The 72,089-nt window shown below is 40.8% G+C and overlaps 2 protein-coding genes across 5 annotated transcripts; both read left to right on the forward strand.

The window, feature by feature from the left end:
- The first annotated feature begins 985 nt into the window (after nt 1–985).
- tmem183a (transmembrane protein 183A) lies at nt 986–4,739 on the forward strand. Of its 3 annotated transcripts, none has more exons than XM_030777015.1 (8): nt 986–1,155; nt 1,494–1,583; nt 1,734–1,892; nt 2,038–2,197; nt 2,342–2,522; nt 2,625–2,705; nt 2,792–2,947; nt 3,243–4,739. In XM_030777015.1, exons 1-8 carry the CDS (start codon nt 1,092–1,094, stop codon nt 3,426–3,428), a joined length of 1,077 nt encoding a protein of 358 aa, XP_030632875.1. In that variant the 5' UTR covers nt 986–1,091; the 3' UTR covers nt 3,429–4,739. The 3 variants fall into 3 exon arrangements, with proteins under 3 accessions (XP_030632875.1, XP_030632876.1, XP_030632879.1); XM_030777016.1 differs by having other exon boundaries at nt 2,050–2,197; XM_030777019.1 differs by having other exon boundaries at nt 2,796–2,947; nt 3,243–3,334.
- A 1,478-nt stretch (nt 4,740–6,217) lies between these two features.
- Nucleotides 6,218–32,410, forward strand: tfeb (transcription factor EB). 2 transcript variants are annotated; one of them, XM_030777114.1, is made up of 10 exons: nt 6,218–6,426; nt 15,219–15,311; nt 20,497–20,765; nt 23,593–23,862; nt 24,717–24,809; nt 28,153–28,270; nt 28,713–28,769; nt 29,303–29,378; nt 29,697–29,844; nt 30,082–32,410. In XM_030777114.1, exons 3-10 carry the CDS (start codon nt 20,568–20,570, stop codon nt 30,613–30,615), a joined length of 1,494 nt encoding a protein of 497 aa, XP_030632974.1. In that variant the 5' UTR covers nt 6,218–6,426; nt 15,219–15,311; nt 20,497–20,567; the 3' UTR covers nt 30,616–32,410. The 2 variants fall into 2 exon arrangements, with proteins under 2 accessions (XP_030632974.1, XP_030632975.1); XM_030777115.1 differs by lacking the exon at nt 6,218–6,426 and having other exon boundaries at nt 15,252–15,311; nt 20,494–20,765.
- Nucleotides 32,411–72,089: the final 39,679 nt, after the last annotated feature.

The raw sequence follows: 72,089 nt of genomic DNA on the forward strand, positions 1-72,089 counted from the left end.
ATTAGTCTAGAATCAGTATATTCTATACATACCCGAAGTTAATTTACAGTTTAATTCTGGTTATTACATCGGCTTTCGCCCCACTCACACCATCCGCCTAGCCTTTCGCGTTCCATTGACTCCAAATTCAAATATCAATTGATCACTCAAACATTTATGAAAACAGGGTGTGGGTACGGTGCTGGCGTATTCCAGTGTATAGAATCTTCATGGACCCGTCGGTTTTACACACACCAGTTGCAATTACTCTTTCTGTTAACGAAACGGTGAAACACATGCCTGCCGCATCCTCCACAAATGCCTCTGGCATCCCCCTCTACGGAGAGCCAACTAGCCTACTCCTCCCTTTCCCTACGATCTCATCCCAGCCGCCGCCGCTGTCACTGCCGCTTACAAGAGAACAACTCTGCTATCTCCACAACAATTTACGCACATTTTCTCGATGATCCCATATGCACTCGATTGGTGTGGGCGTGACGCTAAAGGCTCACCATATACCCACTTCAAATTTCAGATCCAGTCCGCAAATAGTGTGTCTGTGAGAGCTCTGTCAAACACCGTGAAACGGCGAAACTCCTCACATCAGCACCACGCGACCAGCCTACATGACACAATCGTGCACACATATCATTTGCGAGGACCAAGGCTAAAACTGCGCCGTGCGCAGCGCTCCCTGGCGGTGTCGTACATTTTTTTTTCCACACATGTCCTCTCTTATGAACATGTAGATGGGCTGCTAACTTATGATAGACATGTACGTTAAAAAAATCCCCTCAGAAATTACACAATATTGGGTTTTCAAAAATGTCAGTTTCATTTTATTGCATGATGATAGTAAAAATAGCAATTACAGTTATTCAGCTGTCGCTGGTTTGGGGTGCTTTATCCAATCAGGAATGTGTGCGACAATAGAAAGAAGTCTCGCGTGAATTTCCGTGGACTGCGCGTCAGTTCCATGATGGCTGAAGATCCTGGAGGAGTTCATTTTAATTCTACCTTCATTTTTCTCTGTTTTTCGTCATTTCTGCTTGTCGTAGAGACATGGCAGGACACACAGCATCGATAAACGGCCACAAACCCCCGTTGTTGCCATGCCCAAGAAAGGGAACAGAAAACGGCTGAAATTTCGAGCCGAAGATGTTTGCTCGGAGTCAGGTACCTAGCTGATTTAGCTTAGCTTGGTCAAGGAACTAGCTGACGAACATTCTTCATTTAAACCTCGGCGCTTCTGGTATTATTCACCCAAAGCACAGGGTTTCTATTTTGTTGCAGTGACATCTGCGCTAATATTCCCAAATTTGCAAAATGTTTATTCGCCATCAAATGAATTTTGTTTTTTTTTTACATCTATAAGCCAGGCCGCCGCGTCTGCACCATCTCAACAAAATGCTATAGTTCATTAACTAGATAGCTGGATATGCCTTGAATTTTCAGCAAAAGTTAATTTAGCTTAAATGACTAATTAAAGGACTGTATCTTTTTTCGTCATGCAGTGACTGTGGCTGACTATGCCAACGCCGATCCAGCCGTTGTGAAGTCTGGGAGAGTGAAAAAGGCTGTTGCCAATGCTATAGAAAAAGAAGGTATGATGAGACCAGTTTCCCCTGTTCAGTTAGCTTTGTCATCTTCTTCCCTTCCTAACTTTCCAGTTCAAATACAGCAGATTAGTAAATGTCATTGGTAGGCATTAATTGCTAGTAACGGCGTTTTTATAATGTCTTTCCGTATTTCAGTGAAATTGCTTTGCGGACTCGAGGCCTCTCAGGGCCCAGTTCAGGAAGTGCTCTCATCATTGAGTGGAGGGGGACGCGAGAGCAGCGACGACTTTGATTCCGAGGAAGGGGACGGCGAAGCCAAAGGTACCCGCAAAAAGAAGAACAAGAGACGTAAAGGTGAGATCCCATGCTTTTGCGTGCCTTGTGAAAATTTGAATGGCATTTTTACGTTAATAATTGGTGATGTGCTTTATTTTATGGACCCAAAGATTTGGATTATATGTATTGATACATTTTTTTTTTCTCCTTCTTACAATTTTAGAAAACAGTGAAGTTACTGATGGAAGGGAGTATCCCATTGACATTTGGCTGGTTTTAGCTGCTTACATTCGACCAGAAGATGTCTGCAAATTTGCTCTGATCTGCAAGAATGCCTGGGCAGTTACTTGCACTGCAGCATTCTGGACACGGCTCTATAAAAGGTGTTCTGTTTTTTCTATTTTCCATTCACTAAGAAATTTTAGGTGTTTATTTATTTTCCATTTTGTATGTCCTAATCCCTAAAGGATTTATAATGAGTTCATGCAGTTTATCAATGAAATGTTCTTTATCTGCTTGGTCTGTAGACACTACAGTCTTGATGTAGAACTTCCTGCACGACTCCAGCCTGAAGCAATTGAGAAGATGCAGTGTCTTCGTGCCCGAGTGATTCGCTCTCTGTTCCTCTTGTATGAACCATTTAGCTTGCGGGTGTCTAAATGTCCCGCCCTGCCTGAGTCCACACCCACTACATTACTTAATTCCAAGGTTAGTTGATAAAATGATTTGTCTGTAGATTGTCTGTGTACTGAAGTACTGGTAAAAACCTCTTGTGTTCTTAGGTTATATTTTCTTTTTCTCCGACTGCAGTGTTTGCTGTTTTGGGTCAACAAGATCACTGGAAGTAGGCCTGATCCTTTGTGGGAATTCAACTTCAAGTTTGTTAAGCAAGTATGTATTATCATTTTCTTGCACTTCCTAAGAGAAAACACTGTTTCAGACTGGTTGAAGTCATCTGTTGTGTTTGTTATGTTTAGCCAGACAAGGGCAAGAACGGATGTGACCGAGGTCTTCAGTTGCCCAAACAGTACAAAGATGTCCACACTAACCCCGACTCAGACTGCTATCTGTTACGGGTCACCACTCTCAACTTCATCTTCACCTCTGTTGTAATGGGCATGACACTGACCCTGGTCAGTAATTACATTTTCCATTCTGTTAAACTATGCTGTAGTTGAAGCATTTAAGAGAAGTCCTTCCCTTTTCCATAAAAGGGATGGTTAGAGCTTAGAAACTTGCTCTTCAACAAATATTGCATGGTGAAATTGGCCCAGGTTCCTTTTTTTTTTTTTTTTTTAATTTCTTTTTCAAATTGCATTTCTTTCATAACTGCTGAAACATTTAACATACCAAGGATTAAAAAGCAAACTACTATCTTTTAACAGCTACCCATTTATGATGTTTATGATTTCTCTCCATCTTTTTCAGTTCACAATCAATGTGAGTACAGATATGAGACACCACCGTGTACGTCTGGAGTTCCAGGATTCCCCAGTGATACGAGGGAAGAAGCTAAGACGCGATCAGGGTATTCAGGTGGTGTTGGATCCTGTCCACAGTGTGCTTCTCATGGACTGGTGGCACCCACAGTATCCCACATCTTTACGCACTTAGCCATATGTATTCCCCTGCTTAAACCTAAAATCTTTTGGGCCTGTTTCCACCAATAAACTGACCCGAATAATAACCACAATCACATGACACTGTATCCTCTGTATAAGTTTATGTACAACACAGTTCTGCAGAATGAGGATCATTGTTTTACACATCAAGTATGCCAGTGCCACAGCGCACGTGAACTGAGGAATTTTCCACTGGACGGGAGTTCGTGAAATGTGTAAAACCGCACACGTTAATATTTTTCTCACATGGACATTTGCATTAGATAAAATGCAGATTGCAGTACCATTCCAATCCCTGGGTGCCTTTAAATGATTAAATGCTCTTGTTTTAATATGGTAAAGCAACACATGCCAGGCAGCACCTCAGAATTCTTATTCTGATGAATTAGAATTAACTTTGGCAAAGTGGATGCAGGCATGATATGTGTATTTTCAGTATAGCTATGTTGCTGGAAACAGGCCTTAAAAGATATTGCGCCAAGTTAGATAGAGCTTAGCAGGAATGCAGAGTTTCTCTTGCTTTTCATGTCTGGGTGACATGAAATGTGATTTTATTTGTACAGTTCATCATAAAGTTATCTGCTTACACATGCTTAATCTTGCAAAATTCCAGTGTCTGTCTTTCCTGTGGTATCTAGAGAAATTGTACAATGCGCTAACTGTCGTTTATACAAGCTGCATTTTACAGGTTTTCATACACGGAGCTTTAGCGTCACATGTCAATGTTATGTCAAACAAACTGTCAATCAGTTATGAAATAATGATAGGATGCATTATAAATGAAAGATTTTTTTTTAATTTTGACACATAATTGATGGATCGAGCCCAAAGTACTGAACTAAAGAGAGATCACACACGTGGCAGCAAATTGTGTCCAGTAACAACTGGAAATGTTTCATTAACACAAGCATTTCAAATTGATGATCTTTTGAATACTTAGAGGGAGAGGAGGGTTCGCTCTGCATTTTCACTATTGATGTCCAAGGCAGGCGACATTTGCCCAGTCCCTCTTGTATTCTGTGTCTGATCCATATGTGATTAAACAAAGCTTTATTAGAGGCTAGACTTATTATGGTAGGTTTCAGTGCTTCAGGTTCATGTTGGTGTGATATGAGCAACTCTGATTTTCTGTGCTAGCTGCAAGGATGTATTAATTCCATTTAATGGACTCAGTTTAGTAGGGACGTGTTAAGTGTAACTGTTAATGTCATGCATGTTTGATCAGTTAAATGATCTAGGATGAATATTTAAATGGTGTTCAAGCTTGCGGGTTTTAATGGTTTGTATAAAGAGTTTGAGAGAGCAAAATCGTCTTTGAAGTTTGTTAAAGGCATCTCAAAAGTTTGTTTTGGTTTGTTTTTTGTTGCCTGCCCCCCCCCCCCCCCCCCCAACCACATTCAGTCCTGCAGTGTCACAGGGGAACTAGCAATGCAAAACTGCCTCTCTCATTGAAAACATTCACATGTCATCTCTAATAAAAATCAGTGTAAATATGTATTTTGCTCATGAGTTATTATTGTGGTCTAAAGTAAAGTAATATGGAGAGCACTGTTGTGAAATAAACATCCTCTTGCAAATTTCCCATTTATTGATATACTGACACACTGAGCTACATAATGTAGCCCAGTTTATGTTCTCAGCAATAACTTAATGTTCACTTATTGTAAATAGGTACAGGTGGAATGATAAGATGAAGTTGTAGATTCCCCGAAAATGAAGTTCCTCAAATAGTGAAGTGAATGACCTATTAGTGAATGACCTATTCTGATTTATAACCAGTTTTCCTGACAGGGATGAGTTTGTTATAGATAGACCGTGCTACAAGGCTGACCACCAGACATGTGAGTCATGTGGTATTTGAAATTTGATCGTAAACTTCTGAACATCTGTGCTGTCCAGTAATGTTGTCTCAGATGGGTTTTTTTTTCCCAGCACCTCCTTGTTCAACATTCTCACCACTACTTCAAAAAAACCAACTTAGCAAAAACAAACAAAAAAAAAAAAGGTCTGATATTTCAGATATATCTAGGGTCAGTCTGACGTTTCAGATGTATTGGGATTAGTTTAAAGTTCTATATACTAACAGGGTCTGTTTAACATAACATGCCTGAGCAAGGCAATTTGTTGTATATGATGCCCATCTCTTGTGTGAAGGCAATGTCATTCTTCTTCTTATTATTATTATCGTTGTTGTTTTGACATTGTTGGTATTATTATTATTATTATTATTATTATTATTATTATTATAAAAAGTGTATACAATTGATCAGTTACATTGAAAGCAATTATGATAATCAGTGAAACTAAGTACTATTCGAATGCATTTTTAATTTGATTATAAAAAACCCCATCAAATAGAAATTCTGATTTCCAGCAATGCCTCCACGCATAGTATCCCATGCATGCCCTGGGAGTAGATGGCATTCTTTATGGTGAGGTAACAGTTTTAATGTCTGTAACAAGCGTTTGAACGCTCAGAAGCTAAAAAATATCAATCGCTGTTAGTACAGTCTGGTGAGTATGCGGTTTGGAAAACGTGATACAGTAGGGTTTTTCACTGTTTCTTCAACTTTATAGCCTAACAGAGAAAAATCCGCACGTTGTTCAGTGCACTCATATCAGGAGCGGGGTCTGACGCCAGTTTCAACAAACGCAGGACTCGAAATACATTTCCCATAATGCAGTATGCAAACGGTCATTGGTGACTACTGTCACAAGTGCATACAGGTGACCGGGGTGCGAAAAGGCACTCTGTAACATCACGGAGCGCAGAAAGAAAACAAAGTAGACTAGCTCTAGGAGTGCGTGAGCAACGCAGCTGCTGTGTTGAACTTATTGAGAAGTTGTGAGGGGGACTGTTTCTCAAAGTTTCATTTTCAAAAGAGCAACTGAGGAAGTGATACCAATGTGATTTTATTGCCGCATAAGCTGCACCGTGCCGCGCTCTCCCCAAACCTGGTAACAACAGTGTACTTTCTGACCTTCAGCGGGTAAGTGATAGCCTATAACGATGAACTTCAGTAGCTAAAAAAGTGCAAGTCAGTTTAAGGTGCACCTCTGGTCTACGTATTTTACCGGATGAGTGGTTTCGAAGTTAGAATAGATTATTGTGTAACATACACAATGAAACAGTTGTGACTTACCGTGAAAGTCAGCAAGAGAAAAGGGCGACACAAAACAAGAGACAGATTAAATGGACAAGGACGAATTTTGGTTTATGTTACACGATGCTATTATCGCTTAAGTAGCCTATGCAAAAATGTTCTTTCATCATAAATTAGCGACAACTATATTAAGTGTCAATATATTATTCATATATATTTATAGATATTTTATTTTCTTGTTTCTTATTATGATGATTAGTAAGATTAATCGCGCTGTCGTTCGCAATTCATGGATTCAAGATACTTCTTACATGTAGAAAGTTTTTTTTCATACCCCTTATGTAACGCGAACTTTGCTGGAAAGCTCAGGGCACAGACTAAATAGAACAGAGTATGTTTTGCCAGACCCCCTGACCAATGGCCGATCTTGCTCCAGCACAAGCTAGGCTACTCTATTTACATACAAGGTGTAAATATAACGTACAAGTTATTTTTATCAAAGGGTCACCATGGTCTGTGAAATTACTTCATAGACTAATCCGGTATTGAAGTAGTGGTGTTGTGTGCATAGTTGAGTTATGTCTTTATTTAATTATGAAAATAAGCTTGCATTTTGCTTTAAATCTCTTTCGACCTTGTGCATATTGACAATGTACTGACCAGCAGAAAGCCTGAATGTAAAATGAAACGTGATGGAGTCTTTTACTATGGATGATTAACCCCAAATTTGCAAGAGTACCAGTCTGCAAATAATATTTTTTTGAGGCGAAAGAAACCACAATTCTTTGTCATTAAGTGAAAGTTCCTAATACATACCAAGTTTGCAAAATTATGCACATAGCATCCGCTCCTCTTTTTCCTCATTCATATTCAGACCTCCTCATTGACTGACCAACAACAGAAAATGCTGATGATGCTCCATGAATGTAAACCACTATTCGCATTCATCCAAGCAAGAAAATATAAAATTACTTAGAGTTCAAGCAGCTGATAAGATCAGAGCTTAGGGGATTTGTCTCTCTGTTTGTTTATTGTTTATTTGTCATCCTTGTATTACTGGGCTGTGAATCGTACCAATGTGTACAAATTCTCAGGAGTCAGGCATAACCTGTGGCTAGTTCATTTGCTCACTCCAACAATTCAGGAAAAACAAATAGGTTCAAAGGTCATGTAAGGTCAGTCACTGGTCTTATTCAGGGGCGTTCAATTAATAGCCTTTCACCCCTGATACTTGAATTCTCTAATCAAAAATGCTCTTCTTATCAATTCTCCCTCAAGAAACTAAACCAGATGTTTAGGTTCCCTAATTAATCATCCAAGGAATCTTCTTCCGAGCATGTAGAAAACCATGACAATAAAGTAGCTTGCTTTAATGAAGATCCTCAACTCTTGCCATTTGGTTTCAATGCAGAACAATCAAACAAGTGAACAGCGCCGAAAGAGATCAGTGCTTCAAATGATTTTCTCTTTTATAACATTCGTGGGTTTATTTCATCGTTTCTTGTATCACCACAAGATGACAAACAATGCGGTGCCATAAAAAAATCCTGTCTTACTGGGGCCAATATCAGATACGCTACTGAGGATGGAAACATTCGTTTCTGTTCTTTGATTTGAAAGATAACTGCACAGTCCGATCATAGTTGTGGCAAGCCCCATTCTCTTCCATAACGCATTGAAAAGTTCGACTAGAGTTCAGGCGGCGCCTTAGGCATAGGGACTGGGCGATAGTCCTGTTTCTTTTTGATGTGCGTGAGTGACATAAATCAGATATCCATTGAGAGAAGAGTGTAGAAGGATATGAGGTGACTAAAGTGCGCTCAGCAGTGAGGACACTACGGTACACATCTGTTCACACTTGTTTATTTAAGCTTGGTTGTTTTTGGATTCTTTCCATTACGGTGACACCCACTGCCAAACAATTTAGTTGAACATAAACCACATCAGATTTGACTCTAAGTGTGAGTTTTCCTTAACTTTGGACAAGAGGGTTTGCTACCTTTTGCAGAGTGTTTTTGTTTAGTTGTGTAAGACTGCAGTTCGACGAAGTTATGACTTGCGTGCTTACGTGTAAGTTTTAATGAAGAAAAAGAGAAGTCTTAATATTAATGTTGATTTATTAATCAGTCTCTAAAATGCTTGCACTCCTTCAGTGAATCACCCTGCGTATCAGACCTTTAGGAAGCCTCCCTTTGCCTGGTCTGTATGTAGTCTTATGGACGCTTCTGTTAACATAGCCTTTTCCTGTTCAAATGCAAACTGATCTGCTTCCTCCGTAGTTGTCTGTGGCACTCTGAACCGATACTTGCAGCTGATGATGCGTGGAGAGAGCAGCGGGGCGTTTAATGCAACAGCTGTCCCCAAGAATGATGGAATTATTATTCACTGTGACAAAAGCAGAAAAAAGAAAAAGTCACAGGAGGACACTGACTAAAAACTGAAAACTCTCACTGATATATGATTGTGTGTGTGTGTGTGTGTGTGTGTGTGTGTGTGCGCGTGTGCCCGTTGGCATCAGGTTCCTTCTTTAATTAGGAGGTAATTAAACTGTTGTGGTTCAAACCAAGATACAGGGTGCAATCATTGTGAAACATTACAAACAGTTAGTCAAAAGCCTCAATATCTCCATTAATCCAGGATTGTTTGCGTAACAGGCGTAATTATGCTTTCTGACAGTTGTTGGAGTTGTCCTTAACTCATCATAGCTGAATGGGAAAACCTGACTATCTTGTTCCATAGCACACAGTACTACAATATCCTGTTTGGTGTGTGTGTCAGAGATATCTTCAGCCTCATTTGAGCTGCATTTTAGCACAAAAAGCTGTAATTAGTTAACTTGCTTGAAGTAAACAAAGCTAGTCATTGGACAGTTGTGACCCACTACTTACCTGACAGCCACTTTTATTGTTTATACCTGAAGAGCAGAGGACAGACGCTCTATATTCTTGCAAAGGATATGATTTATTAAGACCTGCGTCACTCTTGTAATGCCATATAGCAATTATTACCTAAAACTCCAAGACAAAGTCACTGTTTCACCTCTTTACAAGTGTATTTAGGCACATTCATTTTCATAACATTGTCAAAGACATTTGAATCTTGCTTTATGTGAATTTCTAAGAAACAGCGTTTGGGAAAATGTTGTACCTGCCAACCGGTCATCAACTTATACTTTTTTTTTTTTTTTTTTTTACAAAACTTTAATCCATTAACCTGAATTTGACAAGTTTGGGTTCAGTGTTTCTCAGTCTTACTAGTAAATATAGTCATCAATATGCCTGTTATCATCCATTTCTTCACGCTGAGTGATTGAAAGTGACTGAATATGTTTTATGGTGGGGTTGTGGGGGATGAGGCTAAAAGACTTTGCGTCTGCTGCCGATGCCAGGTGTCCAGGAAAAACATCCTGTGTTCCCTCTCATCTCTCTGCTCTTCTCCCTCTCTGCTCTTCCTCTAGATAGGCAACACTCTGATTTTCATGTACCCACAGCACTGGCCTCTATTCGCCGCTTAGCTCTCATTGTTCACTCCCGGAAAATGCTTCAGTGCTGAACGTGGTCACTGTTGCCTCTGTCTCTGTTTGCTGAATAAGTTCCTAAAGCATCTCATTCCTCTCCTTGTTCTTCTTGTCCATTTGTTTCTCACTGCAGATCCCTCTCTCTCTCTCTCTCTCTCCCTCTCTTTCTCTCTGCATGCGCACATGCCAGCTAGGCCAAAGGCTGGCATAGTTGTCATACCACAGAGTAGACGGCTCCCGGTCTCGGGCCTTTTCGCGCACTGAGCGGGGGAACGAGAGAGGGTGGTGGAATTCTAACGAAATGTCCTCGGAATCTTGCCCCGTACGTCAGTCAGTCAGTCAGTCAGTCAGTCAGTCATAGCCGCTCTGACAGTTACAGGCTGTGTTCTGTACCAGCTAGCGCCCCTTATCTCCCAGCTCATCTCCCGCAGTGGCTCTTACCACTCAGGGCTCATTCTCCAGCATTCTTCCATCCTCCTCTACTGAAAAAATGAACAATGCCGCAGAGCCGGTTCCCCACCTAACGTTCCTCTGCGTCGTTTCCCCCATCCATCAGTGTGAAAAAAATGTTACGGGGCTAAAAAAAAAAAAAAAAAAAAAAAAAAAAGATGGAATGGAAAAACAAGTATGGCTGTATTAATGCAATGACTACAAACTGGGTGGTATTAACCAACCGTGGCGTTCTTTGTGCTTATGTGGATTCAGAACTTTCCTGCTGTGCCTCCCCTTTGCATAGGCCATTGTCAAAAACACAACGACTTCTTGGTCATAAACTTTGCCTCCTACACAGGAGCCGATGCATTGGCCAGCAGTCAGGCAGCCGTACAGACCAATGAAAACCTAGTTTGTCTCAGCTCCTTCCCTCTGGACCAAAATAACACTGTAAATACATTGTTGTCTCAATTTAGTTTATTAAAATTGCCTGAGCATGAATGCACACAGAAGTTTATTGTTCTTGAAGATGCATGTCACTAAGCATTTTTAACAGGTCTTTGCTTATTCCCACTTGGTTCACTTTGTGCTCTTATAGATCATGTCAAAGGCCAAAGGCAGGCTCTTTGGATGAAAGGTCAGTGACAGTGTGGGCACTCACCAGCGATAATGTTTGAATACAAATGCAGAGGGTCGCTGGCCCTTTAATGCACTACATGCCCGTTTTTGGAACAAAAGATCAACAAAAACAAAGCTTTAGCTGTTTGGATTCAAAAGCTTGCACTGAACAGGAAACAATTTGAAACACAACAGAAAAGCTTAAAGACACCTTTTTTTTTTTTTTTTTCCAGGGGGGTTGGGCGGTTCAGGTTCAAAACATGGTAGAGAGAGTCTTTTGCCATTTGACCACGTCAGTATACAATGCTGTCTAATTAAAGTTGGCATAAATCAGTGACGCGCATGATGTCAGCTACAAGGTTAAGATAGTCACGTAATTGCAATGTTAATTTATTGTCATTGCTAGGACGTAAGGTGCTCTCAGGTCATTATGTCACTAGTCCGGAATGTTACTATCTTCCTTTGAAAGACTGAGCCAGTAATAAAATTAAATAACATCAGTAAAAAGGGACACTTCTAGGTTTTTCTGCAGTTTTGCTGTAAAGTAGGAGTGACTCAACAGTTAAACTGGGATTAGATATGTGCTACAGATTAGAGGTATAACATTTCACTCTATTTACGGGTTAGGTTTGTATCTTAGTTTTTGGACCATTATTTGGTTTGTGCCATGGTTTGGGTTGAAAGAAGATTGAACCAACTCAAAACTTGAGTTTTATTGTCTTTTTAAACAAATTTACACAAATTTAACAGAAAAGAACAAATGTAATAGATGCAGCAACAAAGCTCATCAAAAAATGAGAATGAAAGAAAACTAATCCTCAGTACAAAAGAGCAACAGTTATTCCAAGGCTCCTCTCCATGAAAATGAGTGGAAGAAATTGAAACATCAGCATATTTTAAGGTTCCTCATCAAGACAATGAGTGCAAGATTTCAATTATCATAAATGACTGCAAAATCAAAGTACTGCCACATAGGCTATTAGAATAAAGCAGGAAGGTCCTCGCTTTTGGGACTGTTGCTTAATTGTGCCATTTCAGCAAAAAAACAAAAAAACACGTGATTACTTCAAAATGATGACACACAGCCCTGGCCTTTTCAAATCAATGCATGGCTACTTCAATATGAGAAAAAAAAGAAAAGTCTGTTTACTTCATTCATGTGGAGTTATATGTTCTAATAAAGCATATATAATTTATGGTTTCAGTAATGACACTGTGTTTTTTTTTAGTTGTTGTCGTTGTTGTTATTTAAAATGGTTACTCGCTCTATATTGGCATTTAATTGTACGCCTCAGGTTAAGCACGGAGCATGTATGTTCTCACCGTGAGAGTCATACCAGCTTCAAATTATGATTAATGTTTTTTTTTATGATCAAAAGCACTGTTTTCTTATACGAGAAGTACGTATTTCCTGTGATTTTGCATCATGTTTAACAAAAACAAACAAAAAAGTATCCATAGTTACCATGAATCGAACCGAAGTCAACAGAACCAGAGATTTCAGTTTTAGCACGAAACGATTACATGCCCACTACAAATATATCCTGTCTTTCTTACCGGTTTTGGTGGGTAGGACAGTGAGAGGTGGATTGGTGGGTGTATGGGTTGAGAAGGGGGATAAACAGATGAATAGACAAACAGACAGAGAAACAGACAGGCATATGAGCACATAGATCCAAATGTCACCAAACCATGTCACAAGAATAACTTTAGTTGTTACACTTGTGACCTTAGACATCACAGGACGGCAGTGAGTCAGACGTCATGCAATACCATTTCTTGTAAACCATCTCTCACTTCCTCTTAAAATTACCCCTTCGGATCAAACTTATTTGTCTTTCTCTTTTAGTTTTATGGCTCTTCCGCTCTTGAAATTTGTAATGAGGACCGAGAGACTCTAATGGCTGAACTTCAAGAGGAGCCTCTGTATTGACTCTGCATATTCACATAACTTCAGTTGCTTGGAAACAATACAGTGCACGAGGAGCTCCAGCTGAATACCACTAGAGGGTACCAAAATGCTTTTTCTGCTTTTTACAATGCCGGAGAAAAAAAAAAAGCAATTAAGGATGCCATGCCTCACTACATGTGAGATTATTTATGGAAAGCTAGTGTCTAATTCTCGTTTGACTGTGCACTGGTGTGTGTTCTACTATGCTACCATACTCTGACCTATCTTGAATTCATCTCTTTAATATCTTCAGCACTGTCATGAGGGAGGAAGTTAACATTTAGCATAAGATCATCCAGCTGATGCAGCTCTCATTCTGAGCGTAATATTGTTGCAATGTCATCATTACACCGGACTGAAAAACACGACATGTCTCTTTTTTTTTTTTTTTTTTTTGAAGATTTGATTGAGTCCAGTCTATCACAGATTTAACTGCTTTAGAAGATTGGAAATGTGTGGTATCCCAGTGAAATTTTATCTGTCAACAGAAACTTCCTATGTTGCACCGACACCTAAATGCTCTCTGTATATGCAAGTGAAAAAACCGTTTAAACATTCACATGAACGCTGCATCTCTCCTTCTGCATTAGTCACTCATAGTACTCACGCTGCAACCTCCTACAAGTGTAGTACACACAGCACTCCCTCACAGACAGGGAAGAAGATTCCCTTTCTTGGCTAAGGGAATCAGTTGTTGGGGAAACTAAGAAGTCCTTGTTCCAGAAGAAGGCAGCCTGATGGCTTTGGGTTAATTTAGGGGAAGTGTAGGAGGAGGAAGAGGAAGAGGCCGTCTTGCTGCGGCAGAGACTGGACACAAAGCTTCATGACTAAGGGTTTCCCAGTGACAGTCTCTCTGTGAGTTGCCGTGGGTCACGAGCGAATGCGGTCCGGCCGAGCTCAGCCTTGACTGGTTTATAAGAGAGCAGTGTGCAAACATGAGGGACTCATTCTCCGATTTGCTCGCCTGTCGGGAGCTTACGCTCGCTATGGAGGGATGACATCTCAATGGGGATGGTTAATCACCTCTGACTCGTTTTTCTGTTCTTTTTGTAATCCTCTGTTGGTAGTCTACAGCCCGGTCACCTTTATTCTCTCTGGATAACGTACGTCCATGGATTTTTCTCTCTGGCATTGAGTGACTGCTGTTTGTGGTGGTGTTATAAATAAAAACAAATCAGTGATTCAGGAGTGAATCATAACCAAGAAAAAAACCTGATATAAAGGAACTGTACAGCTCTTGAATCCACCCTTTGTAGTAGAGGATGGTAAGTTGACAATAAGTACAATACGTTCACCATTTTTTTGAACATATATATATATATATATATAGATCATGTCAAAGTGTTATTGGACAAATGCGAGAGTGTCTCCAGTTTCATGTTTTCTACCTGTGTTGTGTGTACAGTTTTAAAATAGCGGTAATCTGGACGATATGAGGATGTGGCTGTTTTCTCTTATATTTTGGTAGCCAGTTATCAAACAGAACAGGAGGTTCGTATCTTTCAGGTCATATATTTACAGAGAGTGAGTCATTCTTTATTTATTTGTGTTGCTTCAATGATCTCGTCGTTAAGTCGAATTATATGAGGTTAAAGCCCCAGTCTCCGGCATGTGCTCTGACACTTTGGTGAAGTTGTAGAATTGCACTGTAAGCAAATCCAAAGTCCAGCGGAACCCTTACCCGCGCTTCAACATTTTATGCTTTCTTTAAAAAAAAAAAAAAAATCCTTGTATTGCGAATACGAGCAATAAAATATTTCTCAGAATCCAGAATAGATTCGTTTACCACGATGGTGATGTAAGCATTTGACACAGTTTTGCGGTTGAATGGAGGATTTTCTGTTCTGTTTCTCTCTGAGTGCTGCATTATCCATAGGGACTACAGAACCTGTTCAGTACTTCTGTCTCACACACAGAGGCTTACTATGATTTTAAATGGCTTTCCCAGTTGGATTGAGCACTATAAATAGGTTGTGGATTATTGTTGCATCGCACCTGTTACACTGTATATATAAACATGTGGTGTACTTATCCACCCTATCACTACCACTCTACCACCAAGACTTCTGCTTAAACCACCATCTCCTATGACTGTGTTTCTAGTCCACTTTGTAATGATGGATGACAACAATAATAGTCTTCTGTGTCTTTCTCTTCCAGTTTCTCAGTCCATCCTCAGCCATGTGCACAGAAATGTAGAGACCAGCGCGTGGAAGCCACCCAGATCACTTTCAGCACTTTCTACACAAAGAGGTAATTGTGGACTGTTCAGTGGCGAGATAAATAAATAAAGACATACAAGTGTGCAGAGTATGCCATTCTCTGGCTGTGTGAGTAGAGCACAGTAGAGCCGGGTCAGACCACAGGGGTACCACGCAGCCTGTACTCTGCTCTGTACAAGTCAAACCGTGCTCATTGGGTTTACAGGAGTATGTGACCCTGCAGCTTTGGAGAGCCCATAAAACCACTCGTATCGCCCGTTGGCATCAGTCAAAGTTCCCTTTTAGCTTTTTATAGTGCTCAGTCAAGAAAATGATTGTGTGATTTTTATTGGAGAACTGTTTGTTGTGATGGTATCAGATGAGTATATTATTTGATATAATAGGGTTCCTGTGCGCCGGAACATTGCAAACAAAAGGCGCTGGGTTCACTGAAACGGCAGGATTATATCATATGTCTCCGAGAGAGAGCCGACACACCGGTTCACTTGAGATATTCGAGGAATCCAGTCAGAAACAGATACACTTGGATGAACTAATACATCAGGCAGAAATAATAGTTAAGAGTCACGTGTACAAAATCATACAGGCAGCCATACAGCCACATTTAACGTTAAGACGTGCTGTCTAACAAAGTTCTTCACTTTTCACAGGGAATCCGATTGTTTTTTTTAGTGGACGATAAGATGATTGAATTCATTCTTGAATAGTTCTATGCTGTATGTCACATTTGCTCTTTAGTTCTTCAGCTGAACTCTTTCGGACTTGGCAGGTCTTAATAAACAAAACCCTGTTGGAGAGTGGCAATGAAAGCTACAGTAAGAACTTAGCATGACAGTGTATTATTACGGTCTGCTTTTGTTCTTTTCCAATATGAGTTGAAAACGTGAAACCCGCTGATCAACCACAAATCAGTTCTTTGTTATGGTGAGTGGGCATTGCAGAATCTGACCTCTTTACTGTAAAAGCAGAAGTTGTGTGTCTGAGATGCAACGTGATGCTTATTTTATTGGGAGTGTGAATGTTTTGGTGGATGTGAAGTTCTGCTCTGATGTGAGTTAGAGTGGGGCATGACTATATCAGCACATGATAACAGTATCATATGGGGGATTTTCATCATGGAACTTACAGTATAATTAAATATAAGTTCAAAAGTAATGGGGAAGAATGCACTGTATTGGCCCTCGCTCTCACATTTGGTTTTCGTTTTGAATGTTATTTGTTCATTCATTCATGGATATTCATCTAGTTCATCGTTCATATTCATCTGATTCATGAGTTTCTTTCATTTTCTGTAATGATCTCCAGTTTCTCTGATACATAGATGTAAAAATGTAGATTTGTGCCTGGGTAACACGAAACCTTGGATAAAATCCATTGGCTAGTATGAAACAATGAATCAGGTAGCAAATTTAGTAAGTAAGCAAATCTTTAGCCAGTGCCTGAGGACGACCGAGGCCAGACCCTGAACTCATGTCTGGGTTGGCTAGTTCTACTAGGAACAAGCTAAAATCTATTTAATAAGGGCTATTCATTTCATTGCCACTGTAGTTTAGTGGAAAATGCATGAATCAGTCTTACACTGCTTTTCTGTGAGTCCATAGAAAGAAGTGTATTTTGAGTAGATGCTCACTTGACAAGTGCATACATTGAAACTGGAGCCAAGAGAAGAAGTCGCTTTTCAGGTCTTGGAATGAAGATGGCCTTTTTTTCGTCTTTTTATTGGTCGGCAAGTTTCTCTGTCTCTGTGGAGGAGAGAGCTGTTTGTTAGCGTGAGACAAAAGAGGAAGGAACAGAGGTGTTGCAAAGACACATGCACGCAAGCGACGCACCCTCCGACCGAGAAACCGGCTTAAGTGATCCTCTTCTCTCTGGCTTTTATCGTGGAAGGTGATGATCCCACAGATACCGAATCCTCAGAACATGCCGACTAGCCCTGCTAGTACACGCAGAGTTCTCTGTGTGCTACACATGTCTCATACACATAGGCCTTGGCTTGGGTCACTCATTACCCTGGAGAACAGGGTGTCCCTGAAAAGAGGAACAGAAATTGAAGGGGTTATTTTGGTCCCGCTTGCCTCACAGCCATGCTACACAGGAGAGGGGGGGGGGGGGGGGGGGGGGGCCTAGGCAGAGTTGACCGGAGTACAGGGCATGGTATGTTCGTTGCTTGCCAGTGATAGAGGATTCTCAAGCTACATGTGCAACTAACCAAAGATTGTGTAAAAACTGAGACAAAAAATCCAGATTTCACACCGCAGTGTCATGATACAAATCGTGACCCTTTTCTTTTTTACCCTTAAGGCAATCACGGTTCAGAAGAGGTTCACTCTTTCTAGGATCATTGTTTCGTCTGAACAGCGTATGAGAAACAAACACAGTGAAGACTGTTCCTGTGCATCCCTCTCTACAGACAGTTTTTCTGGCTCATTTAGTTTCCGAATCAAACATCCTGTCGCGGCATTCGTGACACAGACTCTGTAAAGTGAGCCACAGCTCATCCGTGTCCTGGCATGGAAACGGCTCTCTGAGTTTTGACTTGCTGTTGTAGATTACCCACAATCCAGTTAACTGCAGCCCCAGATTTAGCAGCATTAAGCCCGCCTGTTAAAAGGCGCTCAACAGCTAAGCATGAGTGACTAAAAAAAAAAAAAAAAAAAAAAAAGAAATGCAGTCACTCTAGCACACTTGAATGATGATGTATCAGGCACTGTGAGAGAGACCTCTGTGTGTTTGTGTGTGCGTGTGTGATTGTGTGGTGGCTAACCCTTAACCTTCACCCGGTCCTCATCTTCCAATACCATGTCACATAATAAAGAGGGGCTTTTTTCCCCCTGCTTTGCCTTTGATGTGGAATTGCTGTGGTATAACAGGCTGTTCCCACAATGAGCCACTTTGTGAGCTAACGCTTTTGAGTGCACGCTGATGCAGTGCCGTGTATGCCTGGCATTTGATATGGGAGGTACGGGAGAACTTGCTTCAGCAAAACAGAGTTGTAAAAAAATAAGTGATGTATGTATTTGACAGTGTGTGTCTAACACAGGGTACATTAGGGGTATTAAGGACATGTGAAGGAATGCTAGTGCCTCACGCTTGCACAGAATGGAATCCCATAGGCAGGGAATTTTTTTTAGCAGTTTGGAGCCCGGAGCTAAACTGGTGTAAATTTGTCAGTTGTTGACGTCTTCTGAAGATGACACTACAAAACATGAGAGCCTGGCAAATCAGGAGCTGACGTCGTCCCCTATTCGAACTTTCGAACTGTTTGGTCATTTGTTTATCAAACAAAAAAAAAGATACTTGCAAACACTTAACCATTGTCGCTAAACCTTCACAATTCATATGGTCACGTACAAATAATTTCACGAAAGATTACTGAGAATTTTCCTCATGCACTGGGACTACGTTAATAATCTGTGTTAAATCCCTCTGTTGGCTAAGCCAGCTGTGTGGCCGCTGTTCCAGCACCAGCTCGTCCCAGAGCAGTGCTGCGTTGGAATAGAGTCAAGCTCTTTGCCAGGGCCACGGTGACAAAGCCACAGAGTGTCCACAGACCGGCCAGTCCCACAAAGCCGGCAGTGTGTGTTCCCCTCCGCCGCTGAAATGTACACTGTGGACGACATGCTGCTTCAGTACCATCTCAATAGGAGCTGCCTGTCTTATTGTACCTCCTGTACAATAAGCTTTTCTCTCAAACCAGCCCTTTTTCTCCACTGTTTTCTCCTCTTCTGCCCACAACCATATAAGGTGCCTGACACATGCTAGTGTTTGACAGTGGCGTGTATTATTGCACCTGTCTGCAGACATAAAACTAAAACCCAGATCTGACCGTAGGGTTTGATTATATTTCAGATATAGACAGTAAGAACAGCAGAGTCATGCCTGCGGTGCGTTAATTCTCTACAGAACAATGAAAAAAGGGAAGTCGTTGGTTAGGGACTCCCCAGGTTCCTATCTGAGACAGGGTGTGTGCTTTTTAGGTGCTGCTGTGAGGGAGGGGAGCAACGGGGCGAAAACGTTTGGGGGTGTTGCCCACACGGAAAGGCCACTCACATGAGCTTTCAAAACACGAGGGCCACATGACACTCACATGACTTCCTTAATCACAAGTCTTCGTTACGCTCCTCAACTCAGACATTTTTGGGCCGGTTTGTTGATACATTTGGTGCAATCTCTCTTCACCGTATCAGGGAAAAGACAACGGTGTTCAGTTTTGGGAGTGAGTGACAGATACTAAAGAGCCATCATTGTGACACAGTAGGACGCCTGGATGACATTTGTTTATAGGCCATGATATGACGCTTCATGTGACGACAAAACAGATAGTTAATTATAGGTTTACACTGTAAACAGATAGTTGTACAGTGTTATGTGTAATACTGTTGTACTATTGAATTTGACAGTTTTTCTGTCAGGTGAAGCGTCAAACACAGCAGCGTTATTTTCTCCCTGGCCCTATGGAACGACAGAAAGGTTGTGTTTTCATGTGTTATTACAAGAAGTAAACTGAACCCTCTGAGAAAGGCAATACAAGATGATGCTTTTTTGTTTGTTTGTTTGTTTGTTTGTTTTCTTTTGTTTTTGTGAAAAGGTTGTTTTCAAGGTAAATTCTGTCCATGTTTCACATGCACCGTTTACATTTCAGGTTAATTTGCTTCAGTCGGTTGTTTTTTTTCAGTTATTTTTTCTTTCTCGCTAATTCCTTACTCCCTCTCTCTCTCTCTCTCTCTCTCTCTCTCTCTCTCTCTCTCTCGTTCTCTCTCTCTCGTTCTCTCTCTCCCTCTCTCTCTCTCTCTCTCTCCCTCTCCCCCTCTCCCCCTCTCCCTGTCTCTCTCTCTCTCTCTCTCTCTCTCTCTCCCTCTCTCTCTCTCCCTCCCTCTCTCTCTCTCCCTCTCTCTCTCTCCCTCCCTCTCTCTCTCTCTCTCTCTCTCTCCCTCCCTCTCTCTCTCTCCCCCTCTCTCTCTCTCTCCCCCTCTCTCTCTCTCTCTCTCTCTCTCCGTCTCTCTCCCCCTCTCCCTCTCTCCCTCTCTCTCTCTCTCTCTCTCTCTCCGTCTCTCTCTCTCTCTCTCTCTCTCTCTCTCTCTCTCTCTCTCTCTCTCTCTCTCTCTCTCTCTCTCTGTCTCTCCGTCTCTCCCTCTCTGTCTCTCTCTCCCCCTCTCCCTCTCTCTCTCTCTCTCTCCCTCTCTCCGTCTCTGTCTCTATCTCTCTCTGTTCAGCAGCCTCTCCACCCTTCGGGCTGGACTGTGCCTCGGCTGCAGCCCGCCCACCGCGGCCCCCGCGCCCCCCAGCCATGGCGTCGCGGATAGGGCTGCGTCTGCAGCTCATGCGTGATCAGTTGCAGCAGGAAGAGCAGCGGGAGCGGCAACAGCAGGCCGCAGCGCTCCACTACATGCAACACCGCATGCCCGTTCCTACCACACCCTCACCTGCCATCAATGCCCCTGCACACTATCAACCTCCAATGCAGGTGCCTGTGGAGGTGTTAAAGGTAAGCATGCGCCCAAACACGCGTGAGTCCTGTGTCTTGTGCAAACAATAGATACATATAAGCCTAGATATGGGTATATCTTCCGTGTGTCAGTCATGCATTCGTGTCAGTCTTGACGAAATTGCCCCAGATGGTATGAGGGTTTTCCTGGTAATAGTAATTCTAGAAACTTGTGATCTGTGAGGATATCAGGACGTGGTGTAAGGGAGATTCCATGAAAACCGGAACAGCGTAAAGTTTGATTCAGTTCACACAGGAGGAAACTCATGGTTCACGTACCGTTTGTGCACACCTTTTAGGTTGTATAATCAAAGGGAGAAGGGCAGGGACGGAGCTGTTGGCGGAAATAGTTGAAAGAGATTTAACACTGATCCTTAATGGGAACTGCTCAAATCTCTACAAACTCCCCATTGCCTCTGATCAGAGCAATTTTTTGGGGGGGGGGGGCATAAAAGAGTTGCCTTCTTAATCCATTGGGTGATTTTGTGGGGTGGGCCACCATAGTGGTACTAACACAGCGAATAAGCCCCACGGAGCGTGCGTACCCCAAATTAGGAGGAATTAGAAAGCCGTGTAATCCCGTCACGTGTTGCTGTGGACAGCCCTCACTGACCACAGAAGCAAGAGTCTGGAGCCTAGACTTGGGCGTGCAGCATAGCAAAAAGGCTGGACGGACAGCGGCGGATTACAAAACTAGAGAAAGAAGCAGAGAAAGGAATATAAAAAGCAAAATGCGGTGGAACAGCATCCAGGTAGGAGTGAAAGAGTCATTGTTACACGTGTCCTGTCAAAGATAAGGCATATGAGAGGAGATAAGAAGTGTAAGTTACATCTCCCGTGTGAACCTTCAGAGAGATTCTCAGCGATCTTGTCAACAAATTGAAAGGAGCGAACTCGGTGTGTGTGTGTGTGTAAGCATATGGGGAAGGGTGAGCGTGATTGGGTTTCTGTTTGCCTTAAGAACTTTTTTTTTTTTTCCTTCTTATTTTGAGAATAGAATTTTCAGAGTTCTGTTGTCTCGACGTTGTACTAAATATGCTTCTTACCTCACTTTTTTTTTTCTTTCTACCTATTCATATACACCGATGATGTGCTATGTTTTTATTATGACAAAGAATGACTTGACATATCAAAAATAATTATGATATCAGTGTTATCCCCACTCATCCACAGCAGTGTTTTCGCTCCCACTTTTAAACACCGTCAGCAGTTCAAGCTCTCATAACATGAAACTCCTCACATCTGCTAGAATTGGCGTACACTTGCTTCAGTGCAGGATTTGAGTTACAGATCTGATATCCAGATGTTTTTAGATTTAGATGACGAAGACAAAATTCCACTAATAGAAATGTCTTGTCATTAAACCTCAGTCTTGACATGCTGGTAGTCTTATGAAATACTCAGTGGAAATTTAGACTTGGTGTCTACAGACAGAAGCAGGTCCTTTTTTTTTTTTTTTTGCCCTCCTGAAGAAGACAAGAGAGATTACATCAAAGGTTTTTATTATCTCTTCAGTCGCTTGCACAACAACTTTGATTTCATCAGTGAGGGAGCAGACGCATATTTCTTTGCTTGTTTTTTGACAAGACTGTAGAATCAGACTGAAATGACTGAATGTATTTAGATCTTGAGTGGTAAGAAGTTATCTCGGACTGAGTCTTCAATGACAACGCAGCCTTGACCAAAAGCTGCAGCCAGACCCGGTGAGATATCCAGACACAAAAGGACTTAACGGGTGATGTGGAAGCGTTGTGACTTATGCAACTTTACAGTCAGCGGTGAGTCACCATGGTAGGGTCCACTCGGTTCAGCACACAGCAAGCCTGTCTCCTGTTTCGGAGAGGGTACTGGCATTTACCGAACTGTTTACTCACCCCGTCAGGCCTCTGTTCACTAATATGTGATCAAGCAAAAGGGTGGTATGAGGCACGGTGCCAAGAGACAGTCCACACTGGCCTTCTGTAGTTTCAGCCCCCGAGAGTTTCCGCCAACTGCCTCTGCTCACCCTGTCCTTCACAGTGCCTTTTTGGAATCATTTATCATCGGAGTGGAAATACTCTTCCCGAATGTGTCTTCAGTTTAACACCTTCATGCCTTCTCAAATTATACCTCTCAGCAAAAGCATTATGATCCCGTTTCAAAGACTGCTTTTTGTCGCTTTTCCTTTTAAGGGGATCTGATTGATTTGATGAGTTGAATAGATAGATTTAGGAAAATGGGAAGTCAGATTTTAAAGCCTGCTGTAGTAACAAGCAGATGTTGTTCACGGCCTTAAAAGTGTAAGGGATGTGTATCTAATTGCTTAGGAATGCTGTACTGCATGTCTGAATATGTAAGAGAAAGTTAGTAAGTAGTTATTTTACAGTGATGTTTCTATTTTTATATTGATACATTTTTTCCCCCCAAAACTTTTCAGTGTAACATATCAAGCAAATACAAAAACAAATATGATATTGAGACTTGACAACGCTGTGATGTGGATTCATAAGAAGCCAGCTTTGAAGTGGAGGAATGAGGCAAATCCGGCTAGTCATCTCTTTACACCTAGATGCCTAAGGGATTTAGAGCAACCCCGCAAGGCCTCTCTGTCCCCATTGTTTCCCTCTCATGCCCGCCACTCAACTCCGAACTTACATAAGCTTCTGCCTGGATCTCAGCAGTCCACCCAAACAAAAACAAAAATGCCTCTCAGACTGCATATTACGGAGTATTTACATTGCGCCAGATAATACTTATCGGATATATACCATGTAAACACTTTAAGATGCCATCAGATGTGTGGTGTTTCATACCTCCTCATCTAAGTTCATCCCTTTCCTACTGTCAGGTACAAACCCATTTGGAAAACCCTACTGACTACCACATCCGCCAGTCCCAGCGACAGCAGGTCAAAGAATACCTCTCTACCACCTATGCCACCAAGCAGGCGGTGCATGCGGCGGCAGGTGTAGTACCACCCTCTCCGCCCACCATGGCACAGACTCAGTCTGCTCCTCAACCTCGCATACGCACTGATCAGCTCATGACCTCCTCTGGAAACAGCGCCCCCAACAGTCCGATGGCCATGCTCAACATTGGCTCCAGTCACGAGAATGAGGTACACCAGCAGTTCTCTGCACTGACTTCTCATTTATTCGATATCCATTCCAGCACCGTTCTTCAGATCTTTTAAGAACGTCCTTGTGCAAGTATTTGCAATAATGCTGTGAATATGCCATTTAGAGGAGACTGATGATATTACAACGCTAATATGGCATAATTTGATTTATGCGTATGGAAAGTGTAAAGTATGTCACTGGAGAGATGAGTGATCTCATCACATTATGTACCATGTAATAACTTACCGTGATGGTCTTTTAGGAATTGTACATTAACTCAATAGAATCCTAAGTTGCATCCTGAGCCCTGTGTGAGCTCATTTTTGCCCTTTTTTATGCTGTATTCATTGACTTTCCCTACTTCACAGTTCACTGAATTCAAGATGTCCTTACTTGTGTTCAACTTGTTATTTTTCTTGACACTGTCTTGAATCTGAGGTACAGTGAATAGTAAACTCCAGTGCATACCCAAAGGTCAGGGAGCTAGCTAACTTAAGTCTTTTTTTCATTGGAGTTTAAGTGGCCAATTACAGTTATGGTGGTGTAATTAGAGATTAAAGAGTGACAGGAGCCCAGTAGACACTGGAGAGACCTTTTGAACTGTACGGACTTTGGTCCCTGTCTCTTACAGTTGATGTCTGTGAGAAGACAAGCTCCTTGTGTGACAGCAAAACTCACTTTCACAGAAAAGAAACAAATTTAGTCCACAATCTTTTAAAAGACATGGAATGTTCAGTGGAAATAAAGAAATGTAAAAGCGAACTTTTGAATCATGATTCATTTGTAGAGGTATAAAGAAGTGATTTCTGTTTTTTTTTCTTGTTTTAATTTTAATTTAACTTGTTTTGAACAGATGGATGAGGTTATTGATGACATAATCAGCCTGCAATCAAGTTATGATGACATACATGCCTATATTGACCCCGTGGGGCAAATCCCAAACACTGTAAGTAATACTTGTTGTCACAACATACTCTAAACGCTACACGAGTTTGACCTTTTCAAGCTTTTTTCTGTTTCTGATTAATGCAAAGTAGTCATCGAAGGTAAGTGGAAAATTTGGTGATTCAACCCTTCATCATTCATCCCACTCTGCATTGCCATCCCTCAAAAGACCTTTTTTAGGGCCTTCAGTCCCCAGTCTGACTCAAAGAGACAATTATACCAAGTCATTGGTCGAGTAGTTTTTATCAGACCCATAGAGAAGAAAAGAGCTTTGTTTTGAGCTTCAAAATAATTTGCTAATTTTAGTATAGCCGCCCCCCCCCCCCCCCAATCTTAGAACTGTGATGTAATGCTGTTTTTACCACTGGAGACTTCAAAACAACTTATTTTCTATTCAGGCTAGAGGCCTATGGCTTATGGGTATTTTTCCCCTGATTTAATGGATAACTGCTTATCCATTATTGAAATGAAGAAGGTCTCTGCTTCATCTTACACGCCCCAGGGGCCATTTTTGCTTGTCTTTAAGTATTTAAAATAACTAATTGACTTCAATTATTGATGCGCAATGTTCAAGGCTTCAGGAACAGGCAAGAAATTCCTGTCCAAAAACATCTTTGTTTTGCAGGCTAACCCTTAGCACGGATGCACAGCGCTTTTGTATTTAGAGTAACTGCTCAACATTAACAATTAAGCCACATCCAGTTAGAGTTCAACTTGTTTACAAGGCATTTTGTGAGGGGGGGGGGGGGGGCATCGGGAAGAAGGGGAAAACAAGGCTGAAAGTCCAGTTAGGGGAAAGTTCACTGTTTAACTCTTAGGAGAGAGTAGAAGAGGGCAGGTCTTGGGCTTCTTGAGGTTAGTCTCTCTCTTGAGAGCTCAGGGAACGGTGCAGGAAGCCAAGGGCAAAGCAGCAAACGCTACCAAGCAACTCTTGATAGATTCAACCGGCCGGCATGAAGGAAATGAACAAAACCTACGCCATCGTGGAGGTGATTGACGGGGAGAAAATCAAGCTGGTAAGAGCAGAGCGTTTTCAGCGCCGCGTCTCCGCAGGGCAAGGCCGGGCAGGGGAAGGAAGGGAGGGAGGGAGGCAGAAAGGGAGGGAGGTTTTTTTTAACTTGCAGCCGCTGGCTACTTATTAGGCACAGCTTTGCCTGGGGGGCTGCAGAGTCGCTTTGATTTTTGATGCGTATCACGCCAAGTCAAGTTCCAACCATGGATACGCTTCACCATTAGAAAAATTACCCGCAAATGCCACAGGCACTAAAAATTTGTTTATAACCTCTTTTGTCACACACACACATTTTTGCCCTAGCTCCCTGTGGCCTCCCTGTTGAGTTTGTGGGGAATGGGGTGTGTGAGATTCGCCGTCTGGCCTTTCAAGAGCTGTTTGTTTAAGAAAAGCGCAGGCTTGAGAAATTTCAGCGGAATTCCATACCCTGTTGTTTCTCTGTCTCTCTCCATTTACCTGTTTTGTTACTGTACTTTGTGTACTTTCTATTCAGCAGTACATCACAGTGTGAATTGATTAGTTTTTCTTATTGATCAGTGGCCCAAGACATTGTTTCTCCTCGTTAGGATTGATCTGTGGTCAAAAATGCTCTTTAGGATACCTGAGTTCTCCGAATTGAGTGAACGGTTCTCTGTATGTTATACTGAATCGGAGGCGGACATGGGGGATGGAGGTCATTCTAACGTAGCTGCTGTCAGAAGATGTTATGGGTAAACAGTTTATCCAGGTATTTCGTTTTTATACAGCAGAGTGAAACTGCTAAAGCCGTTACCTTTTTCAAAATGAGCAATCTATGAAGATTTTCCTTCTTAGAGATAGTTTTAGTTTTTTCCCCCTTTACCTTCTGAAACTAAGATTTCCTTTAATGAATGGAATTGGTGTACTCATCCGTGCAGAGATTAAAGTCACACATGCCCTGGAAACCTTTTAATCTGAGTGTGAAAAGGGGAAAATCATGAGAACTGTGTGTTTTGAATTCTCTACATACCTGACCTGGGTTTAGATTATGTGTATGGAGACCCTGTGTGCATGTGTTTGTGTGTGTATGTATGTGTCTCTGTGTGCATATGTATGTGTGTGACGGGAGGGGGCTTTGGGGGGGGGGGGGGGGGGGGTTGCAGGGTTAAGAGGCCAACACAGTCACGCTGCTCACTCAGTTGTGTGATCCATGCCTTGTAGAGAAGTCCCGACCTTGGACTAGAGCTGGACTAGGGCTCTGGGGCTTGATCTGGAGACTGTCTGAATTCTACGCACATAAACAGGAGAGCAAGACCATAAACACTTTACACTCTTTTTAGAAGCTACAGTTTTTATATGTATATGCATGTGTATTTCATCAAAGTAGCCAAAAATCTTCATCAAAGAGAAGGCATTGCTCTGCATCTTTGATAACCTTCTCGCAATCGTTCACTATTTTTGAATGGCAGAAATATTTATAGTGTGAAATCGTAATTGAAATAAAAGTTTTGGTCAGGGATATCTTTTTTTGTTTGTTTGTTTCCTCGTTATATGGTTTTAAATGGCGATTTGTGTTTGTTTGGCTTTGTGCTCCTCAGTAGTCACCCCGATAAGGTATCTTAGGTCTTTGATAGCATGCTTATCTGTCAAGGCTCATTAAGAGCCAAAGGCAGGCATGTTCACAATTATGGTGAGACATTGAGATGGAGTAAAAGATATAGTGCATATAAAACTATAAAGAGGCTGATAAGAGATTACATGATAGTCAATCATTTCTCTCTCCCCAGAAGCAAGCTAGGAGTGTGATATTTGGTTTTTATCTGCACAGTATCTCTCACTTTACGGCCCTTCATGGCTGTTATACACTCTGTGTTTATCAGGCTTCCTGTCGTTGTGATGATTTACCAGGGTTACGCCGAATATGGCTCCATAAAAATCCCGTTAGCAAGACAAACTGCTTGAATCCTCTCCGCATTTTGCACCCTGGTTATTTTCTAATGCACTGAAGCTCAGAGAACAACGTCATCATCGATTGTGTGTCAGTGTTTTCTTTTCTTTTCTTTTCTTTGTTTTGTCTTTTCAGTGTCGCTTATTTATTTACTGAAAATGTGGTGTGAAAGAAATCTGACAGAATTTGAGAATTTCTCCTACCTTCCAAATATGAGTTACAAACATTGATATATTTGATACTTACTTTTTCAAATTGCAACCACACAAACTTTGCATGATTGCTCACTGAGAGCTCTGTCAACAGACTGTGGTTGGCTTACTTTCTAACGTCTGTTCTACTCTGTGTGTGTGTGTGTGTGTGTGTGTGTGTGTGTGTGTGTGTGCGTGTGCTCTGTGTGTGCGTGTGTGTGCATTTGTGCCACAGCTCCCCCTGTCCAGTAGCCACATGGACGTGTACACTGGCCCAGGCATGTCTGGCCCTACCATCGCCATGACGAGCAACTCCTGCCCTGCTAACCTGGCCATAAAGAGAGAACTGTCAGGTAGAAACAATCACAGCTGAAACCTAAAGATTACACTGAGAACATCCCTATCACATCCTCACACTCTCAGTCCCAGCAGACACACACACTGCTCACACACTGCTCTGCCGCTCCCTCACTCTGAATGAAAAACCAGCTGCAGACGGGTAAACAGTGTTGTTTGTTTGTAGAGTTGTTTGTAAGCAAATAGTATAGATAATGACAGGGTGTCAACCTCAGTTGGTTAGCTTCAGCAACATTACTATCCTGCCTCAGCACTTAATGCAACTTGGCCTCAGCCAAGGGTCACTTTTAGTGTCTGTGTGACAGGATTCTTGATTTTCAAGTGTCATGTAGTTTTGAGCCAACATTTTACTACCACTTCAACAGCTCATGCAAATTTCAAGTTGTTTGGAGTTGTTGCGTTGGCACTGTTAATTGAGCTCATTCTGTGTTTGTCAAGATGCAGAAGCTCGTGCATTGGCGAAGGAAAGACAGAAGAAAGATAACCACAACCTGAGTAAGTGTGCAATTTTCTCTCTCTCTCATTCTTTCTCTCTTTTTACAACCTTAACCAGTTAAAAGTACACCAGCTCCACTTTCACCCTGCCGTTTACACCCCCCCCCCCCCCCCCACCTCTCCGGGCAATTTCAGCTGACACAACGCATCACTTTGGTGTATCGTTAACCCGGGCCATTTCTGCTGCACCGGCATTAAATTTTAATTGCCTGTGACAATTCACAGGTAGTGTAAGAGCACAATAAGTGTCAGGAATGTTGCTGCATTGTCACCTCAATGCTCCCATCCGGATAACGGCGAGGCTCTCCACCCGTCCGCCGCTGTTTATTTAGAATTGTTCAGCTGCGTATGAAGCTGGGTGTTATATGCAAAGTGAACCCAATGTAAAACCAGGGATGAATCAAGTGCACGATATTGGACATATTCAGTGATATGCCTGTTCATAAGTAAATATCCCTGTGCTTGGAGAACAGTGAAGGTGTATGTTGCTACTGCTTGTTTTTTACCATACTTTCTTTTCTTTTGCTTTTCAGTTGAAAGGAGAAGAAGGTTCAACATCAATGACCGTATCAAAGAGCTTGGCACCATGATTCCTAAAACCAATGACCTGTAAGTCAGCATAAGCCTTGCCACACCTCTAAAGAATGAATGGCACCCTATTCAGCTCCGCTTTACCATGTACACATAATGAATACCACTGAAATACCATAAGTGATTTATATCGCAGAAGTTTACAATATCATATCGGATTCATTCTTAAGAGAATTAAGAGATAAGGAAAGGAACCATGTAAGAGGCTTATGGAGACCATTTTAAAACTATTTCTGTTATCTGTGAGAACTTCAAATGTGCTACCAAACATTCTGTATCTACAGTTTGTCACAGAGGTTTTTTTTTTTTTTTTGTCTTTCCTGTTTTGCCACTCAGTGATGTCCGCTGGAATAAAGGTACCATTCTGAGGGCTTCTGTAGAGTATATCAAGCGCATGCAGAAGGACATCCAGAGGACTCGAGAGGTAGAGAACAATTTTAAGAGAATGGAGATGGCCAACAAACAGCTGTGGCTGCGCATCCAGGTATGCTGTGAATGTCAGGATTCATCACCAGTCAAATGGAAAAATAAATCAGTTTTTGCTAGTATGACAATGATATAAACTCCAAAGAGCCCTCGGTCTTACATTGCATACGAATTTTTGATTTTTTTTTTTTTTTTTTAATGATCTAATTGCATCCAATCCTGTGATATCATTGTATCTGAACCATGTCAAAGAAACGCTCATTCATGTTTGTGTTTTTTTTGGTTTTTTTTACAGGAGTTGGAGATGCAGGCCAGGCTGCACGGCCTGCCCAGTAATTCTCCGTCAGGTCTGAACTGTGCTGAACTTCTAAACCCTTTCGTGAAGCAGGAGAACAGCCCAGAGGAGAACCACCACGTACATCACGGCCATCACCTTCACTCCCAGCATCAGCAGCAGCAGCAGCAGCAGCAGCAGGGCCAGCCTCAGCAGCCCAGAGGCCTGCCCCCGCTACCCCAGCACCTCCACCCCCAGCCTCCTCTGCAGTACCCAGCGGTGGGTAGCTCCCAGCACTTTGACTTTGCCCAGTCGCTAGACTTGTGCGACAGCGGCGTGGTGGGCTACCCGGATGGCATGGGGGGTCTGGGAGATCATCTGGGCCATCTAGGAGGACCTCCGCCAGGGAAGAAGAACGAGCTGGGCTTCATGCTGATGGACGAAGCGCTGTCGCCCCTCGGAGGAGACCCGCTGCTCTCCGCCATGTCCCCAGAGGCATCCGTGGACAGCAGCCGCCGTAGCAGCTTCAGCATAGAGGACTCAGACATACTGTGACCTCTCGCTCTCTCCCCGACTAGCTCTCACTGTATATTCCCACATGTGCATACAAACACACACACACACATGCATGCGCACACACACACACACACACACATACACACACACCCCTATACACTCACTGAAAATCTAAGGGCAGAATATATCACGACCTCTCTTGCAGCCTATTTGTTTCAGCACTAGGCAGGTGACAAGGCAGATTTGACAAATGCAAACACACATACACACAGATACATACACGTCTCCGTTAAGACAAATAGAACTCTGGTAGACTTAAATACTTTCCCTGTCTCATTTCAGGTTTATAGAGAGAGCACACTTGACCCAGAAGTCTGTACACAGACAGAAACTTACACAACTGCACAAAAGGGCTATACCTGCAACATGCACACACTATAGCACACATCAATACCCTATGACAACATATGTTTGATTATACCGGAATATTGTTTGTGTGAGGACTTGAAATATCCTTCAAGCCTTGCCTCTAGTCTATCTATATGTGTCTATACACAAACACAGACACGCAGCACACAACGCTTTTTCACTCACCGGCATTTGTGCCTCAAAATTGACAGAGGGGGGTTCCTGCTCTGAGAAGGGAAACGGTATCTGCCCCAGCTGTAGCATCGCCCACGATACCCCTTGCATTAACAGTATCTGTCAGATCCACATTCGGATATGTAAATATCAGTGATGCTTAGCTCTGCCTCCTGTAGCCCTCGCCTTAACTTTTCAGCAGAAGCACTCCGCCTTGTCTGGCCGCTGAAGCAGACATCCTAGAGGGAAGCTAGTGAATAACCCAAAGGCATTTTCTCTTCCAGCCAAAAATACAGAAGTCATCAGTTGACTGCGCCAAATACAGACAGAATCAGAACGAGTCAAACCGGAAGACGTCACGTTTGTTGATCACATGGTACTGTAATGTAGATCTTGGGTGACAGCTGGTTAAACCCAATGACACATTCTGATCACTCAGGTGTTGGCTTCCCCAAACAGGAAGCGGCCTCCAAAAACTCGTATAAGGAAGCGATAGACCTGCCAAATTGCCTCATTTTGATTGTCTGTGCCAGTCTTGATCTAAGGCTTGTGTGGTTTAGCCAGGCAGTCAGGAAGCCTGACCAGGTACTACTGTAGCATTGTACTCCATAAAGATAGAATAGCCGCCCATTGCATAACTTAAACAGTAACAGTCTGTCGCATTGCTTATAGAGAAGGCAGTTTTCCTCAGGGCCAGGTACTTTAGTGTGCCCTGTAGCCAAGGTCAGATCAGCTCTTTGAAGCATACACTCCAAAGTTCACTTGTCAAAGTCTGTGGGTTTAATCAGTCAAACAACTAGTCTCACAACTCAATTACATACGCTATTCAAAAGTTGATGTATCAAAGTTGAATTTGATATGGCTTTTAAACTGTATGCAAAGAAAGCAGAAAAATGATGAAGGTGAAGATATATGTATTCTTTACAGTGGATTGTCATTTTGTTATGTCCCAAAGCACTGGAGAGAAAAAAACAAAAAAACAAAACAAAACAAAAAAAAAAAAGTCTTTTAAGTTGAATGACTTTATATAAAACATTTTATGAACTGAGTTTTCTTTCAGATGTTTTATGCCTCTAAGCCACTTAAATGTATTTTGTATTTGTCCTTTATATTTTATTTCATCTACCAAAATGACATTTTCTAGTAGCACAGAGCCATTTATGAAAGTATGAAAATATTTAAACCACTGGCCTTGTGATACACTGCTGGTGAAGAGCCATATTATATATTCTCCTTTCATGTAAACCATCATTGAAATTCATCAGACTTTTAAGAGATTCAAATAACATGTATAAAGTTGTTTTTATATTGATTTGATTTCTTTTTTTTTAACCTAGATATCCAAGGAAAATACAGTTGAGTGGTGATTCTATAATTTTATTCAATTTTAACTGAAGTTTTGAATGTGAATTTTATTGTACATTGAAGTAGTTATAAGTGCAAGCAGCATGGTTTTGTTCTCATGGTGCATTGTAACCTGTTTCAAAGAAATATATCTGAAACTCCAAAACTGTCCTCAAAATGTCTCTTTCAGGGTAAAAAAAAAAAAAAAAAGCATGTCCACACACTATGCACATGCCTCACTCCAAATTAACCACTTTCTGTTCCTCTGGTTTAACAGTTTAATGTTCTTCTTCAACGTAGCCTTTTACCAGCACTCCTGGGGCCCCTGCTAGAATACATGCAAATCTTTGACTTGGTTAATGGAAGCAGACAAAGGAAAACAGTGAGGAGAAGCTATGAAGAGATTACATTGTAGGCTGTTATGTTATGTTAAAGGCCTAAACATTAGGCTAGTGTAATGTAGCTACGCTCCAGGAATGAAAAGATTTGCTTAAAAAAAGAAAAAAAAAGACAACAAAAAAGACAAAGAGAAGTAGTTTTGCTGTAGTTTTTTTTTTGCCGCACTTGTCCTTTGGCGCTGCCCTTATCTGTGCAGGACTTTGAGGTTTTTGCAAACAGCATGCTGTCGTGCAGTGGAGAGGAGAGCGCGACCTGTGTGATAATACAAACACACTGTTTTCACCAAAGCCTCTGACGGTCCTCAGAATGTTTAGCGGTTATGTCATGTCTGTGGGATGAAGTTGCTCTTAAAATCCTTTGGAAGTGAATGATGCTTTCATTAAATGTATTTAAGTTGATGGGATGGCTGTCTCATTTCTCTCTCTCTCTCTCTCTCTCTCTCTCCCCTCTCTTTCTTAGAACTTTCTCTCTCTCGCTCCCTCACCCTGAAAATAGGTTAGAAGGTGACTCATAAGTCAAGCTCTAGCTATTGTCGATTTATAGAAGTGTGAATTGCACTAATAAAAGAATGAGAGCAAATAAACCAAGTCACATATAAATGCCTCCATTTGAACGGAGAGCTGTATATAGGGCAGTAGGTGGTGCTATAGACAAGCAGATTAGCTGAGATGAACCGCTTGTTCAAAAACATGCTGAAAGCATTTGCCCAGGCATGTTCAGAGCAATCCTTAATCAACATCAGCAGTTTAGAGTCCTGATTAAAGTATACATGTCCTATTTGAATCATATAATAATATTGCAGTAAATATTATAGTGAAGTGTCCAATCCCTTATCATTTGGAGGTTCTGTTAAAAGACAAAATTTCAGAATTTATTAAAACAATTTCATTGCACAGAATGGAGGGTAGTATTGTTTTGTTTGTTTGTTTTTTATGACCTTGATGACATTGTTGATTATCATGTTTAAATAATGTATTTCTTAAACAAAACAAATCCAAAAGCACACATTGTCCCAAAGTACTATGTTAACATTTTTAAGTTCAAACAAACCTAGGGCGTTCCAGACCAGACAGCAGAGCTAGTGAGGCCCAAACAGTTGCAGGAATTCAATATACTTCACTTTAAGAACAATCACGACTAATCACAATATATAATTCTTGTTCTTCCTCTATCCTCTAGGGAGCGCCAGCGATTCACCAGATTTTATAAACCTTCTCAGTCCCTCTCAGCAGAGAGCCCATCTCATTTATTTTCTCTAGCAATTACAGAAATAGAACTGCAATGCAATTAACCTATTTTTAAATACCATTTTATTAGGGCAGTTTATCCCAGATAAAGAGCAGCTTAAAATAGGATAGGGTGATGAATAATTAGCATACAGCCATCTCAGCTACGCAGGTTACCCACCACCTTACGCAAACTCAATACACAGAGATATTTGAATTTTTTTTCTTTTTTTTTCCCTCATTAAAACGAACCTTAAAAAATTGGTGACTGGGAGGCTGACGGGGCTGGAGGGTGTGTGGACACATTTTGCAATCTGTGTTCAAAGCTTAAACTGTTGTGTTCATGCTCAAAATCACCGTTCTTACATTTCCAGCAGTACGCAAGACTCAAACACAACCAAAAGACAAAGGATAAACTATTAGATTAATCAAATTCAGTACTTAAATGTTGGCTCTGATCTAGAACATACCGGTAATTATAGTAAACGATTTTCGTGAAACAGTTGTCATCCATAGATCTATTAACTTGTCCAGTAGTCATCCTTTAAACAGTGAACTGACTTAATACATTTATATATTAACTAGGTTCAGTAGTTTGTTTCTAAAGCATCAAAGTAACAAGTCTTGCTTCTCATATTCTAAAAAAAGACAGCATTGCATGTCTTCAGTGTGCTGAAGATGTCACATCGTGTATGTGTGTGTGTGTGTGTGTGTGTGACTATATATGTATTTATGTGTTATCATCAACATTTTCTGTAACTTTGATATTTATGATTGAAATTGTTGAAATTGTGAGTCAAGGCATGTAGCAAAATTTATTTGAGAATTATCTTAGACCTGTGGGTCAGAGAAAGATTTGCCAACACAATATTCTTTAACCAGACTTTTCCCATTATCCCGTCATACGATAGTCACTGTTCATGTCTATAATCAGCTCGATTTTGACTGTTTTTAATAAAAAATAATCAATAAGTATAACAATGTCGACTAGTCCTTTATCTTTTTGCTTACAAAAATGTTGAGGTTTCAAATTTCCTGTGAATCTGACATGGCTCCTCAAAAGAAAACCTTACAAAGAACCGTTAAAATATTGTACAAGTTTCAATTCAACCCGAGTTTTTTTGGTTTTGAGAAAAGAACCTTTTCTTGTGGTTTGTGGTTTATGAACAAGACAAACAAGTCAAAAGTTATTAAACATGGAACAAAAACAATATGACCACCAAATCGCATGAAACATAACTCTGGTCCAAAACCTACAGAGACAGCCCAGATTAGTCAGGTTCTGCCTGGGAGCTCCGCTTGTTTTGGATGAGACCACGCAGATGATAAGAGGCAGAAAGACTGTTTTAGCAGCTTGAGTACTCTTTCTCTGTTTTAAAATCCGTTTTTTTCTTCTTTTTGTAATTTTTTGGCTTATGGAGAGCATCTCTGTTTTGATCTGTTCATTATTAAGCTCTTTCTTCTCTTTAAAATGAAGACAGCATGGCCACGCGTTCGTTCTCCAAGCCATCACATATATAACAGGCCAAATATATTGCAGCCTTATTTCAACCATCACATTTCAGTTTCTCAAGCACACTGTCTCGGTTAAAAATGTGTTTTGGATCCGAATGTTTGTATTCTTCTGCCAACAGCAAATGGTGTGGTCCATTTCTCATCTGTCAAAATGCTGGGCCAATCCGTCAATGTGTCTGTACTTCGGCTCCCCGTGAGACTTGCTTGTTTAGTCACAGCACACATACATGAAGACACACACATACACCCACACACACCCACACAGCCACACACACACACACACACATACACCCACACCCACACCCACACACATACACATACACCCACACGCGCACACACACACACACACACACACACACACACACACACACACACACACACACACACGTACTGCCTCAGTCTTTTCCAGCTGGAACAGAGAAGCTAGTAGATGATATTCCAGGCTGCTCACAGACTAAACGTGAAAATGTGGAGTGGTCACTGTTGAGTACTGCAGGTGGTCTTTCAGCTAAATCTGATGACGTCCTCCCTGCATTATTCACCCTCATTCAGAGCCCTGAAATATTAGGCACAGTTGTGCTCAAAGTAGATATGCATCTTCAGCACTCTAAGTTAAACAACCCTTCTTGGGTTTAAATCAAGGCAATCCGATTATTCTGACTCACATGTCCCTGTGTCTTTAAGCTTCCCCAGGCCCTGGCCTCAGCAAAGCGCTATTCTCCACTCCTTCTTTATGATGCTAATGGACTCCCATATCTAATAAATCCCTGTAGATTTGAGTGCTGAGATGTTACGGCTCGTTCTCTACAATCCGAAGCCCCATACCCCCCCCCCCCCCCCCCCCCCCCCCTTCATTCTCCTGTTAGTATGTTCCTCCCCAAGGTCTTGATCCTCAGAACAGTTGAGAGCTGCCTGTCTTGCATATATTGCTGGGTGAATTCTTGGCACATATGGTACAAAGTGTGAGCAGAAGAAAAATCGAACGTGTTAATGTAAATTCAACAGTGTTACGCAGTGACTATCTTGGTTGTGGCACTCTACTTTAGAAGCACACCCTACATTTCTTGCCTGAACGTGCCCTCTTGGCTCCAGAACCTTCTTGTTACACCTGCTACATAGAAGATGAAGGGGCTGTGGAGGAGAGTCAAGAAAATTAAAAAAAAAAAAAAAGAAAGAAAGAAAGAAAGAAAGAAAGAAAGAAAGAAAAGAAAAAAATCAAACTGCTCAATTTTAATGTCCCAACAAACTAGTAAGAAGATTTGAGATATTTCTTAGCCCGTTCCTCACATTAGCAGGCAACACTTTTTCTGTGCATATATCTTAGGCTGTATATATAACCCCTGTGTCCTTCTGTGGGATTCACTTTTGTACTAATTCCGTGTGCCATTATCCTGTCCCCCTACCCCCTCCTCCATCTCTCTCCCTACTCTGTTTCCCTTTGCTTTCCATCACTGTCATGTCTTTCTGCAGGCCTCTCTCCTCTAAGCCCAGTGTGTTCTCTTGGGAAGGGTGCGTCATCGAGCTCCATACCCAGGGAGGGGAGAGGTGAAAGGCTGCTGATTGAGGTAATTTAGCTCCTGGATGCAGGACCAGGCAGAGGCCTCACTCTCTTTGCTAATAGGCAGATAGACCTTCAAAATGAGACGGGAGGGGGTGGGGGGGGGGTGGGGGGGGTTGGTTGTAAAATGTGACAGTTTTGGACAGATAGATTGATTCTTTTTTCTTCAAAGGTGGTAAAAAACTTTTAGTAACACAGAGTGACATTGCGGAGTTCGTAAAGGTTTATGCGTAGCGCCTTGTTTTAAAACTTTGGATATTGCTTATTGATCCTTCCCCATCCATTAACAGGTTATTCATCACCAGCTTTTTTATGATCTTGTCTTGAGAATCGACAGCTCGTATTTCTAGCTTGACACGTACTGTCAGATGTGCCCAGAATGTGCGATTTCTAAGCAAAAAAGGAACGTTATGTATTCTTTATGGAACTGTGCCCTCACTAATGTCAGTAATGATCAATAATGCCCTCTGTCTGACAGCAGCGTGGCTTATTTTAATGAGGCAGCCCAAATCAGGGTTCCTGTCTTATGTGAACCTCCTTCAGAAAGAGAATAATAGAGTTGGAGAATTGACACCTTGAGAATTGAGTCAAAAAGGAAAATGGGGCTTTTTTCTGAAAGGTCAGAGCTGTTCTGTGACAGCTTCCTCTCAGGTAGTTACCCCGTCTTTTTTTTTTTTTTTTTTTTTTTTCCTTTTTCTCCCATCGCTCCGTCCAACTTGCGCGATTTCTCCACTACATATTTAATACTTTCCCCTGACTTTTCTCAACCTGCCATCAGATGGGAGCCCAAATTGGCAGGGGTGAAGAGAGAGGGTGAATCATTTTCTTCAGCATTAACATGGTCAGAGACGGATTGGCCTTTCATGTGTGGAGAACGGAGCCAGGGCTGGAAGAGGAAGGACACGAGAGGTGACATTGCTCGATCTCTATAGCATACACTCATGTCTTTATCCTCTATGAATAAAAATGTAGCCTATTCTTAAAATGTAATCCATCTGAAGCTCACAGGTTTTTTGTTTTTTTTTTTTTGGAATAATTTCCTTTTTTTATAAGATTAATTAAGCAAAATGGTCGAAAATGAAATAAAAAGAAAGAGGCAAATTTACAGTTCATAGACTGAGCTGATGAAATCAAGTCATGAGCAATGAATGGAAGTCATCAAGGAAAAAAAGAACAGGTTTTGGTCTTAGAGACCACTTTTAGTGCTGCCATTATGGATTAATACTTTGAAGGTTAAAGAAAATCAAGGGAATGACCTTGAGGATTAGACCCATTCACCTTTTATTTATGGACTGAACTGGTTTTTCCTGATCTACTCTTACCAGACAGGAGAGGGCAAACTGTACAAAATACTCTAAAATGATTTAAGGATATTTGATCGTTGGTTCATTGTCAATATTCATTGAAAAAAAAAAAAAGAACAGAATAGGATTGTTTCGTCTATCATTCATCTCTGTATGAAAATATTGGCCCTGGCTCAAATATTCATATCACAGACCAGACTAGTGCTGTACGGTACAGTACTGTAACAGAGTAGTACCACCGAAGACTAACTTTGTCGTCATTTTAATAGTTTATAAGTCCTTTAACATTTTTAGATAATAATAAGCTCGTGTATATTTGGGTGTGCCACGTGTGAGTGTGTAAGAGAATGTGTGTGCAAGAATTTGCATGTACGAGCAAGCCTCCAGCTGTGTTTTTTCTGGGCCTCATACTCCAGCTAGACTTACCTCCAAGCCAAATAAACCGGAGCACTGAGAGATTAAGGGTCCACATTCCTCCTTTTGGACCGTGCTACCTCTGAGGGCCAGAGGAGCGAACGGCATCCTCATCCCAGAGCCTGAATGAGGACTGCAGCCTGAGGATTATGTCCAGGCCCGACGTGCAGCCTCCGCACTCAGGGTGCTCATCTGCACTGGGGAGAGCCAACAGGGGGAGGCAGCGGTCTACACATTTCACCTCCTCCCCCCTTTTTTTTTTTCTGGTCAAGCCCGAGGCAAGAGCAGATACTTGTCACCAGCCATACTAACCATAAAGTAATGTTCCACAATGATACAGAAAAGGGAGAGATTGATTTAATGCTTGACTTTATTTCCGGAAGTTTGCGGCGTGTGTTAGGTGCATGCGCCATGGGTTCCCTAATGGTTACTCAATAGCTCTATTGAGTGCTAAGTGTTTAGGCTGCTCTAAAAGTTTATTGAAGTCAGTGCCACATTCACTCATGGGAGGCTGATTAAATCCTTTATACGAAGAGAATCTTTACTTTGACTCAGATTACGAATGTCGCTACAGATGTTTTCATGCAGAGCCGACATCCAGTTGAGCCCTTCCGATTGATTAAATTACTTTGAAATGTTGATCTGTCGTTCCAAAGAGGGGAAGGGGGGAGTTATAAATTGGCATTTTAACCGATTGAAGTGCCCTTGTACAAAACAGAAAAAGACAATTCACAGAGAGAGACGGAAACAGCTGCAAATATGCGAGCTGTTTTATTGATGGATGTTTTAAACAGAATTGAAGTAATTAAAAGAAAACTCCAGTGGGTAACAAACAGTTTTCACATCTCTAAAAGCTAACAAGCAATACAATTCAGGATAAACACAAGGAGTGTGACACAAGGCCTAAGTGATGGAGAGGGAGAGAGAGAGAGAGAGAGAGAGAGAGAGAGAGAGAGAGGCTCTCATATTTATTCAATTGGTGCTTGACCCCTGAGGACCATGTTAAGAATGGAGAAAATCGTTATGCAATGGTGCTCCTGTCAATATCTCCGAAGGCGGGCTGAATGCTTTTGTCTCTCTCCGTTTAAAAAGGAGGCAACACATGCCAACATCCTGTACGCCTTTCCAAATCAAACCCTGACAAATAAGAATAGCAAACAAATGTCAATCTCTATTCCTGGTGACAAGAAAAGAGGGAAGGAAACCCCACTCTGGTGTGACTATAAAATCTCACAATACATTCCTTTTTCTCTTTCTTTTTTCTGATACTGCTTCATGAAGAGACCTATGGGACAATTATACGTGAAAGTTTTAAATGTGCTCTAACCTAACCTGGCAATTTGAAACACAAAAGTGACATGACAGGCAGCACAATAAGCATGCATTTAGTACATGTCTTTTGCATCATACCTTGCTCTCACACAAAATAATTTACAATAGCAAGAAAAAAATGCTGGAAAATCAGAGAATGAACAGTCTAAAATGTATAATGAAATACTGCTCAGAATTCTTCGTTTCCCACATAACAAGTACTTAAAGAGGCAATTTATGAGACAACAGATGGGTGAAGTAAAAAAAAAACAAAAAAAAAAACAGGGCGTATCAAATTCTTGCAAAATATTTTGTTGAGCCAAAACTTTGTGAAAGAGGTATATCACTTGAATTTTCAATGCACTGAAGCCTCCAAAGTATGTTCATGATGTCGGAGTTCTTTCATTTGAGCAGATATCTCTGAATAAATTAAGTATCATAAAGAAGTGAAGTCTAATCCTTATTTCATATCTGACGATTTAAATCTCTGCAGAAAAACCACTATAGCACCGATCCCTCTTAAACCCTGTCCCCCGCCCCCCCCCCCCCCTTTTTTTTTCTCTGGAGTGTAAAACCTCATTACGGTGAATTTCAGTCTGAGTCACTATGTACCAAATGTGCAGCTTTGGATACAGACCTTCCTCATAGATGTATGCCAGCTTAGAGTTGGATTCTATTTTCACCTTATTGGTAATAAGAAAAGTTTCTGTTCTTTATCTATGGAAGATAAAGCCAGGGATGACTTTGTGGTTGGAAAATCTTAACACAGTGCATGGCTCAGAGAAACGCCTTTCAGTGTCATTATTAAAGCTCATGGAAAAAAAAAAAAAAAGAGCTAGCCAGAAGAAACAAGTTAGTCTGTAAATGCAACAGAACCTAGTTGCAATTAGAGGGCGATTTCCAAAAAGGTCAATGAATTCACATAATATCCTTAGAGGGAGGAAATTTAATACCCTTTTTTGCTGAATTAATTAATTATAATATTAGGCTCGCTCAAGGGGGCCCTTTCTTGAGTGATTAAGTGAGCACATATCTTTAAAAGACTCCTCAAACCTCATGGGTGTTATGCCTGTGAACCTGGTATGTAGCATATATTTATGTGCTAAGTATACATACATGGAAACACACATAAAACTATGGCTGTCTTTAAACTGTAATGAGTGTTTCGATGTGAATCAATTTTGATGTACTTTTTGTCTACTCTTCCAGCCTGATATTCCATTATTGGTAGAGCTGTGTTTGTTAATTAACAGAATCTCTTTCTTGGTAAGTTCAGGTCAGTAAGTGATTCATAGCTAAAACCGACTGATCGAGAGGAACCTTTCAAACCGTCACAAAACATCATTTAAATAATTCTGAAGTTCAGTTCACAATACTTATCCCTTTGCTTTCTCGCATGATATCAGTCCATGAGTTCAGAACCTTCCTGCTTCAAACCATTACAATATCATTATACTCTTTAATGTCATCCTTCACTATACTGATGAGTGTATTGTTCTTTTCTGATTAGTGTTCAGTATGCCACAAGACCTCAACGGTCACAAGACCGGAGAATATCATTTACATTCTCAGACAGTAAACATTAAAAAAAAAAAAAAGCCCATACGCTGGCAGTTGCAACATTACAAGCAGTTAAGCTGCCTAAAGATGTTCAGAGAGACCGGGGTTTTTTATGATAATACACGTGTAAGTCCAATCTGTTGGGCTTACCGGTCATTTTAGATTGTTCTAGGCATGTCTCTGATGATTCTTGCATGTCTTTGTCCGCTTTTCCACCAAACTTCATTATTTCACCTCTCTACCCAGCACAGGGCAGCCGTCCCAAGCCCCCTTCCCTGTCAATTATCATACCCTGGGGAGAGAAACATAAATGCCTACAACATGACAGCTTTCTGCCAACAGCCCCTAGCACTCCCTCCCAGAACATTCTGTGTCCACCAGGAAAATAGAGCCCTTCATTTTCTCTCAAACAAGCAAATGCACCAGTCACTTCCAACCCATTCATATGTCAGTCAGTCAATTCATTTTAAATGACATGGGGCATTTTACGAGTCCATCGTTGTTCGACGTTATTGTAGAGCATGATCATTTTGGCTGGAATTCAGTCCATATGCCAACAAAGACGTGTCTTTTGCGATTGATCTGTCTTAGCTTGTCAGATGAGATTAGGTAGTGTTGGGTTTTCACTTTGTTAAGAGAAGTTTATGACCCATAATATCTTTTGACAGATGAGAATGGAAGAGAGTGGTGGCAAGTAGGGAACCAGAAGGACATCCTGTTTAACCGTCCTTGTGTTTAACAGTTGTGATCGCTTCCGTCAGTTAAACTTGAAGGGGACTGTGACTCTTGCTTTGCGGCACGCGTATCTCACAGAGGGAGGCCTAAAATTAGGAACAAAAATATTTTATTTGAAATTTTGTAAAACCTGTGAGGCCAGTGAGAGTGCCGGTGGAGCGATAGCTTATGGGAAATAAATTGATGCTCTGTGTTCAGTTTAAAAAATGTCTTTTCAAGTTCAGAATTTTGTGAAGAATCCATAAGCGATGTGGCGCTCTGAAGCTTTATTCCCATAAGACCTTGCAGTGCTGAAGTTTGTCACAAGATAAACAGTAACAGTGTCATCTTCACCATTGCCATCGCTTATGTTCACTTCCTTTACACAAAACCCCCACTCCCTCACAAATGACACATCAGGTTTCTTCTAAACATAATGATCAAAGTCGTATTAACACAATGCTTGTTTCACACAAGGGAAGCTGGGAAGCGAAAAGGGTGCCTGCAGCTCCGGTTTCTGCATTAATTTCCAGATGAAACTGTTGATTTAGTGCTATTGAGCTGCGTTATAAACACTGAAGCACCTCAGGCACAGTGGCACCATTCTCTGACCTTGCTAAACATTCAGGTGCAATTAATTATTATAGTGAGATGTAGAGGGTGCTTCAAACTGATTAACGTCCCTGGGGGGGTTGGGCATTATTTTAAAAACATTTTCTGGTCATGAATTTTAATCATCAAAAAATGTATTGATTAATTATTAATTAAGCAACTCTAGGTAGTGCCAGGTGGGCATAATTTCAAAAAGAATAAAAAAAAAAACCTTTTGGGGTTAAGTTCTTTCAAGTATTGTTTCTGTGAATGCAGAAAACCAGCTTTTGCAGTTTGAATTCTTTTATGTTGAAAGAGAGTTTATTTTCCCCTGAAGCTATAGTCCTGTTTGGACAGTAGATGTTAAGTATGGATATTTTATGCTTGTTTGTAAGAACTCAGCCTCCTTGATTTTTTTTTTTAAATCCCTAAGTTATATTTGAAGTTCAGAATACCTTACATTAATGAAAGAACATTTGTGTTTAAGAACCGCTACACTGACTCTAGACACAGTATTTGACAAGAATTGAAAATTAAGAAATTAAATGACTGATCCTTTTACAGACTCATGTGCTTTTAGAAAATAATACCCCCCCCCCCCCCACACACACACACGGAAATGAAAAGAATTTCCACATCTTCACACACTGTTGGACAACATTCACTAAGGTAGTGCCACTGATTAATTATGGTTAATAGAACATTTCTACCATCACAGACAAGCTCCGCATGGCCCTCTCGTATTGCATCCTCAATACTACACTGACTTTACTCTAGTTCTTTGACATTGAACTGTTTCACTGGGCCATGGGGACTGTTTTTTTATTTCTTGGACCAAACCAGACTGCATTCTTTTTACAGTGTCAGTGATTCCAACTCACTCAGAAGTAGTTGTTCTAGATATTTCTCTTCAACTTACGATGTGCCATAGAAGTCATAGCTGTTGTTTTGCAGCTTCACGTGCTCTGGACTTTGTTAGAGTTTTTAATGTGATATGAATTGGCAATGCTGTGATGTTATGATTGGCTATTGTGCTTCCACCTCTGTCTGGGCATAAAAAAACACTCCCATATGTTCACTGAGAAAACATCCAAAAGGACTTAAGACTTAATATTTATGTTTCTTTTTGTACATATCACATTCCTTGTATACAATGCTTTTTTCTTTCTTTCTTTCTTTCTTTCTTTCTTTCTTTCTTTCTTTCTTTCTTTCTTTCTTCCTTCCTTTGTCTTTCAAGAGGTGAAATACTTGTTGCATGAGGAAATCAAAGATACTATAAACACTCTCATCAAGAATGATGTCCACAGAATATTTCAGCAAAATTGTTCTTTGGTCTGACCCCTTAAGAATTTGTCTCCCCGTAAGAATTTGTTTATCACAGACACCATTCTATTGCCAGTCATGCACCTGCAAAGAAAGAAAGAAAGAAAGAAGAAAAAAAGAAAAAAAAAAACTGACAAGATTACAAGGGTTGAATAAGGGTTGAGATACATGTACATATATAACCTGCACAGTGAGTCCTAAGTGGAAACACAGCAAATTACAAATTAGTTGCCTGATTAGTGCTGACCCTAAATTTCCTACATGCATGAATATTCATTAAGAAATTCACTCTGTGGTCCCTCAAAAAATGATCTTTTTTTTTTTTTTTTTTTTGCTCTCTCTCTCTCCCTCTCTCTCTCTCTCTCTCTCTCTCTCTCTCTCTCTCTTTCTCTTTTGTGTGGACTGTGAATAAGAATGATTAATGGAATTCTCACACATACAAATTCATCATTCTGGGCAAGCCAAAATGGAAATAAGGATCCAATTAAACACACAGTAGGTAGAGAGCAGTGGGAGCTCTAGTCACTGACTATACTTTTACTGTTGTGAGAGCATCTCAGATAGAGGCTCAGTGTCACCTAATATGGCAAAACCATTATAAGAACCATCAAATCACTATGGAAAGGTTAGCTAAATTTTGAGGATGCGTTGTCTTGCATGTGAGGATTTGTTTGGAGGTGTGTGTGTGTGTGTGTGGGGGGGGGGCATAATTAAGTTTACAAGTGTACTTTGTCAATATTGAATAGTTTATTTTCTTTTAGATTCTGAGGAGATATACCTAAACCCACGAAGCTTTTAATCCATCTTAATCTCTGCTTCTGTCACTGTTGCATGTTTACAGAATCCTAAAAACGTGTTTTCGGTCAGATTGCACCCGTTGTGCCCCCCCCCCTCCCCCACCCCCCACCCCTCTGTTTAATTTCATGTTCGGTTGGATTCAAAGATGGCTCATCCAGCAGCCAAATATTTGTGTTGGGGAAACTGGGGAATCTGTGGTTAGGTACATACACTTATCTTCTAACCCTGCCACTGAGAATGAATGACACACAGGGCAGATGTTAAGAGTGCACGCTGAATTCTCAGATAAAACCCCAGCCCAAATGATTCTGCCACAACCAGAGGATATTGGAAGTTGACTGACTTTTATATTAACCTTTTAAAATGTCCATGAATAGCCCTCTTGCCTAAAAATCACAGACAACGTTGAGAAATCACATAATAGAGAGGACTGCACAGCTCTGGTGTTCGATTTACAGAAGGAGAAGCACCTTTCTCTTTTCTTAGCTACACTCTGACAAGCTCAATATTCTTGACCATCTTACCAGTCCCAAAAGAAATAAGTGCATGTCTAGTTCACTTTTGTGGTACAGTACGACATGTCAGGAGAACATCTTCCAGAACACAGATTTGTTAAGCTCTTTAGAAGTGTCAGATTTAGATGTTAGACACTGATGCACGTTGATGGGATGCATGATAATCCTTTTAGCTAATCACTAAGCTTAAAAGACTGAAAGAAAGATGAGATTTTGTCTATGAATGAAGAGGGTAAGGGGAAAAAAAAAAACTTGTGTTGAATGAGACAGATTAACATTTGTTCTGTGACATGCCTCTCTGTGCCACACACACAATAACTTTGCCTGTGCTAATTAACAATTAGCGAAGACTCGGTGGCTAATTGTGTTATTCCTCGTAATTAAGGGGCTAATTACTAGAATGTCAATTTAGATTTAATTACTAAGTGCTTTGTTAATTCCCAGTGAACATAAGTTACCATTTTCCTTTCTTTTTTCTTTTTTTTTTTTTTCCCCCGTTCCTCTGCGCAAAACCTTTTCAGTGGTTTCCCAGGTCATGCACTCTCTAGTAAAAGGGAAATGTGTAAATAAAACATAAATGAGGGAAGGTGTTTGAGTTCCCCATATGTGTTATGCGGACCGCGAGGCTTAACGATTAATGAAAAGCTTTACCTCTGGGTCTCCAATTAGTGATCTTTTCTAACTGGTATGAAAAACCATCCAGAGACCAAAAAGCCTTTTCCGTCTCACGGCGGAATTTAGCCCTAACGTGTCACTAGATGTAGCCTCTCCGTTTTATTCAAATGTTTTGAGATGCGTTTCCTAATGCTTTCCACCGCTGCTTTTAAACGCTCTCTTTCCAGACTCATGCCTTGCTTTTCTTTTTCTTTTTTTTTATCGGCGTGTGAGACAAAAGATAGCGAATATTACGGTAAAGCTGGTTTGAGTGTATCTGTTTATTTGCATGCTTCCACTTTGACCACTGCTTGGTGCTATTGTCTCATACTTGCCTGGACCTTTGTGAATTGGGGGAAATGGCATCTATTATTGTACAATCCCCCTACTTCTTCTCTTCTTTCAGTGTAACTGCTTTGATTTTCATCCTAACTGCCTGACTCCTTCAAAGCGCTGCCAAAATACCATAAGACAGGGTATAATATATATAATTATACCCACTTACATTAGCCATTATGCCAGTGGAGCATTCCTTGGAAAATGACACACGACCTGTCAAGACTTCATTCACGCCATTAATAAGCATCATTAGTGTCTAGTTTGAATACCCCTCTTGCACATTGCAGTCATTTCAACATGTCATATATTTTAATTTGGGGCCAAAAATAGCTGTGAGGATATTATGCACACTCTCTGCTGGTCTTTGGGATCTCTTAATGGGGAGGAAGTTCACAGTGTGACCTTGGATTTCTCTTCCTGGTGTTCAAACTATAGCTTCCCCTCAAGTATTATTCGTGAAAAGCAATTTGTTGTTGTTGTTTGTGCACCCCATTGCCGATACAGATTCTAAATTACTTACATCTTTGTATTCCCCACAGAGAAAACTGGCAATAATTATCCCTGATTCCAAAATGCACAGGGGAACAAATACTTTAAATTAAAGTGGGAAAAAAAAGTGGAAACAACATTTCATAAATCCTCTCTTGACCCTTTTAAAATCTTCCAGTTCCAGAATGTTCCCACTCACCATCCAGCTGTATCGGCCCCAGTTGTCTTGGTGTTGTCAATAAAGTGATGAAAGGATACATCTTTGTGTTGCTCAAGTGGCTCCATCCCTCCCACAGGTGCAAAACCAGAAAAAAAAAGACAAAAACTCCCAGCCTTTGATGTAAGTCATTAACTTCCTCTCGCCTTGTTTACTGGCTTTGACAAAAGCAGCTTAAGGGGCTAATTAATTGTAAAAGCTCTGCACAATGGTTAATTAAGCAGCGTCTGTTGTCGGAGATGCACCTTGGCATTTTGTACATTTTGTGCTACAATTTATGTTCAGTCCTTATTGTTAAAAGATCAATGCTGACGCATTTTTCAAGCATGTCATCAGGGGCAGGAATGTAGCTTCCTGACAGTTCTGCTGGTTGACCCATGGGAAAGGACAGAGATCCTCATAGTCCCATTTGGAGAATTTTGTTCTATATTTTTCATACTGGGTATAAGAGAGTAAGAGACAAAGTTCCGTCTATGTGTATAGAAAATGATACTGTTAGAACAAACATGAAGAGTGCATTGTTCTGACAGGCTTTACTCTCATGTTTTCTCCTGTGTCAGCAAAGTCATCTCCACGGTTAAATCAGCCCCCCTTGCGTTCATAACTCGCCTTGTACAACTCATGCTCTGACTAAGAGCTCAGGTTAACAGAGAAGATTCTGGATTCGACTGGGAGGAGATTGTACTGATAACTCTTGGCCACATGATGGAAACATTAAATTAATCTCTGAACTACTCACACATAATAGGTAATAAATAACAAATGATACATCTTAAGCCCATCACTAGCTTTGACTGTGTATTGTATCATTTTCATGACTTAAACCACCCTTGTGTTGATGGTAATAAAAAGAGTATGACATTTTCAAGTCATTAAAAGAGGCATACTGTGTACGTGTCGCTCCATGACAATGGTAGCTGTGTGTGAGTGTATGTGTGTGTGTATGTGTGTGTGTATGTGTGTGTGTATGTGTGTGTGTGTGTGTACATGTGTCTGTCTGTGTGTGTGCGTATTGGAGAAAGGGGTAAATGAGCTTTAATAGAGAGCCATTTTCCTCTGATTTATACTCATAAGTCAGTTTGCCAAAATGGGCATTTATTTACATGCAAATGTCAGACCCTTCTCCTGAGACAGAGCCGGTGAGATGGGGAGGGGGGTGGCTTTAGAGTAATTAGTATTCCAGTGTGGTGACCCTTCTTATCTCGTCACCTCTTGTTAGAGGCGGGTAGAGAAGCAGGCTCCTGCCAGGAGAACTGTGCCTCCAACCAAACACAGTACACGCAAGATTGATTCCGCTCTTCAGTTGAGGATGAGGACCAATTAAGCCACTGAGACTTCACTTAACACACTCGCCAGGCCTCCCAGCATGCCCCTGCCCTTACTCTGAACCATATGCCAGGCCCACCCATAGTGCACAGCATAGATGTCACTCTATAGATTAACCAACTCGTAAACATCAATGCCTCCTTTTACAAGATGGCTGAGAAAATAAAAGCGGCAGAGCTTCAAATGTGTTCATATCATCTCAAAAGTGTGGGTGTATAATGATTTTTTTTTAATAAAATAATTTCAATTTACAATGTTTAAATGACGGGTTTGTTACAATTTAATGGCATAAAAACACTTATCGAGCATACTAGAAACCTTATGGTTTCTTCTGGAAGACATAAAATGCCTGAAATTAGATTTTAGTTACTTTAAAAACAGATACATTTTGCTCTGGTATAAAGATGCCAGTAAAACAAAAGATGCTGTGACCTTTTAGAATGACCCCAGCTCAGTTTATTATTCTGTTTAAATGAAACAGATTTTATTTTGCCGAGCCAAGTTAAAGCTATATCGCTAAGCTAAGTCATTGTCCAAATGGTCTACAACAATTCATCTTGCAGCTTTGCATTCTGCCATTTCTGATGAAATGTGTTTACCAAGATAAAAATACAAGATTCAGTGAAGATATAATGTAATTTTGTTACATTGCAATGATGTTTGTGACCTGAACTTTTGTGATCAGTATAGTATCAAATGTCTTTCTTGTAATTTTAGTGTTTTTGTTCAACTGGCACTGTTTCAGATGAATACATATATTTCTGAGACCGAAAAAATTATAAGTTTATTGTTTCAAAACATATACTAACATTTACTTAATCCTCTTCCAATGGTTTCTACCCATAAGCAAATAAGAAACATGTACAGATGTACAGACACATACACAAATTGTAAATATCAGAATAATGTTTACAAATTTTGAGTGGATGTTTGTTTTGGCACCACATTTTTGCTTGTAACAGCCACGGTTAACCCTTAACATTTGTTTAATTCAACAGTTTGTTCATTTTTGTCAGTCATTGATCAATAACAGACCAAATCTCTATGCTATATTCCGTTATATCTTTTGATGGACTGAGCTCTCTGTTCTATCTGTCACACATGATATATTTTACTGTCAGATAAACATGACTTTTGTACACCTGTCACTTGCTTGTCACTGTGTTGTACTCAGTGGTAAACTACATGGGTACTGTGAAAGAAATATAAAAGAGAATGACAAACTGACTTTTGAATAAAGCAGGAAATAAAGAATCATTTTCCACATGATAGCACATTAGAGTTATTGGGCTTTCTTCATTATTTTAAGTGCTGAGAGCACAATGTCTATATTTCTTTTGAACCTCCCCCTATCATATACGCTCTTAACAGCTGTTGGTAGAAAAATGTTATGTAGCATAATTCCTAACGCACATTTCATGGACATCAGCTTTCATGTATGGCTGAAACCTAACTCAGGTAAACAGAGATAAATAATAATAATCATCATCATCATCATCAAAATCTTCACAAGAGAGCATAGAAATGGGGAACAGTACAGTGAGGGTGGCAAACTGTCATCCCTGGTGATGACCAGTTAAGAAGGTAAATGTACAGTAGACATTAGTTCTATTTGTGTCACCCAATAGCAATGACAGGTTTCCCTTCTGCAAAAAATATACAATGTACAGATGAAATGTTACAGTTTTCTGTAATAGTAACAATTCAAAGCAGCACAATTTGTATGTGCACAGGAATCAGAACAAAAACAACACCAACAGGTTTTCAAGGCCAGCATCTAAAGCTGTCCATCTGAATAGTGCTAAGGCCAAATCAACAAATACAAAATTGATCATTTTCAAGAGGTGAATTTACTTTATCGCAAACCTTCCAAAATGTAACGTTCATATTTCAAGATTTTTTACATATTTTCAACCGCGTTCAAAAAAAAAAATAAAAGAATCAAAGGAATTTGCTCCTTTGGTTCTGTTGCTATGGTATCATCCAATTGTATGAATGACCACAGAAAACAATGCGTTCTTACACGCGATAAAGCTGGTTGCTTGCATCCTTTTTGTATGGCCCACCAGAAGCGCATACAGAGGATGCAGCAGACACTGGGGCAGGTGGAGGAGTAGATGAGGGAAGCGGTAGAGGAGGAGAAGAGATGAGAGGAGCTCTTGATACAGGGTTCTGCTGCAGCAGAAGGCCCGGCTCGCTCGGCAGATGCATCTCCTCTCCTTCAGCTCTCCTCTAGAGCACCTGTGATTGGCAGAGATGTTAAGTGCCATTTGACACCTGAGAGGGTGAAAATTTGTGCGAGTGGGCAGTAATGAATTGCAGACGTCTATGCAATTAAAATCACTGTTAATTTCTCCAGGGAGATAGGAGCCCCTCCTGAGCCCATGAATCACAGGATGGGGTGGTGGGGGGGAGGGTGGGGGGGCTGGTTGAGAGATGAGTCACCGGCTTTCCTGGAAGGGTACTGGGGTAGTAGGGTGCAAAGGGAGCCCTCCACACTCTTCACAGATGAAAATGAAAAAGACAGTCACAGAGATAGGAGATGACAAGTCCTGTCAGCCACTCAGAATATTTGATTAAGGAATATAAGGGTCCGTGCTCGATTCTTTGCTTTTCATTCTCCGCGTGTTCATTCTGGGTACTCGTGCATTTATGATACATGGCATTGCTTTTCGCCATCATCCTTTTGCTCACGCAATCTCTTAATCAGTCAGTGTGTTTCATACCCACGTTTATGGGAACTAAACAGCATTTAAAGAGGAGGAAGGAACTGATAGCTGATGTTTGTTGTCTTACATTGTAAATCAGTGCCTTTTGACTCTCTCTCTTCCTGTGGATGAGTAACAGGAAAACAGTACCATTCCTCCATCCTGATAGATGACCCTTGCAAAGAGGGCCCCCACAGTGTTACTGGTTCAAAGGTCAAAGGGAACACTAAGATGTGGAAACATGTTGCGACAACAGCCTTCTATGGGAAGTGAGCCTCTCTATGATACATGTAAGTGTGTGAACAAAGGCATTGTTCACCAATGGCTTTATTTTCCGATCATAAGAATAATTATCCTTTGTTTGATTTTGACCACTAGACATAATGATATTTGACTGAGCTTTAAGCCTGGACACCCACCACTAAAAGTATCAAAGATAAATTATTTGATATATGTATAGAACTGTTCAAAAAAATAAAATAGTTATGTAAGAGTTCCACTTAGCTTTCATTTGGCCATGTGCTTGGAAGGTAAATTTTTTCGTTGAAAAAAAAAAAAAAAAGAAACCTCAGATCAGTTTCTATATTGATTAACCTCAGTGACTGGTTTCACTGTACCCCCTTCCAAAATCACCTGGTAGTCTTTTCTGAAGTGGTAATTAACGCTGTGATGCCAAATGTAGGTTACCGCATGTAAGAGCAGACATTTCTGAAGGAGGTCACACCCAGCGAAATACTGTCTTTTAGTTCATTTCTTTAAGGCCGGAGCTTGTGCGAAGGTGAGAAGGTGTACCTTAAGCCCTGTGAGGCATGTCTGAGGTAGAGGCTCTGGCCATTCCCAGACAGAGCAGGGTCTAATCAGGCCCTGTCGCTAGGCCTCAGCGTTCTTTGACAGCAGTGTGTTTAAATTACCTCCCACCGGCATTCAAATTACAGCTCCTATCTCATCAGTTGAGGAGGGGAGAGAGAGGGAACCGGAGTATGGCCACATTAATGCAAGTCCACCTTTTCTTTTCCTGCTCTGACCCCCCCCCCCATCTCCCTCTCATACATACACCCAAGCCTTGCACATAATGAGGCAAAGTCATCTCTCACTGAATTCCCACTGGGTCTACCTGCTAAGTACAAAGGCACAGATGCGCTATTTTTGGAGTCCCTCTTTTAATTTATTTCCTTGATTTGGTGATAATAATAATAATTGTGCTGTAGGTGCTGCATTGAAATTAGCTGCCAGTTCCTCGGGCGCTATCGCAGAGACATCGCCTCCAAAAAGCGCCTTCTCTCCCTTACGTTCCTCCACTCGTGCATCTCTCCTCTTCCCTCTATCTCTCTGTCTCTCCCTCTCTCTCTCTGGCTCACTCTACAGAGACACAAAGGCCATTGAACCAGTTCCTCCTCCATTTTCATTATTATTTTTTTTTTTTTAGCTTATTCAAATCAGGTGTTTGAAAACTAACCTTGTTTGAATTGTAATGCTGCAACGGAGGATTTACAATTTACTGATACTGCCACATAATAGGCAGCAGTGCAGACCTGAATTTAAAATGAATTAGATTTTTGCTTGTCTGTATTCTAATCACAGTGTTACATGATAGCTTACAAGAGTGTCTTTGAAACCATTTCTAACTAAATAAATTTGATTTTGAAAGGGTGTGTTTGGCAGATTGGTTTGTGCATATTTTCCCCTTGGCAGGTGCTGTCATGGATAAAGTACCTAGTTTATTGCACATAATAGGATGCAAGGATTCTTAAATATACATGAATTCTATTAGATGCTCTACAGCAGTATCACAAAGCCCCTCACGCAAGCATATAGCAGCTATTCAGCACCTGTTCCCTCAATATCAGTCCCACACAAATCAATCAGTATGCTAAAGAGTCCAGCAATGCTAGTCCGTGTAGGCCTCACCCTGTTGTGAGTAACGTGACAGACTAAAAAAAAAAAAAAAAAACAGAGATACCTTTAAACGTGAAGAGTTGAGCTAACCACGTATGTCGGGAAGTATCTGAAGTTTTTTTCTGCTGTCAGAGGTCATGAAGTGATTTGACTATGTCTCCATTTGTCCGAAAAACGAAAAGATCATTATGTAAAAGCATGAGCCCTTCAGTAAACATCAAGTTCAAAGTCCGATAAAAGCGTTTGAACGTTGTGGCCTGAATCTGCCTTTTTTTTTTTTTTATGTAGTGAAGTGTGAACTTGGACACACTAGCTGTCCAGTGACCCCGGCCTTTCGCACCTTAAGCTACACTGAGAACACCGAGAGCTAACACTTCTATGGCTACCACTTGCCTCTGCTGGCTTGTTATTCGGTCCAGCTGAGCTCTTAATTACTTGATGATGCTCATTATGTGCTTTAACTGGAGTGGTTCAGCACAAGTGCCCACGTCTTTAGAGGGAAGGCAATAAAATAAAGAACCCTTGGTTCGGCAAAAGCCATGGGCAAGCCTTACCCTTACAGCGACCCTCAGCTTTTCATTAACTGGGACAAACAACCACTTCATAATGCAAATGACCCTGCCTCATATCAGCCAAAACACTTTCCAATCAGTGACCAATTAATGACCTAAAAGCAGGCTGTGACACCTCACCTGGTTAATATGCATATGACAAGTCCACTGATGTACGCTGGATACCCTCATTACTATAGCAACCAGAGAATCGTGGTTAGTACTGAAAAAAAGCTTTCTTTCAAAAGAGAGAGAGAAAAAACATGACGTGCGCTGATAGAGTTAGCTCGATCACAAATGAAATAGTGAGAAGAGGAACACAGATGTCAGGAATGAAAGGGTATCCATAATGATGAAACCTGTTGTTTTGTTGTTGATTCCTCGCTGTTGAGGAGTCAATTAACATTAAATATCACATAATATAAAAAAAATTCTCTTTTCTTTGATTTCTTTGGTCCCAAAGAAATTGATCACATAAATATTTATGAAGATTAGCTGCTTTTTTTTTTTTTTTTTTTCCTTGAGTCCCAGTCCTCTATTCTTGGTGTAAAACGTTCCAAAAGATCAAAGAGCCTAAAAAAAAAAAAAAAAAAAGGCTTTGTTGTCAATGTTTTTCTCTTGTCCCATAGCACATATCGAACACAGAACAACTTGTTTCTTTAAAAAAGAAAAAGTAAAAAAAAAAAAAAAAAAAAAAAGAGGAGAGGACTGGGACGAGTGCACTGTCGCTTTAAGATAAAATATTCTATCTTTCTACATCATAATTATCTCCTTAAGGTAGAAATATTAGCATATCCTCCAATCTTATTATCTGAGAAATTGCCTCATTAAGTCGGCTGCTTCCCCTTGTGCCCACCTTGCACGCCATTGTCCATATTTCATCAGTGGGCCTGCACAGCTCTAGGCTCCTCTGATTGGCAAGAGGCATATGCCTTCTAACAGGTCTCTTTGGGGAAACAGAAAGGACCAAAAACGGTCCACCATGTCTGTGTTTCTGAGTGGAGAAAGATCATCATTAATTTCACATGCCTTAGCTCCCTGTAGCCAACCCCACTTTGCCTGCCGCGATTTTTTGTCGCGCTCCACCCTTTTCTCTCTTCTCTCGTCCACCTGTCTCCTCTGCCGCTCTCCTGTCCTTCAGCTTTGAAGGAGGAGGAGGAGGAGGAGGAGTGCCACCTGTCATGAAAACTTGCTCCTCAGCAAACGAGGGTCACAACACTTGGGAGAGCAGAGCCCTCCTGTGGACTCCTGTCTGTCCAAATCTCAGGCACATGTATTGTTGATAATTGTATGTTTGCCTGTAACCATTCTGTGTGTGTGTGTGTGTATGTGTGTGTGTGTGTGTGTGTGTGTATCTATGGAAAGTTGTAAGTCATAGTGACAGCAAAAATAACTCTTTAAGTGCAAAAAGCATCATTTAAATGATGTATATTTTTTAGTGAAATAAGTCACCACTCTTTGTATTTCCCTTATATTAGATATAAATGAGATGTTCCAAATATCCATGCCCTCTCAATCTGCGAAAAATAGTCCATGAATTGAAATCTAATATCTGTGAATTCATAAGAATCATTTCTTTTAAACCTGGGCAATGGTCTTTCTAATCTGGGGTCTTTTTTAACAGTAGGACATGGAGCAGTTGGCTGCAGGGTCTAGAAAGACAACACAATCCATTAGGATTAACACCATGTTTCCCAGGCCATGAACAGAATGGACAGTGTCACGAATGTCTAAATTAACCAACACCTTTTCTTTCTCTAAACAGTCTGTTTCTGTGCTGAACTGGTATCAGGGTCATCTCTCAGATGGCTCAACAAGCATATTGGCCAGTCAGTTAAATCTGTTACTTGGATTGACAATGCTCTATGCTGAACAGTGACCCTGTAAGATGTTGGTGATGTTTAGGGTCTTACTAATGAAGTAGCATTCATTTGGTTCATTTTTAATCCTTTTGTGCAGTAAGTTAATAGTCAACATGATCTTTAACCCTGGAGAAAATTCTAAAATTAAATATGCAGCCTTTGATTGAAACTGCTGCTGCTCAACATCCGTGCAAAGCTTTAAAATATAAACAGCCCTCTGTATGGTGTGAAAAGTGCCTGTCCTTAACTGTGTGTAAAGTAATGGCCCACAGGGTTAATGGAGCACTACATACAAATAACTAGAAAATGTAATTTGGATGGCAGGGCCTGGGCATGATGGGAAATAGCTACCTTGCCCTGTGTGAACCCACTGCCCATCCATAACAAATGACCACCCCACTCCCAGCATGCACACATACATATGCACACTCACACACACACACACACACACACACACACACACACTTGCACTACATTCCTTAATTAAAAGGCCATGAGGAAAGAGACACATTCTGCAGATCTCACTGTGTCTTCGTTGTTTGTTTAGACCAAATTAGAGCAAACTAGTGTTTGCCATCAGTGACAGTTTTGTAGGTCGATGTGTGTGTGTGTGTGTGTGTGTGCGCGCGCGCGTGCGCATGTGTGCGCGTGTGTGTGTGCGTGCGCGCGTGTGCGGGAGCTCACACACGCGAGCAGCTATGCTTCTGTGTGCATACGTACGTGTTCGGGAGCATGTGTGGGGCAGGTTGGTCGAGCTCTGATATGCTTAACAGCCAATTTACAAAGGTCAGGTCCTATGGATCAAAACGTTCAGTAAATTGCACCTTCAAACTCATAAATGAGAAACAATCATCTTGGTAAAGGTCACAGAGCTAGCACTGTGGATTATAATAATAAAGTAAGCCACCTTGCTCTTCCACTAATTTACTCTCATACAACTGTGGAAAGCTTGCTAAAGAGCACGCTCTTTATTTCTCTCTGTGTCTGATTCACAGAAAAAAAAAAAAAAACTTTAAACTATAATCAAAAGGGAACCTTAAATTTTTAAGGAAGCAATCATTCAGGCTGTGTAAATATTGCTTGCGGCATAAATGTTGCTGTGTAATCATTTATACTTGAGAAACTCACTGAGCATGTAGACACAGACATGTCCACTGCATAAGCATGGATACAGATGTTTTTTTTTAATTTTCCATAACGAAACATCCAAATAAATTTCACAGTGGATACGATAAGTTCCACTTGGATGTATACAGTACACATGATATTGTTTAGAACTTCAGAATTTAAATAGGGGACGGGGTAAAAGATTGGTAGACACGGCAGAGTTCAGTTATTTTGCTCGTTTAAAGAAAAAAAAAAAAAAAAAGAGGCGTTTTTTTGGCCCGAAAGAGGAATTTGTCTGATACACGCCGGGTCACAACGGCACACAGGACTCTAAATGTATTCAAGAATATACGAATTTATATCTCAAGAGTCGGATTTGATCTGCAAATGTGTTGTGCGCGAGCCAGGAGACAGATTAGTTCTAACATGCTGTAAGCCCTGGGAATGGCTCTGACATCACTGGACCTTCCCTAGCCCCCTGATCTCACCCAAGGCTCCCATTCTGGAGAACGTCCAGTCCTTTACTGCCCCGACATTCTGACTGCATTATCCAGGTTCCATCACTAGAGAGGCAGAGGAAAGGACAGATCGCCAACCTAATTAAGCCCGGGGAAGGATGGAGATGCCCAAGGTTAGCCAATTACTGCCTCATCCTTATGCGTCCGTTAGGAGGAGCCCTCTGGGGAGAAGGGTGGAGGAGGACATCAGGGAAAGCCCTGAAGAGAGAAAATGGACAAGGTTTTAACCTATGAATGAGGTTCACCCAGAAACCGAGGTACCTTTACGACGCTTATCAACATTTTTTTTTTAAAAAATGTTAAAAATAGAAAATTGCTTTTTTTTTTGTCCGTATTTCTTTCTTTATGCTGCTGGTGAAGGAAAAAAAAAAGAAGAAAAAGGCTTGCTTACAGTGTGCAGTCTTCAGTGGGGTGACATACAGACAATAGGCTTTTCTGAGGGGTAATTGCGGCCCTTTTGGTTGTCAATCTGGACCAGAGATGCACGTTCACTTCACCGCGGGCGTTTGTGACTCCGGCAACGGCTCAGAATGAAGAATGCTTTCTCTTTTACCCCCTCCCACGGCTTCGGAGAGCTCCGTCGTGGCAACAGGGGGCAGTGTTGAGTCACAGTATGCCACATGAGGCTACTTTTTTTCTCGCTGTTTAGACCGCCGTGTGACCATTCCCGCGCTCTCCTCCCACCCAGACAAACCTGGCAGGGGTCCAGCCAGACGACGAGCCCGGATTAATTACAATTTTTCAATTAATGCTCTAATGACGAACTGTTGTGTGTTCTGCTGATAAGCACGTATAATCTGTGTGCAGAGAAGGGTGATGGGGGAGATAGTAACCACAGATGAAATATTATTTCACTCTTTACTGAGGGAAGCAGGGTTTTTTGGGGTTTTTTTTTACACAAGACTCTCACACAGCTGTCTTACTCTCAGAGACAAAGTTCATTCATACAATCACATTACATTCAAACAAACAAGATATACTCATCCATACTCATCTCTTATCGTGTTTCACTGTATCAAGAAAATATTCGTGTCGGATGGACCCTGACTGAATGGATTTTGTAAGACAAAACCTACAGCTTCCAGTGAATTCTAAGTAACCATAGTAATGAGATCACCATGAATGAGAGATCTGTCACTCACGCAATAGGAAAATAGGTGATGATGGTCTTTGTCGTCTGCTAGCTTCGAGGATTGTTCATTTGTCAAGATATGAGGATATCAGTATATGTGCAGAAAGCCTAGTATGACATACGTACGCTGGAAAAAAAAAAAAGAATATGTCATTATTATATCTGGTTATACCTCTTTTAAGACTTAATATCAATTCCCGGACAAAAAACACAGGCACCAAAAAAGACTCCTTTTTTAAACAAAGAGTTTTATTTCAATTTGACAGGAGGATATAGTTTCAGAAAATTACAAGAAGAAAAATAGAAGACATTTAGCAGAGATCCTTCAAAAAACATGACAAATATTGAGTTCAGACTGTTCCTATTTCCCGGCTCTTCTGTGAGAAAGAAAAGGAAGCAAAAAAAAAAATCAGTTTTTAATTTCAAAGACACTTAACATGATTCTTATTCTCACTTTAGCTAATCAGAGCAAATCATTTCATTATGCATACTTTTTAAGATAATAGGAATTAAAAGTGTGTTAAATTAAAACACGCGTTCCATCCATATGTTGTACAACATTATTGGAGAAGGGTAAAATATTGAGACCGAGGGCTAGATTTCTTGTCCATTATTATTGCCCTTCCAGAAGATTCCGCAGACCAGAGCGCTCCTGTTCTGTACCAAGCTCTCCTTAACTAAAGCACCAAATTCCACTCTCCGATAAAGCGTTAAAATTTAAATAATAATAAAAAAAATCTGACGTACTTTTTAATTAAAAAGAATCCTAATAATCCACATCATATTATACGGCGCGGATTCATCGGTCAATTTAATAACATGGAGCCTTTTCGATGTTAATATCTTTGGAAACAGGTTTCCTTCATAACTGAGGGCCTTTGTTAATTACACACAGGGTCTAATGATTTTGAATATTCAGTGGCTCTCGATGTTTTGATAAATGGGCTTCCACTAAGATTTATTCCTAATTATCTCATTTGTCTTTCTCCATTACTTTTTATAGCTTAAATTTATGAAGTCATTAAGACGTTAGTGGCCCTGATAATGATTAGGAGAAAGAATTGTATGAAAGTGAATTATATGAAAATGATTATGGCTAAAGGAGTCTTTAAAATGAAGCCGGCAAGGAAGTTGTGTGGGCTTTGTTTAAAGGTGCAGGGCACTGTTCAATCATGCAACCCCTGGCTGCAGATCCGCTTTGCCTCTGCACCGGCGGAAATAACTGTGATTAAAACATCTTTGTCACTGTTCACCCCTCTCTGTCTCTCTCTCTCTCTTTCCCTCTCTCTCCCTCTCTCTCTCTCCCTCTTTCCCTCTCTCTCCCTCTCTCTCTCTCTCTGTTCCTCCACACATTCATCTCTTAATGTCTGCCCGTGCTGACGGTAGCAATATTCTCTTTGGGACCAAAGATGAGATGGCTCTCAAAAAAAAAAAAGAAAAGAAAAGAAAAGAAAAAAAGGTCTATTTTTAAAATGGTCCTTTTATGCTGCAGCATTTGTTTAATTTCAACTGTCTTTGAAGATATAATGAAACACATAAATACAGACCATTACATCTGCATTTGGACTTCTTTTATTATTATTACATTTTTACTGGCTCGAAGCTTCCAGACCGACAAGCAGGCAGAAACAGGGCTTTATTACTTTTTTTTCCCCCCTCAGATGTGCGTATTTACCTAATTACACAATGGCCCTTGCAATATGCCATGCCTCTCATTCTCCTGTTTCAAAGTGCCTCCATTTCATGCTGTCACCAACTGCTAACCTCAGCTCTGCAAGGCATCTGGATTCAGTAATGCAGCCATTTGTAATGCCATGATTTTATTTTGAGCAGCTCAACTTGAATGGCTTATATCTGCAACCAAAACCATAACAGCCCCGTTTCAGGGAATCGCCATGGTGATTATTGTGTAAGATGGACAAAGGCATTTTCCCCCTCAAACCAAACCCCTTTCCATAGATTTCCTTTAACTGGAACCACAGGTCTTTCCCTGATAAGAAAAAAAATGCATCTGCTTCAAATATCAGTCCAATTGTTAATTTGTCTTTATATTATTTCTTTTTATGTACCTGTTACCTTAAATCAGTCTTAATCAGAAACATACAATTAAATTAGACTGAATCCATGTATCCTTAGTACTGCTGTAAGCGTCGGAAAATCTAAGGTATTATGTTTTCACTATTTATGGCAACAGGGATCTAGACTGAAAAGAAAATACAGTAATAACGTCTACCATAATGAAATGAAAATTAAAATTATAATCATTTTATCAACCAAGTGTACATTATACATAGAAATTTGACTTGGCAATCAGCACTGGAACATACAACATATGTGCAACAACATACAACATATTCAACATATACAATCCAGACCACATACATACAGTATATTATCTACATACAGTATACAATCATACAAAATAATCACAACTACAGTGACACAGTGTAGCTGAATGAGTGTAATCAAAAATACCATGACAAAAATATCAAGTATATTTCTGCAAACTCTAAAATTCTGCTCATGAAATGCAAAAAATGGAAATGTCATTTGAAGAGTCAACGAACTCAGTGACCTCAGAAGAACAGATCAGTTCAATCTAAAATGACATGTAAATACGTCGTAACCTTGCTGTACTGAGAATCTCCACAAGGACAAGTTCTCCATGACAGGGCAAGTCAGATGAACATCAACCAGGTACTGAGGTGAGCCTGTAGTGGGTCCTAAGTTCACTGATGTGTGTGTGTGTGTGTGTGTGTGTGTGTGTGTGTGTGTGTGTGTGTGTGTGTGTGTGTGTGTGTGTGTGTGCACATGCGCACGTGCATATGTGTGTGTGTGTGTGTGTGTGTGTGTATGTGTGTGTGTGTGTGTGTGTGTGTTTGACAATGGGGGATGGGGCTTTGACTTGAGTCCCCATCAGCTGAGAGCCACTCCAGATGGGGAGTTAACTCCAGTGTAGACTTGCTTGTCCTCTCTCTCTCTCTCTCTCTCTCTCTCTCTCTCTCTCTTCTGTCTCCACAGAGAAAGACAGATCTGAAGAGGCAGCGTAAGCCCCCTGGTTAATTAATTATTTAATTATCTAATCAAGGCAGGATGAAGAGCATCTCCTTGGCGCAGTGTTAATTATGAAACAGCTGGGGCAGCATGCAGGAGGAATACTGAAACATAGTTCAGCTCCCGCTCTCTGACTTTCTGCTGCAATTACTCATTTACCCAGCAGGGGGAGCAGCTCTAAAGCTGAGATGACAATGATGTCCATATAAGCCTACTGATCAGATAATATTATGAATCTATCAAGCAAAACAGAAGAGAAGCAAACAGGCAAACAAATCAATTTAGATAAGTGATTTAGGCTTAACGAGACTGATGAAATAAAGGTGCATTGGAATCTGATACCACAGTTTGTTGATAGACTCTTAGAGTTGTTCCATGGTGGCGTGAACTCCGTGAGAAGGTTAGACCAACCAAATGTGACTACATTTTCAAGAGAATCACTTTCCCAACCCCCTTGGCTGGAGAATTGGTCTTCATGTTTTGATCGGCCAATTAAGGAGAGAGAAAGGGAGAAAGAGAGAGAGAGAGGGGTGAAAATAGGCCATCACTGCAGTCACTGATTAAGACCACCATGAGTGGAGGTCCTCCTGACATCAGCTCCTCCTTACAGGGCCATAGGAATTACGTTTAATTGCAATCATGCAGACAAGCCATGGGTGTCTGGCAGGCAGAGAACTCCACAGGATCCATATGTTGTATAAAATTAAAGTCTGAGTGGGGGCTGAATAATTGGCTTTACTCTCTTTTCTCTCTTTCTTTCCTCTCAGTCAATGCAATGTTAAAATATATATGCGTCCCCTTTATGTATGCGCTATGTCTGCTCCTTGCCTGTTCCACACTGTCCAGACAAAAAATTAACTTTCCTTTTCTGTTTTTGGGTTTTAGTAGCATCTTTTCTGGAAGCTATGTAAATGAAGTGTGGAAACGGCTCAACTGTTGATAATAATATGTGGAGGGATTAAGGCTGAAGGATTTAAGTGAAGATTCAATAGGTAGAAAATTTTCCAAGAACACATGCGCGCACACGCACGCACGCACGCACGCACAGTATATATGGATTCATAAATGGCGCCGTCTCTTCAAATCTTCTCAAAGTTTTGCGGGACACATGAGAGTTTCTCTAAGAAAACAATAAACTGTTTTATGCTCTTTTTGAGTTTCCTGAGTTTACTGATCCTCCCTTTTAATCTCTCTGAAAATAAAACGCCTCGAACAAGTGCTGCGCACCATGTGTCGTTTTTTATTTTTTTTTCTTTCTGTTTGTTGTAGCTTTTCTGCTCTGCCCTCCAAAGTTTTGAATGACATTGCAGAACAACCTGCATAAAGAAACAAAAATGCGAAACCATCCCAGCGTCTCGGAGGATATTTCTCTGCTTACCTTTGATACAAATACCTTCCGTTATTTCACTTCTCACAAATGAATCTGGACCCAGAGGCAACCCGCTCAAAACACACTGTCGACTAGTTAAGTCCTTTATTACTTCGGGTGGATTATATCGCCGCTCCACCCCAACATATTTGTTTTGGTGGAAAAGAAGCGCCACTCTGTCTCTCCCTGTGGTGTGTGATATTGTGTCTCATTTGTTGCACAGAGCGTGGAAGCCTGTTTGTAGAGGCAGTAACCTGTGTGTCTGCTGATGGATTGACTGTAATCACTGTTGTCTGCATGTGCAGATAAGTGTCATGCGGTAAAACAGCAGGAAGGTGGAGAGAGAGGCTGATCAAAGGGAAGCGTGAGGAGGGGGGATGTACACTGTACACTGATTTCTGAAGGCCTTATGACACAAAATAGGAACTTGTCAATCCAGGTGTGACCTTACGACGCACTGGGACACATCCCCAGTGATTTTTAAGCGTTTGTCTGTCATAAAGGCGTCAAACTGTGACAGCAAGAATGGTAACAATGACTGTATCGCAATGAAGCGATATAAATGAGTTCCAATGTTTACGGGCATGCAGAAAGAGGCTTAAAAAGCAAGGTACCGTGGAAAGAAACAATATTCCAAAGCATCCTTGTATTAACACGCTTTGTATTCTCCCAGAACAAGAACTGGTACTTAGAAAGAGAAAGAGATTTCGCATCACTTCTCAATCAGGAAAAATTCAGATTCCGTTTATACACTGATCAGCAGCATCACAGAGAATATTTGACTGGAGCTGAATGAAAAAAGAGAGAAGCTCTGTCGGAACACAGGAACACAGAGTCAGAATAGTGGAACAGACTGCTTAGATTTGCCCCAGCTCCTCCCTCACATAGAAAAGGTTAACTGCAGGAACTCTGTGAAGCACTCTTGGAGCCGCACAAGTGATTGCTGGATTAATTGCCTTTCTCATTCCTCCACAAGGTCACCGCTGTCCACTGGAAGATAAGACAAAGTAATTCTTCCGTACTACACTGGAGTACATCACATCACAAAGTTATTCAGGCTGAACCAAAGAGTGGGGGAATGGGGGGGTGGTGGACTTTGTCATGGGGTGTCTTCTCTCTCAAGTGTCTTGACACCTATAATAATATAGCCCTCATTAAAAGATAGAAGGATGCCTTCACTCACCGGTTTAAGACATCAGGGGCCACAGGTATAAACTATACAGAGCTAAATCACTCTGTATGATTGTAATCACTACACAGTCAGCTATGTGTACATCACATTCTCCACAGCAGGTGGTATTTGTACAATTAAAATTTACTCTGAGAACGTACACATATGCAGACTTGCTTCAGGCCATGCCATAGACATTACACACTTTTGACACATTCTCACAGCTCACAAACATGACCAAGGCAATGCAGGGTTGGATAAGTAACAACTTTGAGAGCTCAGTGGAGGACTCAAAAAGTGTCACTGGCATTGAACTCCCAGCCACATGAATGAAACGTCAGGTAAGAAGGCCCCGAAATTGGACTAGATCAAAAGCTTGTTTTTTTTTTTTTTAGAGATGGAACAGTTTGTGTTGCAGTACTCCTTACAACACGTCTTTTCTTTACAACACATCTTCTGAAATACAGTGAAAACTGAACTTAGTCTAAAGCCTCCAAAGCTACCCCAGATGTTAATTTTGTGAGCATATATTTCCAGTCTGAACTTCAGTGATATGGTGGGGTTTTTTGAGCAGGGAGAACTGGGTAATGACCTTCATTGTCCAACCTTACGTCAAAAATGACTCTAAGGCATTAGCCACTATCTGAGGAAGGGCTAAGAACATGTTCAATCTGTGCCATTGTCAGGTGGGAATTAAGCTTTTCTCAGATCTCCACGGAGAATTGTTCCAGAGAGATGGGAGACAGGAGACTGAAATAATTCAAACGGTTTCACAGCAGCTTGGATCTGAAATCGTCTCTCACCGTCAGGCTTCTGATTTGAATGGGTTAAGAGTTTCTTTACGTTCTGTTCAGCTCTTCCACCGCCGATCACGAATGGACGTGCGTCAACAGCAACATTTGGCACTTTGAGAAGGTTGAGAACGGAAGAGAATCGGAGGCATGGGAGTGAAATATTCATATTTAAATCAATGAAATTCAGATTAATGATTTCTAATGATGTTTATATTCTGTAGTTCTTTGTATACGAAAGACATTTTTAGGGGATGCGCAGAGACAACAAAGTTGCAGTTAAAACGGTGGAGGAAGTCGGACGGAGACACTGTGATTCAGAACAAACAGAAACAGAACATTTTTAACAGAACAGCTTATTGATGACTCTTGTTCATTATCGCTCAAATGGAAGTATCTTCAGAGGAATTTTAACTGCATAATTACTTAAGTGAGCATCTTATGCCACAAAATAGAAAAACATTAAAACAGAAACCTTTGTTGGTAGAGCAAAAATGAAGTAATTTTAGTGCTATGTTTCCATATTTAACAATATCCCTCTCCTTTGATTGTTAACATGTGTACCTCTATTTGCTTGTTGGAAAGCAAAAGCATAACAAAGATAGTTATACCTTACATTACACATGTGCTGAGTGTGATTGGCTGTGTGGTTTCCTTGGCAATGGGTCAGTTATGGACCAAACAGTTTAAGCTTCCCAGTAGTCCTCTTAAGCAGTGTGAAATAAGTAGTTTTTATTGGAGTGTGAGGAATAGACAGGAGATTTCTTTAAAAAGAAAAAAGAAAGAAAGAAAAAAAAAAAGCCCGGAAATCCCTCCTCTCCACCCCCCCCCCTCCCTTTACAGCCATCCCCGGGGGCCGTTATTCTGTGTGGAGGTCGCTTGAGCTTGATCTGTTTGAGTGCCTGCCATCACACACAAGCCTGTACGGCTCAAAGCAAACACCATCTCTTGCTTTTCAGCTATCCAAAAATCTGAAAAAAAAAGGAGAAGGGGAAAAAAAACGCATGAGGAAACGAGTATTTGTGTGGACGAGGTGCCTCTTCCTGTGGAGTCCCAGTGGGCTACTCCATGTTTGGGCTCCCATTGTGCAGTCCGTAACACGGCCCTCCATTTCAAACACACCTGCTGCAGATCTGCAGAAGGCTACGTCCCCCTTGTCCGTGACTAGACACTCAAGATCAGTACTGAGCTCTTATCTGAAACTTATTTTGCCAAGATGAGCAAAATACATGCTTAATTTGAGATTATAAAATAGGATTATAAAATCCAGAATCCAATAAATCCTGATGAAACGCAGGCTTTTTGGACAATGGTCCGGTCACTTTTGTACGACAGATCAGCAGGACCACAGTTATGTCCAGTCTTCATTCCCATTTGGTGCTTTCCCACATTTTTGTTTTTTTAAGGGAAGAAAATCAAATCATGGACGCCACATCTGAATATTAGTGAAGACAGAAATCTTCACAAATTAGGAAGTTTAGGATGAAGAAACTGGAGAGGAAAGTTGTCCTTAAAAATGTTGACTTGTGGAAGTCGTACGTGAGGAGAAGCCATTTCCTACAAGGACATGGTTTGTGTTCCCTGTTTGTTTAAGGTGGCATGAGTCAGTGTTACTTAAAATGGGAGTTTGTTTTCTCATGGTCTGCCATGTTTTCATCTGACATTTAACTGGGGTACACAAAATGAACTGTTATTCTGTGCAAAGAGTTCCACAAAGCTCACTTTTCACAGAGTCGCTGGGGCTCTCAACACCCGGCTCAAAGCATAACAAACAAACAAAAAGAAAAACCCGACGCAGCTGCTCACAGACCATCTTTAGTGATGGAGAGGAGAACGAACCCAATCTCCTGACCTTGTTTTTGGCTTTTTGTTTACAAAACATCTTGTCGTGAATAACAACTGTAAGTGTCCGGCTTGCCGATAGCTAGCAAACAGCTAATTCATCTGCGTGATGAGGGATCACATACTTTTTGGGGTGATGTTTTGGGGGTTGGAGTTGGAAAACATGTGTGGGGGGGGGTTGAGATTTGGGCACTCATCAGTATGAGATGAACCTTTTTTTGCCACGCTGCTTGCACCCTATGCTGCTGCCAGAGGCATTTGGCGTAAGGCCAGCTGTTGTATAACGGTGGACCCATAAAACAGTGGGGTTCATATTGTGCTACTTTTCCTCTCCGTTTGCATCTCGGAGCATGAAGGACAGACACTGGAGACACCTCACAGGAAGGAAACGGCCCAGCAGACGGGGGCCGGCGTCCAGACAACCTTACGCACAATATTACATCACAAGGCTCCCTCCCACTAAGATCAAAGTTAGCTCTGTATTGCCATGTCTGCAATTTTCAGCTGCCTCTTTCCCTAACATATGATTTAGACATATTCGCTGGTGCCTTTGTTATATTTGGTTTTAAGCTGGATGCCTGAGTTTAAAAAAATAGCATGTTATTCCTTAGCCATGATAGAAGTCATGTTTCAATTTGTGGATTCAGAGTTCAAAGAAAGCTGTTTGACAGTTGCAATATTATGTACTGCAACCGTCAAACAATAGACATTATACATTGGCTACTTCACAATACCACAGAATAATCTGATCTCTCCAGAATACATTAGCTCGAATGCTGCAGCTTTTGGGTTTACTTTGTTCTGACAGCATTGGAAAATATATATATATAGATAGATAGATAGATAGATAGATAGATAGATAGATAGATATAGATATATAAATAGTTTTTTTATAGGTTTATAACAGCCAATGCATCAGGTTAATAGGATTCAAAGGGGAGTCCTATTAATCACATAAAGCATTACATTATAACTTCTGTGTTTTTTTTTTCAATATTTGCTACAGTATAAATGAATGTTAAAGGGCATTGACTGAAGTTGTTTTCAGATATTTTAATGAAATGACATGTTGAGTTCTGATCCGGTTCTGCAGGTTTATAATACTGTTATATGAGCCTTACAGGAAGATGTTGCTTTTATATTATACCATCTTCACGACTGTCATTCTGTCACAGGGACTGAATTGGGTCTTCTTTACTATGTAGATACTAGTCTTTGCTTCTAAAAAGGTATATTTGTGTTGCTACAAAAGCAACAAAGCAACACTTTGAGGTTTTTTTTTGGTTCATTTTGCGGTAAGATATTCTTACATCAGCAGCCATATTGTGTGTACGTATTGTATTTACATCGGGTTCGTTATGACAGGGTGCACTATCTCCTCCATCTTTTAATTTTTCCTTTTTAATTTATTTTCTCTTTGAGACGCATGTTTGATTAAATAAAGAGCCAAGGGGATGGATATGGCTTTTAATTGCTGGATGCACAGGCTGAAGCTGAATCAACAGACAGTGGAGGTCATTAGCCCTGGCAAAGCCCCCTCAGCTCCGTTTGTCAAAACCGCTCTCCACCACCCCCCACATCTGTTGTGCAAATTCTGTCTTTAATTTAACTTTGCAGTGTTGGTTGCCGCAATTTGCCGGAAATAATCTTCCTCCTTCATCTCCCACCAACCATTATCCTTCTGCTTTTATTGTGTAGTCACGGAATGCCATTGTCCCACCACCAAACTTCAATTAAAAAAGGGAATATATCTAGGCATTCATCAATTGATTCATTATTCTCCAATCCCTCTCCCACTATGGATATTTGGATAGGTTGATTAATCTTTCTGTCATACAACTATGAAGATATATGATGATTATGCACCAAAAAAAAAAAAAAAAATCATCAAGGTGCCAGTAACCATGCTAACCACAGTACACAGTCATCTGCTGGAAAGTACTTCTAAAACAATTATTTGAATTTGAAACAGCCAATTTCACAATGAATGTGATGAGAGAAAAAGAGAAGGACTCACTATTTAACCATATTTGAATATGTCATGGCTACTGAACCATATCGCAGTACTAAAAACGGCAACCGATCACACGAAGAGGCCTTTTCCTCTCCTATAGCGTATGAGTTACTCTGAAAATTTGCATTCCAGGTAATAGAAATGAGAACCAGAGCTCAAATGTGCATGCTCAATCTTAGCACAGGGAGTTACTATTCTGGAAGTCAAAACGAGATTCTGCTCAACATATGTTTCTTATGAAGCCTTCAGTACAGCACAGGGTTGTTGTGTGTGTTTTAAGACCACAAACTTGAAAAACAGAGAGAGGGGAAAGGGAAAGAGAGAAAAAGAGAGAGAGAGAGAGAGAGAGAGAGAGAGAGAGAGAGAGAGAGAGAGAGAGAGAGAGACAAAAAGATAAAATCAGCCATGGTGCCTTGAAGAATATGTATTAATATATGGTGCATTCATAATCCATCAATTTGATTTGTTGACTAGGTTACGGTAAAAACCGTTCACATGTTTCCTTTAAGCAAAACTCGCTGTTATAGATGTGTACATCTTTCTGCTTTTGCAATGAAACTTGTCTTTCCATGAAACATAAAGACAGTCCTTGTCTTCCTCTGCAGAGATCATTACTAAACTCTGGATGTAAACTTCATTAAATGTTCGGATGTTACGTTTCTTCTCTTTTTCTTTCTTTCTGTCTTTCCTTTTTTTTTTTAAATACTGCATTTTGAATTATATTCCAAACCAGGCTTCCTTCCCAGCGTAATCTTCCGCCCCCTCCCATGCTGTCCACTGAGTATCTGCTTCCATGAGACAGGCGTAGATCTAAATCAAGTAGGTCAAGCCAACTTCCCTTCGTCCAAAATCCTACTATGAGAGTCCGCAGAACTGTGGCTCTCCCAGTAGACTGACTGGCAGGATTGCTTGCGAAATAGTAACTTGAGACATACAGTCTTGTTTCAACTCCAAACGTGTTGGCTTGCCATTTCTCTCAAACAGCTATGCATGAAAAACAGAGTAGACTGGGCCAGCTGCTCCTGATCGGTGGAGATCTGGATGGACTTCCGAGACTTCTCACTCCTCATATACTTAATCTGACTGACGATGACCATCCCCAGCTCTTTTGATTGCCTTTCACTCCCACTAATCCCCTTTCTGGTTTTCAAACTCTCGACTCTCTTCATCGCCGAGGGAAAACTTTTGCTCTGTGCAATATTGCTACGAATACGTTTTTTCACTGCAATCGCATTTTCTGCATCTGCTTTTGATTCATGTAGTCTTTTTGGGCACATTACCTATGTATTCAAAACTGATGAAAACTGATTTTAAGAACAGGCTTTGTCAAAATCCTATGTCTTATTGTTATTCTAACCCTGTGATTGTCTACTCTGCAAAAACCATATTTATAAGTTGTGCTACAACAGTTCATGTAGCTTAATTTATGTCAGGAGCTGCTGCAGAATTTTGGCATCCATAATAGTGAGAAATGTTTCCTGAGGTGGGAAAGTAGCCCTTTTTAGTTCACAATGATTCATTTTTCTTATTTCCCTGTATTTTTAATACAAGATTGATCATTTCAAAGTTATCCAATTTGTTTGAGAATGGCCTCTATTTCTGAAACCAATAGAAGAAAAAAATCTCACAGGAGTTAGTATTTTTGATTTGTGTTCTCCGCATTACACACGTCTGTGACGAGATCTAGGTGAACTCTGAAGCAGTTCTGCTCACCAGACTGAAAAATCCAGAGTAAGTCATAAAAGGCAAAAGGTATTTTGTTGTTTGTTTGTTTTTATGTATCTCTAAGGAACACACCGTTCTGTGCATTGTCTCTTCAACAACTGCACAGATTTAGCTGTAATCTGCCACACATGGAGAATAAGCCTTGTTTGGTACTTTTTATTATTACATATGGTTTTCCCACAGTCAGTGTATACATACAGAGGTAACATAAGGCAAAATTCTGTGTGTTCATGCATGTATGTCTGTGTGTGCGTGTGTGTGTGTGTGTGTGTGTGTGTGTGTGTGTGTTATGTGACACTGGGATAGCTTTTTGACAAGCCTCAAAGTGAACACAGTAAAGCTGCTTCTCTCTTTAATGTGGGGAGACAAGATGTTTCATTGTAGTGAGAGACTGGCACTAGGCCCATAGCGCCAGTGACTCATCAGGTCTTTCAAGAACTGATCCCTCTCTCTCTTTCCCTCTCTCTCTTTCCCTCTCTCTCTCTCTCTCTCTCTCTCTCTCTCCCTCTCTCTCTGTGTATGTGTGTGTGTGTGTATGTATGTATGTACGTGTGAATGTGAAAAAAGAAAAAAGCATTTGTGAGGAGAAAAAGAGCCTGGTTGCAGTAAATGTTGGTCCTCATGTCGTCATGTCTTTCAGAAGTGAGATTTGTTCAACTGCGGGTTACTCATGGCAACATTTGTGGCACTATTCCTTTATCTTCAGGCCATGAATTGAATTGTAGCTCATTTCATGAACTGAGTTAGTTGAAAGACAATTAACCACAAAACTGCAGTCTATTTGCAGAACCAAAAGTCTTTTCAGTGCCTGAGCATTTGTTGAACAGGAAACAGCACTTACACTAATAAAATTGTTTACTTCAATAAGGGATTTTGACCTACATGGCCCTTGACTTTATTTTGGATGCACAAAATTCCAGATATTTGTAGACCGTATTGAGGTAACTGAAAGCAAGCTGCCATTCTTTCTAACCCTGACATTTCATTTTGTGTCTGAATTCATGACTGTAAAGAGGAAATTTTTTTTGGTATTGAGAATGTGAATGCAACATAAAACCATTTGACCTCCAAATAAATAAAATTTAAAAAATAAAATAAAACAAAACGAAACAAAAAAGAAAATTGTTTAAAAAAAATCATCTGTCAATGATTTTTCAATTAAATGCATTTTTGAAAATGGAAGATGCATTTAACAAGGCTAAAAGTCCAACAACGGCAGTAAAATGAATGAATACCATCCCAAGGTTTTATATGTGATTTTTTTTTCATCTGCGCCTCTTATTGCTTTTTATTTTTGTTAATAATATCAAAAATCTTCACACCTTATTTTTGAACTCCTCTTGAAAAAGCCTAAAATACTAGAGGATACGTCTGCGTAGTACATTTTTTTCAAGCAATCTAATCTTTATGCACATCCACTTCTTGAAGGTTATAGTTTGCAGATCTGTACCAAGAACAACGCCTAAAACAACGTGAACCATATTGCTTGAAAAACAATGGCTCAGAAGCCGCCATTGCACCCTGTTGACCTCTGCATTAATAAAACAATAACTGTATCCTCTTTTGCCGTTTTTGGACTCCAGCAGGAAAGGCA

The sequence above is a fragment of the Chanos chanos genome, chromosome 6, assembly GCF_902362185.1.
Source record: "Chanos chanos chromosome 6, fChaCha1.1, whole genome shotgun sequence".
NCBI classification, from domain to species: Eukaryota; Metazoa; Chordata; class Actinopteri; order Gonorynchiformes; family Chanidae; genus Chanos; species Chanos chanos.

Coding starts and splice junctions, on each gene's coding strand:
- tmem183a (XM_030777015.1), top strand. CDS start 1,092: ATGCCCAAGAAAGGGAACAGAAAACGGCTGAAATTTCGAGCCGAAGAT. Junction 2,198..2,341: donor TGGACACGGCTCTATAAAAG/GTGTTCTGTTTT, acceptor CTTGGTCTGTAG/ACACTACAGTCTTGATGTAG. Junction 2,523..2,624: donor CTACATTACTTAATTCCAAG/GTTAGTTGATAA, acceptor CTCCGACTGCAG/TGTTTGCTGTTTTGGGTCAA.
- tfeb (XM_030777114.1), top strand. CDS start 20,568: ATGGCGTCGCGGATAGGGCTGCGTCTGCAGCTCATGCGTGATCAGTTG. Junction 28,271..28,712: donor CATAAAGAGAGAACTGTCAG/GTAGAAACAATC, acceptor GTGTTTGTCAAG/ATGCAGAAGCTCGTGCATTG. Junction 29,845..30,081: donor AGCTGTGGCTGCGCATCCAG/GTATGCTGTGAA, acceptor TTTTTTTTACAG/GAGTTGGAGATGCAGGCCAG.